At 48.7% G+C, this 71,048-nt stretch overlaps 1 protein-coding gene and 1 pseudogene across 1 annotated transcript; both read right to left on the bottom strand.

Annotated features, from left to right (window-relative positions):
• Positions 1-12,509: 12,509 nt before the first annotated feature.
• LOC110302429 (importin subunit alpha-8 pseudogene) lies at positions 12,510-19,480 on the bottom strand (annotated as a pseudogene).
• A 4,239-nt stretch (positions 19,481-23,719) lies between these two features.
• Ky (kyphoscoliosis peptidase) lies at positions 23,720-61,313 on the bottom strand. The gene is made up of 11 exons (XM_021172657.2): positions 61,140-61,313; positions 58,059-58,121; positions 54,218-54,280; positions 45,932-46,006; positions 43,889-43,951; positions 41,805-41,887; positions 40,481-40,589; positions 39,312-39,429; positions 29,528-29,716; positions 28,128-28,318; positions 23,720-25,346 (listed from the first exon to the last, which is right to left on the bottom strand). The coding sequence occupies exons 1-11, from the start codon at positions 61,273-61,275 to the stop codon at positions 24,451-24,453; spliced, it is 1,986 nt and encodes a 661-aa protein (XP_021028316.1). The 5' UTR covers positions 61,276-61,313; the 3' UTR covers positions 23,720-24,450.
• Between the last annotated feature and the right edge of the window lie 9,735 nt (positions 61,314-71,048).

The raw sequence follows: 71,048 nt of genomic DNA, 5'->3' as shown, positions 1-71,048 counted from the left end.
GGGGAAGGTGTGCAGCTAAGAAATCACACCATTCAACAGATAACGTGTCAGAAGAGGGAGGGAGAAGAGTGAAAGGTTGTCTCAGAGTAGGGACATGAGGGAGGGATACAGACAGAATGAACAGAACAGAACAGAACAGAACAGAACAGAACAGAGCAGAACAGAACAGAACAGAACAGAACAGAACAGAACAGAACAGAATGAACAAGACAGAGAGCAAGAGCGAGAGAACATGCATGCACAAATGAGATGAGACAGAGACAGGGTGGGAAGGGATGGGGTCTGGGGTGGCCAGGTCCTTTGATGTGCCACACCTGGGAGTGACAGGTGATGATGTAAGCACCGCTAAGGGCCCCAAGGGGAGGCTGGTGGAAACGCCTGATTGCTAACAGGCATTGCTAGAGATGTTTCATTTAAAGCTGAACACTCAATGGTCACTTACTGGCAGCACTTCGATTGGCTATGTGTTAACTACTGGCCACTGCAAACAGAAATATTTCTCTGACTGTGGCCAATAGTGGGACTGTCCTGAATGTTGGTCCTCATCTGGACTCGCTTGCACTCCTTCCCTTCCGCTGATGCTCTTCTGCCTGGGATAATTTCTATAACAGGTCACGATGGACTGAGGCTAGGGATCATCAGCAAGAGAGAGGAAAGAGTCTATAGAACACATGGATACTGAAGAGTACAGTTATGGACAAGCAATCTTAAAATCAACGAAAATGAGACACCGCGTAGCAGTAGGTAAGACGCATCACTGGAAGGGCTTTGAGGAAGGGTAAGGACAACATCACGTGACCATCCCAAAGGATGCAGGAAAGTCTTTGACAAAATTTAACATCCTTTCATGATAGGTATACATAAATAGGTATATCACGACTCTGATGTACTAAAGTCTGCATCCTACAAACCTATAGCCAACATCTGACTGAGCAGAGAAAATTGGAAGCAATTTCCTCTTAAATTTGGAAGAGGATAAGGTTGCCCATTTAAGGGCATAAGGATAAGGATCACCACACTTAACTCACTTAACTCAGTGTAGAACTTGAACTTTTAGCTAGAGCAATTTTACAAGTAAAAGAAATAAAAGAGATACAAATAAAAGAGAAATTACCAGTCTATAGAAGATACAATCACTTGCTTAGAAGACCCTAAAGGCTTCAGTATAGATATCTCTTAGGTCTGTCAAAGTCAGAAAGCACTAGGATACACAATCACCCTAGGCACATAAAAATCAGGGTGTGGTGGTCTCATATTTGTAATCCTATCACCGGGGAAATGGAGACAGGATAACTTCGATGGATAGCTGGCCAGCCAAGTGTAGGCCCCAGATTCCAATGAAAGATCCTATCTCAGAAAACAAAGTTGAAGGCTCCTAAGAAAAGATAGCTGATAGGCTGGGCACAGTGGCTCACACTTTTAATCCTATCTCTCCAGGGGTAGAGGCAGGAGGAGCTTTGTGAGTTCAAGGCCAACCTGGTCTACATAGCAAATTCCCAGCCAGCCAGAAAGATGCTGTGTCAGAAGAAGAGAAGGAAGAGGAGAGGAGAAGAAAGCAAGAAAGGAAGAAAGCAAGCAAGCAAGAAAGAAATCTGAGGTTGATCTCTGGCTTACACATGCATACCTACAACACATATACGTCTTTCATACGAATGTGAAAACAAAGAGTCAATCAATCAATTAATCAATCAATCAGTAGTGTCTCTAGACATCAATAATGAACTTCTGGAGAAAGAAATCAAGAAGACAATTCCATTAGGAATATAGCCCAAAACAAACCAAGAAACTAGCAAGAAAAGAGCCTGGAATAAGGCTAAGCACAGCCTAGGTGAACAACCTATGTAATACAACTAAGACATACCGAGGGAGGATCTGAAGAGGACACTGGAAGGTGGAGCGATTGATCACCCACGCAACTGGGCCCAGCAGAATTAACAGTGTTAAGATGGCCATAATCCTAAAAGCAGTCTCCAGAGTCAATATAATCCCTATCCAAAGGGATTCTTCACACACTTCACAGGATAGAGAGAATTCTTCGGCTTCTTAGGGAAGCACAGAAGACCACGAACAGCCAAGGCAGTTCTAAGCAAACAGAGCAAGGCTTGGGTATAACAGTACTGTAGACTCTACACTAGAGTCAAGCAACAAAACCAGCAAGGCACAGTCATGAAAACCAGCACGAAGATGGCTGAAATAGAACAGGGGATCCAGAAATAAACCCACAGAACTACAGCCATCTGATCTGTGACAAAGGAACTAAAAATCCATGCCTGGCAGGGAAGGCAGCCTGTTCAACAAAGGGTACTATAAAACTGGACATCCATGTTCAGATGGTGGCACTCAGACCCTTATCTCTTACCCTGCCCAGAATCCAATTGCAAACAGATCCAAGTGTGAGGCTGAAACAGAAACAATAGACCTCGAAAGTTAGTGAGAGACCCAAGCAGGGAAACTATACCTTGCAGATTCAGTGTTCTGCTTGCAGTTAAGACTGTTAAGAATAAGTTCCTGAGTCCTGTGTTAAGTCCTTGCAAGTTAAAGTTTCTATTTGTAATTAAGACTTAGTTCCTGTTTCTTAGATCTGATGTGAACTGCAAAACATGTTCTTCAACCTACACTAAACTTGCAACCCCATTCACATGCTGCATACCCTTATATCTTTCACTGTATCTTTCCAATACTGTATGACCGCCAACTCTCTCACATCTGTGAACACCTTATTGCTCCTATAAAGGCTCGTCTCTCAAATCCCGACTTAAGGTGAGACACCAGCTGGCCAGTCCTGGGCACACCCCAACATACTTCATGCTTTAATTGGACAATTGTGTATTTGGTTTCTTCTTGTGATTCTCAGGTTTAACCCAAGACCTTAATGTAAGATGGAAAACATTGAAACTACTGGAGGGAAACTCAGGGGAAACTTATCAGTATAATTACAGGCACCAACTTGACCAGATGGGACCTGAGAGCTTAGGAGTGAGTAAGAAGCCGTGATGGGAGAGCTCACCAGGGTCCAAAGCTTGGCTCAGCAGAGGGAACAGCAGGGCAGAGAGGGCAGAGAGGACGGATATTGATCCGACAGAAGATTAACATCCAGAATTTACCAAGAACTCAGAAAATTGCCACAAGAACAGAATGATCCATCATGCACAAGAAAAGACCCGAACAGAAAACTTCCTAAAAGATGCACAAAAGCTCAGTATATAATGTATGTATGTGTATTTATTATTTATGCATACAGGTGTAGATATAGATATGGGCAACTGTTTAATATCTGCAGTCATTAGGGAAGTGCTAAACTACATTGATGTGCGAGCTGACCCCAGTTAGAGGCTGCCATCAAGGACACAACAATAAATCCTAGTGAGGACTCAGGAGGAAAAGCAGCCGTACGCGTTGCTGGTGGGAAAAGCGAGTAGCACCGTCATTGTGGAAATAATTCGGCATTCATCAGAAAGCTAAATCATAGCTGGTTTGTGGCCTGCTGTGGATCAGTGGTTAGAGCCCCATCACCACCTGAGAAGCTGGAGGGCCAACCTAGGTCTCAAAACAAAAACAAAACCTGTAAGGGTCCAAGAATTGCTGAGGGAAGACCCAGGTCTTCCATAGCATGCAAAAGCAAAGAGCGTTTATTCAGCTGAATTTCCTGTATGCAGGGGTCTCCCCATTCCAGAATGGAGACACAGGTGTGCGCTCTTCAGGGTCAATTAAAAGCCATTAGGGTAGGAGTGGGTGACTTTTACCTTTTTTCCCCCTAGGTTGATTGACTCTATCTCCAGTGAGGTATGGGTGTTTTTGTGATTGGTTAGGACTCTGGGGACTTTGCAGGGTGGCAAGGCATCCTTGGATTGGCTTCCCGAAGCTGGGGTTGGCTGACCACAGGTTCTTGGATGCAGGTTCTCATTTCTGGGAAACAGAAACTTAAGCTTCGTCTCCAAAACTGCCAGTTTGCAGCCTGTCAAGGAGTCAGCCTGGCTCTGGTTAACTTAGTCCTCTCAAAACTGTAAAAGGGGGAAGGGGAGAAAGCCCAGTGGGTAAAGAGCTGGCCGGATAGTGTGAAAATCTATGTTCGAATCCCCAGAGCCCATGTAAAGCCAGACATGATAGGTGTGTCTGTTATCCCAGCATTCCTACGGGGAAAGTGGGGTAGAGATGGTGATTCTCAGACACTCATGGCCAGTCGCCCATGGAGCAACAAGCACCAATAAGACCCTGTCTCAAAGGTGGAACACCACGACTGACACCTGAGGTTGTCCTCCGATCTTAACACGTGCTGTGTGGTACCCGCCCATCACTTCTCACACCTGCATACACATAACACATACAAAACCAAAAGAAAAGCCCCGGCCAAAAGTCAAAATAAAAGCAAAGGAAATCCTAAAACACTAGAATGAAACGGCCCTATGGTCCATTTCGAGCTCTCTTGGGCATGTCCCAGAAGGAAGGTAAGCCCTTGTTGGGTAGCGATAATCTGTACTGTGTTTAGTTGTGGGGCTATTGACCACTGAAGAGCAGGTGGGGAGGGGAGAAGGCACAAATCAGGAATAGCTTGAAAGAAAAACAAAAACATCAGACTGGGACCGATCCTGTGGACACTAACAAATAGGTATAAAGAACTCAATGCCAAGGAATAGAGCAGTTTAAATCCAAGGGACGAGTCTTCAAAAACCACAGCATCTCAAAACAGAGACACGGAGAAACAGAACGCAAAATTTAAAGTCATTGATTTTTAATTGAAAATCTTCCCAGCAAGAAAACCACAGGTTCCAGTGGCTTCACCAACAAATGCTTTTGAACATTTAAGGAGGAAAAAAAAAAAAAAAGCCTGCACCAGCTCTCCAGCAGTTCTTTCATTGCTTTTAAGGTTACCTTAACCTCCACAGAGACTAACAAGGGCATGGCAAATGGAAAAGGACAAGCCAATCTTTCTTGTGAGTGTAGACTAAAAATTCTATAAGAATCATCAACAAATCAGATCCTTTAACATAAGACAGGCATGGTGGCCCATGGCTGTGCTCCTAGTTCCTGAGAGGCTGAGGCAGGAGGATTGCTGCAAGCTCAAGGTCAGCCTGGTATACATAGAGATTTTCAACCCAGCCAAAACTACAGAGTGAGACTTGTCTCAAAACACCAAACCAAACCAAACCAAACCACGTGATATACAGGAAGGGGAATATAGTGAGATCAGGCTGTGTTTATTCTAGGCATACATGTTTTGCATTGCCTCACCCTAACCAGGACAAGTATTGAACACATGCTGAGGTAGAAAACATGGAACAGACACCTACTGTCTTCATCACATCTACCCAGAACAATCAGACAAGGGGAAGAAACAAAGGATAGAACAAGAGAGGAGGAAAAAAAAAGTTATCCACAGGCAATGTGATGCTGTGCACAAAGAGCCCAACAGGGCCTCCTTATTGAACTGTGAACAGTTGATAAGGCAATTTAGGAATGCCTCACTGGATATAAAATCCATGCATAACAATAAATGCATTTTACAGACTAGAAACAAACAATGAGACAATGAACATAAAGGTAAGACCATTTACCAGAGCATCTAAACTATAGCAATACACCCCCAGAAACAGCAAATACGCCACACACCGAACTCTTCTGTCCCCTACAAAGTGTTTCCAAGGGAAGTAGAGATGTGATAGAGCAGGGGTGGGGTGGGATGGGGGAGGCAAAGATAGGCTGAGAGCACTACCAGATGTCCAAACATCTTCTCACATCAGCAGACAGCATTTGGATTATTACAATGTAAACATTGATGTTCCGTTTCTGGAACATATTTTCCTTGCTGAGTTAGCACAAAGCAGTCCTCTGAATTCAACAGTGCTCCATACCCTCTCAGTATTGTCCACTGTATGAGGAAGCCTCGTTGAGGACCTTTCTGACTATCTTCCTGCCCCCAACACCTCTGTTCTTCAGATTTCTTATTGCCAGGGTCCCAGGAACTCCTGGAGTCCCTCTTTTCAGGTATTCTGTCTCTCTCTTGGTCCATGTCCTTTGCTGGGTGTAGCACTCCATCATAGAACTGGCTCAAGTGAGTTCAGTTTTCTTAGAGACCTTGAAGGACTCTAAATGTTTTTTTCTTCCGTTCTCGTCTTTGATTGGATTTTAGCTGGAGGACCTCCAGGCTGGATATCATTTCCCAGCAGTATTGAAGGCAGAAGTCACTGTACTCGCTTCTGCTGACCTGTGAGGCATGAAGCCATTCTGATTCCTGATGCTTCCTAGACAGCTGGTCCTATTGCTTTTCAGGGGGCCTGTTTTGTCTTCAGTGTTCTGGTGCTCATCCTAGAGAGTTTGAAAAGGTCTGTGTTCACATCTGCTCTTTGTGTGCTACAGGGATAGTTGTCACTGTTCTTTTGAGACACTGACTCATCATGTAGCCCAGGCTGGCTTTACACTTACCTTCTGCTAGGATTATAGGTATGTACCATTGTGCCCAGAAATAATAGAGAACTTAAGCTCCTATAAGTCAGACAGGTCTGGGGATCTTGGGAGCGTCTTTCATTTGTGAAAGTACTGTATTGGTTATCTGTGGCTGTGTCACAAACCCTCCCCAAACAATAAACTTTTGGTATCATATGAGTTTTATTTTTCATTTTATGCCCACAAGTGTTTTGCCTGTGTTTATGTGCACCTTGTGTGTGCAGTACCCACGGGAGCCAGAAGAGGGCATCAGATCCTCTGGATCTAAGAGTTACTGCTGGATGTAAGCTGCCATGTGGATGCTGAGCTCAGGTTCTCCGAAAGAATAGCCAGTGCTTTTAACCACCAGCCCATCTTTCCAACCACCACCCTGTGATTTTCATGGACCAGGAATTGATCAACAATTAAAGTCTGGCTCAACATCCTTCATGAGGTGCCGCTGAGAGGCTCTAGAGCAGCGGTATCCGAGGGGGAGCCTCACAAGGCTTTCCAGCGAGGTGCCCACTTGCCTAGGGAAAAATATAAGAGAGAAAATGAGGAGGAAGCTGTCATGCCTTTTTATGTCACCATCTCAAGTGTCCCTCGCCAGCTTTCTGCCACATTTTTGTTGGAAGAGAATCCTTACGTTTAAAGGATTTATTGTATGTATTCATGTATTACATATATTCATGTGTGTATACATGTGTCTGTGTGTGAGAACATGTGCATGACACAGAGGACATTCAGAAGACAACTTATAGGAATTGATCTTCTCTTAATTCTGCAGGTCATGGGAATAGGATCTGATAATCTGTCTTGTTCACTCTCACATGACAACTAAGATGTCATCACAGAACTGTCTGATATGTACTGACTACTTATTATGTGTGCTGGATAGTTTTATATCAACTTGACACAAGCTAAAGACATCTGAGAGGAGGTAACCTCAATTAAAAAAGAAATGCCTCCATCAGATCAGGCTGTGGGCAAGCTTATAGGACATTTTCTTAATCAGTGATTGGTGGTGGAGGGCCCAGCCCATCATGGATGGAACCGTCCCTGGGTTGGTGGTCCTGGGCTTTGTAAGAAAGCAGGCTGAGCTAGCCAAGAGGAGCAAGCCAATAAGCAGCACGCTTCCATGGCATCTGGATTAGCGTCTGCCTCCAGGTTCCTGCCTAACTTGAATTCCTGTACTGACTTCCTGTGATCATGAGTTGTGATGTGGAAGCATACGCTGCATGAGCCCTTTGTTCTCCAACTTGCTCTTGGCCGTCATGTTGCATCAGAGCAATAGAAATCCTAAGACAAGTTGGTACCAGCATGGTGGGGTATTGCTGTGACGGATATGACCATGTTTTTGGGAAGATTGTGAAAAGACTTTGAAGCTTTCAGTTAGAAAAGCCATCGAGTGCTGAGAGCTCAGGGGGATGTTGTGAAGGAACCTGGAAGATAAGGATGTTGAGAGCAGTGCAGATGATGGAGGCCTGGCTTGTAAAGTTTCAGAGGGAAACAAAGACTCGAGTGGGTCATTTAAGTAAAGAATCTGGCAGCCGGGCGTGGTGGCGCATGCCTTTAATCCCAGCACTCAGGAGGCAGAGGCAGGCGGATTTCTGAGTTCGAGGCCAGCCTGGTCTACAGAGTGAGTTCCAGGACAGCCAAGGCTACACAGAGAAACCCTGTCTCGAAAAGCAAAAAAAAAAAAAAAAAAAAAAAAAAAAAAAAAAGAATCTGTGGGTCTGGTCAGCGTGGACTGAGGAAATGAACTGTGATTAACAAGATACCAGAACCACTAAAGTGAAACCTTTGCTTTGCTGGGATGGTGGATGTTGGTCAGCTGGGGCCGAACAATCAGCTGTGATTAAGAAGCAAGCAGCAGCACCGAGGTGAAATCTTCCGGCAAGTGCTTCCTCAGGGCCAGCACATAGAAGCTGTGTTCCAGAGGTATCTTAGGCTGCACCTTGTACTGGAAGCTGAATTTGGTAATGTAAGAGCCACCCACGTGGTACTGGTTTTCAACACATGAAGGGGAAGGGGTCATGGACAAGAGCTGAGGTTTGGCACTGTGTGGCTAGGTTGGAGTTCCTGAGAGAGCCGAGGAGAGGCTACTGGTGAAAGTGAAGTCCAGTTGCAGCAAGAGACCCAGGCATTTTGGAGATGCCAGCACCATGGGATGACCACCAAAGGCAGCAGCAGGCGTGGCATGGAGCCAGCCTGAGCCTAGAAGACAATCTGTGTGTGCTGCAGAAGATGGGGCTGGAGAAGTGACCCAAGCCCTGTGTGTGCTGCAGGAGACAGAGTGGGAGAAGTGACCCAAACCCTGTGTGTGCTGCAGAAGATGGAGCTGGAGAAGTGACCCAAGCCCTTTGGAGGAGCCCAGAAGATGGTGAGTGAATCCCAGATATTGAACATTGAGTTATTTATGCTGTTGGAGTGTGGTTTTGCTTTGTTAAGAGTGTGTGTGTGTCCTGGGTCTTCCCTCTTGAATTAAGAAAGTATTTAACTTAATTTTGGTTTTTACAGGAGTCCGTAGTTGAGAGATTTCAAGTGTTTGAAAGAGATTTTGGATTTATTTTTTTTTTAACTGACCAAGGAGTGCTTTATTCTCAGTGTTGGACAGAGGTGACACCCAGGACCTTGGTAGCAGCAGGTAGTCCCTCCCAGCCCAGCCTCTCCTTTTGGCATGGCAGCTGCACGCCACTTTTGGAGTCAGGGTGACAGCCCTCACCCGGGGGCAGGGAGAGCAGCAGTAAGCATCAGTAGCAGCAGTAGGTCGAGGTGGGGTTGGGAGTGTTAGTCTGGCCAGCTGGTGTTCATCCCTCTGGTTGGTGTCTGATGAGGACAGGGTCTGGACAGTGAGCTGGGGACATTGAAGGAGCTCAGTTGGCAGTAAAGACACGACTGGAAATATCATGGGGGGGAGCAGTTGATGCCAGGTAGCCAGTCATCTCCTGTGATGGCACTGCAGCCCTGAATGCACCAGTGGTGGCTGAGGATGGAGGTTCTCTTGACTAGAATTATAGGACAGTGCTCCAGGCAGGTCCTGCTAGGCAGCCAGGCGAGGTTCTGAGATTCAGTCCATTATCATCATGGTGAGGAAGCATGGGCAGCATCCAGGCAGGCATGGTGCTGGAGGAACTGAGAGTTCTACATCTTGTTCCGAAGGTGACAAAGAAAAGACTCGAGACTGGATGTTTTAAAGGGACTGAACTTTAAATGTGTTTTGAATTTGTAAAGACCGTGGGAACTTTCAAGTTTATTCATGTTTTAAATGTAAGATCTTTGGGGATGGATGAGAAAGGAAAGGTTGCGGCTTTAACAGTGATGTGTTTGTGTATCAAGATGACAAGGGGTCAACTCTGCTGCATATTTTTATGTCAACTTGACACAAGCTCTAGTCATCTGAGAGGAGGTAACTTCAATACAGAAAATGCCTCCGTAAGATCAGGCTGCAGGCAAGTCTGGAAGGGTATTTTCTTAAGCAGTGATTTATAGGGGGCGCCCCAGCCCTTTGTAGGTAGGGCCATCCCTGGATGGTGGTCCTGGGTGCTATAAGAAAGCAGGCTGAGCAATCCATGTGGGGACAGGCAGTAAGCAGCATCCCTCCATGGCCTCTGGACCAGCTCCTGCCTCCAGTGCCCCGCCCTGCTTGATAGCCTGTCCTGCCTTCCTTTGATGATGAACTGTGATGTGGAAGCATAAGCCAAACAAACCCTTTCCTCCCCAACTTGCTTCTGGTCATGGCGTATCATCACAGCAGTAGAAACCCCCAACTAAGACACTGCTAGAGAGCGCATGCGCACTACGCTAGGGTTGTTCTGATTGGGTTTTTGTGTGTTTTTGTGTGTGTATGTGTGTGTGTGTGTTTTTTTTTTTTTTTTTTTGAGTTCTTGACTCATGCCATCCTCCTGAGAAGGCGCAAATGATTTTTCTCACCTCACTGATGAGGAGACAGGCAGGGAGGATGTGGCTCTTGCCAGGCTAGGTGCGAGTTGGCTGAGCTGGTATCAGGGGCAGAATAATCCACTTTGAGGCACATACCTTTCACCTTTGTGCATCCCTGCCCGTTGGCAAACAGAATCAGATCCACAGCCCAGGCCAGCCCGTGCTGGGTACGGAGGAGCCTAAAACTCTTCACGGAGTTAAATCAATGTTTATAGAGGGAAACCTGAGGCTTCAATCATCTGCTAATGGCTCCTGATGGCACAAGGAGGCTTTCAGTGAGGCGAGACCCGTAGCTAAGAGGCCATCTTCCTGGAAAAACAGATCATTGGCGTCTTTTCAAAATGGACTTTTACATTCACATTCTTGCTGAGCTTTAGAAAACCTCAAGTGGTGCTTTTACAGTCCGAGGAGACTCCCTCCCGCAGCAGGTTAACAGTGATTTGCTCCCAGTGTTCCTTGGGGGAGGTGTGGAACGCGATCTGATTCGCAAGACGTTGTGCTGTGCACAAAGGGTGCGTGGGACCCACACATGCCTGCACCAGGGTAGGGCAGCCGAGGCCATGGAGGAGTGGGAGCGGCCTCCAAGTGCCTACAGGGGAACGGCTCCATTCCATTTAAACTTTTTATGTACCCACCGCTATCACTTTTGTGTGTGCTTGTGATGTGTGTGAGCTCAGGCGTGCATGCCGTGGCACGGATGTGGAGGTTAAACTCTAACTATCAGGAGTTGGTTCTTTCCTTCTACCACGTGGCTCCTAGGGAATAGACTCAGGCCATCAGGCTTCTATCAGGCTGGTGCAGCAAGCACTTTTACCCACTGAGCCAGATCGCTGGCCCTTCAGTTCATTTTGTATAATGTAATAAAAAACGGTCAACACAAGTAAGTTTTCAGGTTTCTTTGCTGTTCACATCCATATCGATCTATTGGCAAAATGTTCACTAGACAATTTGCTACCGGAAGGCCACTTTTTCTTCCTCTTCATCTCTCTTCCTCCTCTTCAGAGACAGGATCTACCTATCTGTCCATGAAGTCCCGGTTAGCCTCCGACTCTTCCTGCTTCTACCTCTGTGGTGCTGGGCTTTCAGCATACGTTGCCACTCTCTGCTTGTATTTTAAATAAAACCCTCCTCACTTTTCTTCACCACTGTCCTATGGAGGCACCTCTCTCCTTCTGTCTGCTGTCACTGATCACACAGCATAGCTGTTTTTGGACACTCATGGCTGCCTCTCTGAAATTCTGCTCACCCTGCAGGGGGTGTAAGTGCCCAGGTCCCCTGCATAGCCAGGGCAACATGATGGCTGATTCCTTGTGACATGGAGGCAGTCATCTGGCAATGTCAGCAAAGCTCAAGGCCAGTGAATTCCCCCAGAAGAAGGGCTCCCTGGGTTCCATCGATCAGTTGCCCAAGCTGCGATTTGTTTCTTGGAGGTAAGTACTATGAGCCAGGTGGCCAGCCCTCTCTTCCTATAGAGAGACATTCCCACGGGAGTGGCAGAGGTCTAGGCTGTGCATCTTCTCCTTGACTTACTTGGAAGCAAGAAGGAAATTGCTATTTAGGATGCTGTAACTCATTAATCTTCAGTCTACAGCCCTTTAAACAATGAGGTAACCTAGTATTTCATTTTGGGTTTTGTTTGTTTGTTTGTGTTTTTGCTTTTCAATAACTGTCTATTAATAATCTCAATTCCCCCAATCAAAAGGAACAGACTAACAAAGAAGATTAACAACAGCAACACAACCAAAAGCAAAAAAACCCTGTCCCTAGTCAGTTAGACTCCTCAGCTGGTAAAAGACGTTGGCCGTGTATATTTGACCACTGCTTGGGCCCATGGTCCTGCTGCAGCTGGGGGAGGTCTTAATGTCAGTGGCCTGTTTTACCATTGAAGGTCATGCCATTGTGTCTGGTCTGTGCTGCCCCCTGAAGCCATGTTGACGACACTGACCTGTGCTGCTGTTGAGGGTTATGGTGTTGTCCATGGTTCTTGCTGTGGCAGAGGGCCCCGCTGATGTCCAAGATCTGTACTGCCACCAGAGACGGTGTGGATGTCCGTGGTCTGTGCTGTCACCAGAAGCTGTGTGGAAGTCCATGACTGATCAGTACTCTGCAGAAATCTGGTGTGTGAGATGTCTTAGCTCTCTACGTATTCACGCTCTCGGTCCAGGCCTGGGCAGACTGTCGTTGTCTTCATCCTCACATAAACATTTCTCAACGATGTCCAGAGCACCATTGCTGATGTAAGTGTTGTGGTGGTGCTGTAGGGACTCAACTTTTTTTTTTTAATTTTTAATATTTTTATTACATACAATTACATTTCCAATGCTATCCCAAAAGTCCCCCATAGCGCCCCCCACTTCCCTACCCACCCATTCCCATTCTTTTGGCCCTGGCATTCCCCTATATTGGGGCATATAAAGTTTGCAAGTCCAATGGGCCTCTCTTTCCAGTGATGGCCGACTAGGCCATCTTTCGATACATATGCAGCTAGAGACAAGAGCTCCGGGGTACTGGTTAGTTCATCATGTTGTTCCAACTATAGGGTTGCAGATCCCTTTAGCTCCTTGGGTACTTTCTCTAGCTTCTCCATTGGGAGCCCTGTGATACATCCAATAGCTGACTGTGAGCATCCACTCCTGTGTTTGCTAGGCCCCGGCATCGTCTCACAAGAGACATCTATATTTGGGTCCTTTCAGCAAAATCTTGCTAGTGTATGCAATGGTGTCAGCGTTTAGAAGCTGATTATGGGATGGATCCCTGGATACGGCAGTCTCTAGATGGTCCATCCTTTCATCACAGCTCCAAACTTTGTCTCTGTAACTCCTTCCATGGGTGTTTTGTTCCCAATTCTAAGAAGGGGCACAGGGGACTCAACTTTTTAAAAGCCACCAACTTCCTCTGTCTGAAAACACAGCCTTTTCTTCTCCTGTAGGTCGTCTATCTGGAGGAGAGAAGAAATGGTATCAAGGACGACAATGACAGCCTCCATGTCTGGGGCAGTGAGCAGACTCAGCATTGGTTCCAAGATTCCCGAGTGGGCAAGCAGAGTCAGCTGGCACTGAGAGGCCCCTGTTGCCATGTTAGCCATGGTGCACACAACCTCTTTCTGGATTTTTAATTCCACATTCCTCAGTAGGTCTACCAAGACAGGCAGCTAGTTACAAAACCAGCTGCCAGATGTGGTGCCCGGGCCCAGTGGCTGCGTTGCTCACGGTCCTGGCCACCAGCTTCTGGATGGAGGACTTTGGGTGCTTCAGGACCTGGCCCAACACCTTTAACATGCCAGCATCGATGGCCATTTGGGTCTGTTCATCTGTTACAGCCACAATGCTGCCCATAGTGTGGAGACAAGGGGTCAAGACACTGAGTTCTGAGCTGGTCTTAAGTTCTACAAGCCCGGGCAGGGTACCGGTGGTCACCTCATGATGGATATACTCTTTGCTGCCCTCAGTCAGGTAGGACAGGGCCCAGCAGGTATCTGAGAGGATCTCATTATCATGATTCAGCGGGAGCTGACAGAGAGCAGGTAGCATCTGCCTCATGGAGGCGTCCTCACAAGGGTATGGATTTTTGTTTCGGCATAAGTCGGACAAAGTCCATGTGATGCTCCAAAGAAATGTGATTGGTATTTTTGTTGAAATAAGGTTGATCAGATGTGGGATGGCATTATTGGAAATGACATTGTCTCTGAATTCTGCACAGTCACCAGCTATATTCCCAGGGACCCACACTGCCTGCTCAGACACGGTCAGGTCTGGGGAACGGAAGAGTTCAATCAGGGGCTGAATGGCACCCCCTTTCACAACAGCTCCGGTCTGCTCTGAAGTTCCTGAGGCAATGTTGGCGAGCGTCCACTCAGCCTCAAACTGCAAGTTAGGGAGAGGTGTCACCTTCAGGAAGTCCACCAGCTTGGGAATGAGCCCTGCCTCAGTAGTCAACTTTAGAGGAGGGTTCTTTTCCTGTCCTGAGGTTGCATTTCCATGGCAGCCTGGGTGGCCAGGAAACACAGGATCGTATCTGAACTACTTACCCCTTGGATGATGTCATCCAAAGTGAAGTGGCCTCTTTGACTAGTGCTTGAGAAACCACGTCACTGGGGAATAGATTGATATTTCTTCTCTTTAGCACCTGCTCATCTTCCCCGGTCTTCCAGAAATGTAGGCTGGAAACAATCCTCTGTCGTCACTGCAAAGACATTTCTTTGCCTTGGTACTTATATTTTCTTCAGCCTCTTTTTGGGAGACTCTGAGGTAGCAATGTTGACTGGAGGAAAGACACCATCTTTAAAGCTTCACTCAGCGGGTTCTCAGCCCTGTTCACAACACTCCCTTAAGAGCAGATCCTGAGCCTTCCAGTCTGGGCAGGTGCCCTGAGAAGACCGTGGTTGTGAACTCTGCAGCCAGTCCCACAACACCCAGGGGGAGGAAGCTCCACGCCCAGGCACTCTTTTTTTTTTGATTTTTAATATTTTTATTACATATTTTCCTCAATTACATTTCCAATGCTATCCCAAAAGTCCCCCATAGCGCCCCCCACTTCCCTACCCACCCATTCCCATTCTTTTGGCCCTGGCATTCCCCTATATTGGAGCATATAAAGTTTGCAAGTCCAATGGGCCTCTCTTTCCATTGATGGCCGACTAGGCCATCTTTCGATACATATGCAGCTAGAGACAAGAGCTCCGGGGTTCTGGTTAGTACATCATGTTGTTCCAACAATAGGGTTGCAGATCCCTTTAGCTCCTTGGGTACTTTCTCTAGCTTCTCCATTGGGAGCCCTATGATACATCCAATAGCTGACTGTGAGCATCCACTCCTGTGTTTGCTAGGCCCCGGCATCGTCTCACAAGAGACAGCTATATTTGGGTCCTTTCAGCAAAATCTTGCTAGTGTATGCAATGGTGTCAGCGTTTAGAAGCTGATTATGGGATGGATCCCTGGATACGGCAGTCTCTAAATGGTCCATCCTTTCATCACAGCTACGAACTTTGTCTCTGTAACTCCTTCCCTGGGTGTTTTGTTCCCAATTCTAAGAAGGTGCACAGTGTCCACACTTTGGTCTTCATTCTTCTTGAGTTTCATGCGTTTATCAAATTGTATCTTATATCTTGGGTATCCTAAGTTTTGGGCTAATATCCACTTATCAGTGAATACATATTGTGTGAGTTCTTTTGTGATTGTGTTATTTCACTCAAGATGATGCCCTCCAGGTCCATCCATTTGGCTAGGAATTTCATAAATTCATTCTTTTTAATAGCTGAGTAGTACTCCATTGTGTAAATGTACCATAATTTCTGTATCCATTCCTCTGTTGAGGGACATCTGGGTTCTTTCCAGCTTCTGGCTATTATAAATAGACGCCCAGGCACTCTTAACACTCACAGAATCATAAGATCAGAGGCGAGGAGGACATAACATTTGCCTCAACACCGCGGAGTAACTGAGATCAGCGGGACTAGTATTTCATTTTGAAATGACCAATCACTGGTCACTCTGCATGCTAGACAGTATTTAATCAGAGGTGCAGTCCACCGGTGAGTTTGGCTCCAACTTTTCAATTTTTCTCTGGACTGAGAAACTTAACTGGGGAGGCCATGTGGATCCTGCCCAGAGCCCAGGGGTACAAAGAGCCCTCCAGAGCATCCAGGGACCTATTGTTTTATGTCTGGATGGTTCTCAGCTATGGGACTGACTTTGGGGAGCCAGAGCTCCCCGCTTCCCATGAAGCTAAGTAATTTCCTTCCTCCTTTGGTCTTGGCTCCTGTTTGGCTATTAGTCAGGCTTGGCGAATATGTGCAACACTCCCTTCCCACCCAGGGTCTATGATTTTTGGTCACTGTGAGTCTCTTTCCTACTGAGCTCAGAGGGGACCGCAGACTCCTCGTAAACCTAGGGCTTCAGTTGGTGATGTTCAAATGTCTATCCAGTTGGCTTGAGAGAGGAAATGGTTTGTATGTGTGTGTTTTGCATATGTGCACTACCCATGTGAGTGTGTGTACATGTGTGTACCAGGAAGTCAACCTCAGGTGTCATCTACCTTTTGGTTAAGACAAAGTCTCTCTCTGGGACTTGAGGCTTGCCAGCTGGGCTAGGCTTGCTGGCTGATAAGCACCAAGGATCCACCCATCCTTAGTGCTGGGGTGACAAAATCCTTGCCCTTTCCCCTGGCCTTTTCCATGGATGCTGAGGATCAAACTCTGTTCCTTATGTTTGCAGAGCAAGCACTTTACCGAGTCATCTCTTCAGCCCCAGTGAGGCAGGAATGTCTCCGTGGACCTGTCCAGGTAAACCCTTAGTCACCAAACCAAGCAAGCCAATTCTGTTTATTTTCCACTCAATACCAAGAGCAACCTTGTTTAAAATATCCATAAACGGGGCTGGAGAGATGGCCCTGTGGATAAAGTGCAAGCTTGAAGATCTGAGTTCAATGCCCAGGACCCTTGCAAAATCTGAGTAAGTGCCTGTAACCTCAGAAGTTGGGGGACGGGGATAAGGGGGGCCCAGGGTAAACTGGCTTTCTACAATAGCTGATCAATGAGCTCTGGGTTCAATTGAGAGACCCTGCTTCAATATAGAGGAGACTGACTGAGGAAGACATCTGATGTCCACTTGGGGGCCTCCACATGCACGCACACACATGTGTTTCCATACATGTGGACATGCATACAGAAATGCATACCACATACACATGCAGAGAGAAGATAGGGATGGGAGCAGGGACAGGGAGAGGGATAATGAGTTCTTCTGTGACAGCCCAGCACACTCCTGATTCGCCAGGAGAAAATATTGTGCCTTTTAGTCCCAGTTAGCAAAACTTGCCATTTTGCAGCTTTTCCATTCGATAATAGGTTCTCCTGGGGCCTCAGAGAGTCTCCTGCAGCTAGGTTTGTTGGTTGAGCTCTGGGCAGGTGAGGATACAATTAATGGGAGCTTTAGCGTGTTTGTGTTACTTTGGGTCAAACAGAAGCATTAGGCTCATGTTCTAGACCTCCTTTAAACAGACCAAGCCACAGTTAGATATGGGGACAGCACTTCATGGGTCCTTCACAGATGAGGAGGTCCTGAGCTCACCTTCACATAGAAATCTTGCATTCAGTCACAGTCCACAGACTAAGCCTCCCCCCCCTCAGAGAGAGCCTCAAGAATAAGTTGAGGTCTAGGTAAAGGGGTCACTTTTGTCTCTGAAGGTCACTAGCAACCAGCCCTCAGTCTCCCCCACCCCCAGGGCAGCCGTTCCCCCTTCCCTGGATTGGGATCCTCCCCTGAGACTCTTGGCCTCTCTCACCATCCAGGCTGTGGCAGGCAGAGCTGAATGAAACCACAAGGGCCAGTCCTGGGAAAATGACACACTCTACAAATGTTCAAGGAATGGTTGCTGGCAGCTCCATTCACATCCCTTCTCAGTTTTCCCAAGAAAACACTTACTGAGCATTTATCAAGCACCCAGCATGTGCCAAGAAGCAGAACCAAAGTGTGTGTTCCAAGAATTCTCAGTTCTGAGAAGGGGAAAGTGGACCAGAGCTCCTGTCTCCAACCAAGAAGCTCTCTGCAGTTGATACCCACTCGCAAAGGAAAAACTGAATTTCTCCAGTGGACTGTCATTGGGTGTATTAGCCACACATGTAAGCTCTGGACCCAGCAGCCGGAGGCCAACACAAACCAACTCAATGCTATTTTTGTAGACTTTTTGTCTCATCTTGCTTTGGGTCTTTTTTTTTTTTTTTTTTTCAGTTTTACTGCTCTCCTCATGTATGTATCATGGTGTCTAATTTTGTGTTTTTAAAAATATATATTCATGCTTTGTCTTCATGCACACCAGAAGAGGGTATCATATTCCATTACAGATGGTTGTGAGCCACCATGTGGTTGCTGGGAATTGAACTCAGGACCTCTGGAAGAACAGCCAGTGCTCTTAACTGATGAGCCATCTCTTTGGCTCCACAATTTTGAATTTTTGTTGGTGTATGTGTGTGTTTCTTTCTTTTTAAATTATTATTTTTCTTTGCCATTTTGTTTGCTTTGTTGTTGTTGTTTGTTTGAGACAAGGTTTCTCCGTGTACCCCTGGCTGTTCTAGAACTCATTCTGTAGAACAGACTGGCCTCGAACTCCTAGAGATTCTGGAACTTAGATCCACCTGCTTCTGCCTCCCAAGTGCTAGGGTTGAAGGTGTGCATCACCACCGACGGGCTTGTTTGCTTTCTAAAATGAGAGAAAGAAAGGGCATGGTGGTGGAGGGATGGAGAGTTTGGAAGGATCTGGGAGGGGAAAGCCATAATTGGAATATATTGTATGAAAATATTTTTTTGAATAAAACTGTATGGAAAAAATTGCAGTTCAGTGGTGAAGTTCCAATCCTTTCTCATCACCTGATTGTGCAGAGTTCTGAGTTACAAATATGATGTGAATCCGGAGGATGGATGAGGGCCAGGCAAGGCTTTTCCAGGAGTGAGGGAGGGAAGACTGTCGATACAACAGGGACCAACATGTTCAAAAAGCAGGGTAGTGTGAATTGTGGTGTCTCCTATTGATTAGCCAAAGGATTGTCGCCATAGCCCCTACCATCAGGGGACTCACCAGGGGACTTGTGCTCTGGGGCTTCCTGTCATGTCCCATCTCAGTCTGAGGTGCTGCCTACCTGGTCCCGATCGCTGGCCTTTTATGTTGCACAGCCATGGCCTCCAGGACACTGAATTCCCAAAGCTTGATGCTGGCTCTGACTGGTGCTTCTACGTGATCAGTGCATACCATTGCTGGTCCAGGAGGACCACAGAGAGGCAGCCTTTGAACTAAAGCTGCTGCTTACAGCTTACTCAACTGCAGGGGAGACGTCTCTCCATGGCCCCTCATCTGTGTCCCTCTTTGAAGAGCCATCCTTACACTATCCTTGGGAATGAAGCACTTGACATGATGTCTCTAGAGGAGAAGGAGGTGACTGGGCACTCTCTTGATTGTCTATTAAAATAAGCCTTTGTTTCCCATCCAAGCATTAACCAGATCTGGCCCCGCCTAGCTTCAGAGATCAAGCTAGATCAGGTGTGTTTAAGGAGGTAGGATTGTAGACCTAAAATCAATTTTTGTTTGAAGACTTACCTTGCCCACCAGTGCCTTCTCCAGAGACCATGAACTTCCTTGGGAAGGATCATGAAAAGCATTTTGTCTGAACACAGCTCAGGTGGGGGTGGATGTTCGGATCTGAGGTTGGCGTGGACAGTAATGACCTAGGCAGGACTCACCTTGGCACACAGAGGCCCAAGAAGTGGCGCTGAGGGAGTGGTGGGCCTGAGCACTCACAGTGGGTGAAGAAGCACATGAGACAAGGCCCCAAAGCCTCCATATGGACCAGATCTTGCCATGGAGGATGGCAGAGGTCACAGGACACCCCTAGGCATCCTCCTCAGGAATTTGATTGGCTTAAGAATAATTTTTCTGACTTGAGGTCTGAGGATGAGGTGGAAGAAAAGAGACTTCATGGAGACATTCAGGGGCGTGTCCAAGAGAGGACTGTCCAGGGGACTCTTAGTCTTCTTCAGTTCTGTCTGCAAATCATAGTGGACCAGCCTCTGTCTGGGCCGCTGGTTCCCTGTGGTCTGTCCACCTGCTGAGCTCCGTGCATCCCCTCGCCCGCAGTCAAGTAAGAGGCCTGCGGTGTAGCATGCCCGGGGCTTAGGGAGCAGGCTCTTAACACAGCAGGGCCCTTCAGATGTTGCCTAACTGACAAGCCCAGGCTGGTGCCTGCCATCATCTGTTCACAAAGACACAGCTTCACACAGTCTCTGGACTGGAAGGAACATTGGAGGTCAGTCTATTCCAGCTCTTGGGTGGGAACTTGCAGCCCGTTCCAATAATTTAAGAGTTCGTCCTTCTACTGCACCAAAGACCTAGAGACAGTTTGTTCCGACTTCTCCATAGTGTGTCATTAGAAACTTCCCTCACCCATGGATTGCAGTCCTCTGTGAACCCCCACCCCAAGGATGAAGTGTAACACATCTCGGGTTTTTGTGTCTGGCAATGAGGGATGCGATAAGCCCAGATTTGGGAACACAAATCTTTTTGCCCTTCACACTACAGCTATGAGAATGGTCTCCATGGTTACAGCAGCTTCTCAGAGGTGTCTAGATTTTCATTTTTTTTTTCCTCCAGTCCTCTAAATGTCTAATTTACGAGTAATCAGTTTAGGCAACCTGGAAAGTTTCGCGTGTGTGCGTGAATATCAAGAAACGTATATCATATATTCAGCACCCCAAAAGTAGGTTGACAGGAAAATTTTTGGCACGTTTTTCTTCTCCCACTCTAAAAAGAAATTTGGGCTGACTTTAAAATGTTCAAGTTAAACAAGATTCAATGAAGGAAGCGTGGTCTTCAGATTCTTCAAAGGCACGTGAGCCTCGGAGGGCCGGGGCTGACCTAATTATGTTTTCTTTAATGTGGAATCGCTATTTGCCCAACACCCCATTTGCATCTCCCCATCACGTTCAAATGGCGGGGACATTGATCTTTTTTTTTAAAAAGCATCCTTTGAACATGAAAGTGTTGCCCTCCCCCCTTGGTTGTTTTTTTTTTTTTTTCCTCCTTGTAAGAGCGGCGATAAGGATGGATCGATAATTACATTGTTGGATAAAAATGAATATAAATTTTATTGAAAAAGAACCCCAGTAACAATGTGAGGACAGCATCTTCAACAGCCAGTGGCCCACACTACTCAGCACACACGGGGAGAAATAGTCACCTCTGCGGCTTTACTTACTCCAGATGAAAGGAAACGGCAGACCTCAGATAAACCGCCTTTGAAATCCCACAACAGTGAGCTATGTGGTCACACCATTAACCTGGTGTTTACTGCCGGCCAACCAGTGCCGTTTAGTTAGCGGAGGGAGAACCCATCGCTTCAGTAAGCACGGCAAAGAAAATGCCGGACCACTGCGGGAACTTTTCTCCTTTTCAAGTCCTTTGAGAATTTCGCCGAGTTTATTGGCAACGTCTCCCTCCTGCTTCACAACAGGAAATGGTTCTTTATATCTAGCTCAAATCCTTCATGCTTCAGTTAATCTATTTACGTCTCTTTAATCTCGGTGGGCTGGGAGGAGTCCGTCCTCATGGGACAATGTAACATATGGAGAACTCAAAATATTCACAATCAGACAGAGAACAGTCCAGCTGAGCTGGTGGCACTTTTGAAGCAAGCTGAAAAGAGCTTAATTGCACCCCTTTGCCTCACCACGCCCCATCCTTCTGCACCCTGGCGCCCATCCTGGGGCCTGCCTGGCAAAACGCTGGGTTTGATCAGTTTCAGCCTGTCATTGCCATAGTAATGAGTGTGATCACAGCGACCCCAGACAGGCATTCCTGTGCCCAGGGTTTCTGTCTCAGGAAAGGCTTTCTGGGCAAGATGCTCAATTCTTAATCCCATCCTGTCTTCTCACCACGCCAGGCCAGGAGTCTCCCCAGGCTCTTCTGGACAGTCTGCAAGACAACGCTGACATTGGCATATCTACCACGAGGATAACTATCCACGATGTGAATGCCGTAGACAGCATAACTTGTCCGCAAGGGACGAGAAAGCACCTAGTGATTTTTAACAAATATCATAAAAAGAGCCAGCTTGGGGGTTTGCAGCGGTGGCAACTTCGCATGTGATCCACCAGGGGGCGCTCGTGCCATTTGATCGGCCAATGAGACTCGTGGACCAGCAGACAAAGAGGGGGATTTGAATAAAAAGCCTTCAAAACGCAGCCTCCAAATTTCCAGGCTGAGCAGCATGCGTGTAAAAATTCATGAAGATTGGATTCGGTTTCGTGTATCTTTGCTTCAGTAAAAAGAAACGCAGGCGTTTTTCCGAGTGCACCTACAGCTGCCTTGACAAAGGAACTACCTGGTTAAACGAGGAGGGCGGGGCGTGTGGATGACCCGGGCCGCTGCTAGAGGCTCGGTCTGGGTCTCTGGTGCTGAGGACAGCTCCTGTTTTGTGGGGTAGCATCCTCCACAAGCTCCAGAATAGATTAATTATGCTGTTTTGAAAAAAACATGGGGATCATTTTCTGCAGGGCTAGCAGTGGCTGTCGCGGCTGTGTCTAGCGAGTGGCAGGGACCGCCGAAGCACTTACTATTTCGTTAAAACATAGCACAGTTCTTTCTGATCATAAAATAAAAGGGGTGAGGAAAAGCTGTTTCCAGGCAGTGCAAACTCCACCGTCTTCTTGTAGTGGAGACAACGCCACCCCCACCCCACCCCACCCCACCCCATTTTGGTGCGTTTTCCAGGCGTGAGTGACAAGATGCTGATGGGCTGAGACTGCCAGAGGACCCTGGACATGAGCCAAGGCAGCTCAGCCCCTAGCAGCCATGCTAATCGCAAGTGAGGTTACCCAGTCTGGTGGAGGGGGGCTATCTGGTATCAGATGGGTAGCAGTGGGGACCTGTGGGAAAGGGGCAGAAAGGAATGAAGAGCTGAAGTTCTGGGATCCTAGGTCTTCAAATAGGTTCCACTTGGCAGACTGCCCACCCAGAGATGCGGGTGCCTATGGCTGAGCCCTTTGTGTTCACCTCTATAGTCCCAGGATTTAGCATGAGGGGTCAGCCACTTATCGAAGGAGTCTGATGGGCTCTTATTGAGGAAAGAGTTGACTGCAGAGGCTGTGAGTATCCCAAGCTGGCTCTGGAGGCAGCTGAGCCTGAGGACATTCCTCAGAGAGCAGTGAGGGATGTGTGTGTGTGTGTGTGTGTGTGTGTGTGTGTGTGTGTGTCCTGAGACAGGCACAGTGAGCAGAGTCCTAGAACCCTGAAGTTTGGAGGGGACCCCCCTGGAGCACATCTGTGCACTGGGATGCTACTGCAGGAACCTCTTGGGGGGGGGGGCTCTCCTCAGGCCTTCCCTGCTTGCAGCAGCCTGCTTCCCCCCCCTCAGCTGTTGCCATGGAAACACCAGCCTCAGGTGCTGCTGAGGGCCAGCTAGGCAGCTCAGGCTTTTTAGGACAGGCCAGAGCAAGTAAGAGGCCCTCAACTGTTCCCAGTGGAAGGAAGGTTGAACTCAGGGCAGGGGTTGTCATCTCAGAGAAAGACAGGAGGGAAAATGGCTATGATAGGGCTTTCCTCAGAGACAGGGACCAACACTTTCTCTAGGGGGCAGGTGGTGGTCCCCTCAGCTTGGTTTGGTTTGTAAGGAAGGAGTAACATTTTGTTATCAGATACTATCCCTGGTATCTGATAACTGCTGGGGCTAATCTGCTTGCCCAGGGCCCAGGTCATCAGTCAGGCTCCCAGCGGGCTATGTAGGCATTTGAGGCTCCTGAGGATGGCTGGCGGGGGTGGGGTGGGGTGGGGTGGGACAATCTCCAGGCCCTCAGCTAAACTCTGGTAGGCACATAAAATCAGGGTCTTCACCCTTCCATGTGGGTTGCTGGACCTCCATCCCTGGTCCCCAGCCAGGACATCCGAATGTGCACAGGGCTGCTTTCCTGCCCTTAGCACATCTCAGAGATGCTAGGGATCGGGAGTCAACAGCCTCCAGTTGGCTGAGGGTCAGCTGGTTTGTTTTCTACACCCACCCCCTTCACAAGCTCTTGAAGAGCTTGAAGTTTCTAATAGGAGCACTAGGAATGTGGAAGATGGGCAGGCCCGACATTCCCTGGGGTCCAGAAGGTAGTGGGGAGAAACACCATGTTACTTGCAGGGGGAACACACCTTTCTCATAGATTCAGCCTCAAACACCAGGCAGGCATCGTGGGGAAAGCTTTCAGCACCGGCAACACCTCTGCTTTCCCACTCAGCTCTACAGCAACAAAGTCCTAACACAAGAGCAGGCACAGGCAGGGGTGTACATTTCACAATACCTTGGATTTACATAGCACCTTTTTCTTCTAGAGGGCCCTGGCCTCTGTCTCTTCTTCCACAGCCACACTGAGTGAGCCTTTGGCGGCACGGATTCCTCAGTGCCTGTGACACAGCAGGGAGATTGAGGCAGAGGGGACTGAAGCAGAGGCCTAGAAGTGGTTTCATGCAGATTAGTGGTGTCCTGGGCTCTCTGCTCTTAGCTTGGGCCCTCCCTGGGCAGGGCTGGCCGTGTAACCCTGGGGGACCATGAAGAAACGCAGCCCCTCACTGGTCATTCACTTTGTATTTCAGGATGTAGCTGTAGAAGTTGTGGTTAGCATTCTCTAGCACCATGACGTAGACTTCCTGGCAGCCAGCTGTGTTGCAGCTGCCCTCCCAGTAGCCCTCAGGGTTAAGAGTGAGGGGCCACGTGTCCTGTCCTTTCACCAGAGCTTTGGCGATACCATGCAGCTTTAGTTTGAAGGCTATGTTGCGGTTGGCGGGAAGCACACCGGAGAGAGGCTCTAGCAGTTCATTGTCCTGTCCCCAGTTGCCAAAGCTCTCGGGGAACATGGGCCAGTTCACCTTGGTGTTGGCGCAGCACAAGAGGTAGTTGAACACAAAGATGAAGTTCCCTTGTTCTTGCCTCTTCTTCACAAAGATCTTAAGGGCAAACTTGCCAGCATGGGGCAGCTGGACTTTGAGCTCGGTCCTCTTCCCTCGGTTCAACTGGAAGATGTAGCGCCGCTGTGTCTCCTCAGTGATGGGGCCGTCATCGCCATGAAGGGACGCCAGGACACTGATGCCCTCTTCCACGCCAAAGCTGATGGCGCAGCGGCCATCGCTGGTGTGAATGATGGGGTCAGAGTGAGAGGGCTTCGTGATGCCCATCTGCTCCGAGAACCAGCTGGGGCCCACGGGCTGGTGGAGCTCACTGGGCAGCCGGACAGAGAAGTCTACATAGTTGCACTTGAGTGTGTATTCTAGCACCGAGCTGTAGATTTCAGAGTTGCCCTTGGCGAAGATCTGCAGCTTGTGGGTGCCCATGGTTGGAGGGTACACCTCCAGCTTCATCCCGTTCTTCCTGAGGCTCAGGAGCCCGTGCTCCTGCTTGCCATTGAGCATGAACATGAACAGAGTTGGGGCCCGGCTCTCCATGGTGATTGTGGCTTTCCCATTCACTGCAGAGAGCAAGTCGTGGTTAGGTGAGGCGGATCCAGTGTGTGCTGGGGGATGCTTAAGCACTGGGGGGGGGGGAGGGGGGAAGGTGTGACTTACAGTGTGTGTCTATGTCTGTGGTTGTGAAGATTTCTACCAAGCTTGCTTTTTTAACAGTGTGACGGCCCTGAACGCAGTATTCTTCTGACTCATTTGGGTGAATATTTTTGAGACAGCTGATAACTGTGATAGCTGGGGTGGGGTGGGGTGGGGGATGGGCAAGAAAACCCTACCCTAGCCTTCCTCTACTCTCCCACTTGCTTTACATTAGATGAAGCCTGCCTGGATATTTTATTTGATTCCAGATCAGGGAGGGGTCTAAAAGGATGGGAAGAGTGCTGTCTCCTTCAATTCTTACGTCTTAAAAAGAGATTTATTTTTATGTGTGTGCACGCATGTCTTTGTGTGAATGCTGTGCGTGTGTGTGTGTGTGTGTGTGTGTGTATGTATGTGTGTGCGTGTGCCTGTGGAGTCCTGAAGAGGGTACTGATTCCTGTGTGTGTAATGGTTCAGAAGAGGATACTGATCCCCCTGAAGCTAGAGTTACAGGCAATTGTGAGCTGACTTAAGGATGTGGGTACCGGGAACAGAACTCAAGTTGTCTGGATGAGCTCCAAGTTCTCTTAAACACTGAGCTATCCACCCCCCCCAACTCTGAAGTATTACTTTTGTATCACTCCCCTGTAAAGATTATGGTATCAACAGCTGTCATATGAACACCACACCGTAACCAGAACGGGCTTTCCTCCAGGAGTCTATGCCCAGGAGTGTTAACAGGGTATTTTTCTGGATTCCCCTCCCAACACTTGCTTCTCACACAGGGAGCCATAGCTGTGCTTCTGAACTGGGTCTCAGCGAACCACTGAACCCATCTCTCCTGCCAGCTCCCCCTTGCCTTGCCTCTGCACTCCTCTACTGGAACATTGCTTTTCACTGGCTCAGGAAGGCTTTTTCTATCTGGGCTTCTCTGGCTCACCAGGCAGTGTCTGCTCTGAGAGCCAGGCCATGGCTTCTGTTAGAAGCTGACCACCCCAGCCCTTGCCCAGCAACTTCTCCAGCCCCGCTCATGGATGGAGACAGGCAAAGGAGAAGGCTGTCTGATTCACGTCCACTATTAATCCTCCATTCCATACATGGTGGGGACTCACCCTAAAGACCTGGCTGCAAAGAGTCTGCTTCAGCCCTTCAGGTGAGCTGGACATGCTGGAGGGATGCTGGACATGCTGGAGGGATGCTGGAGGGATGCTGGAGGGATGCTGGAGGGATGCTGGACATGCTGGAGGGATGCTGGAGGGATGCTGGAGGGATGCTGGAGGGATGCTGGAGGGATGCTGGAGGGATGCTGGAGGGATGCTGGACATGCTGGAGGGATGCTGGAGGGATGCTGGAGGGATGCTGGAGGGATGCTGGAGGGATGCTGGAGGGATGCTGGAGGGATGCTGGAGGGGTGCTGGAGGGATGGATGCTGGAGGGGTGCTGGAGGGATGCTGGAGGGATGGATGCTAGAGGGATGCTGGAGGGGTGCTGGAGGGATGCTGGAGGCCTCCTGGAGGCCTCTTCCAGAGAACCCACCATTTTCCAGAATGAATCATGGGAGTGCTTTTTCTATGCTCTGCCTTTGTCTGTGCTGTAGGCTCTTTGGAAGAGCTTAGCACCTGTCTTAGAGAATATTTGGCAGAAATGTGCTGAGCATCTCAGAAGAGGTGAATTATTGGGGACCCCAAAGGCCACTGAAGGACTGTGGCTGGCACTTCTTTATCCTCTCTGCCTCTTCTCTCCTCCCTGTATCCGTGACTCTCTCCTTCCTCTTCACTCTACCCTCTCCCCTGCCCCCTTCCCTTGCTTCTTTTCAAGCTCTATTCTCAAGGCAACTCACAGGCACCAAGAAATATTCTTACAATAAGGAGCATGAATATGGAATTGAGTTTTAGGTTAGTATAAATTAAGAAATCTGGTGTTTACACTTTTACATCTCCCCAAAAAAGGCAAACTCAACTCAGCAGTATGATCACGAGGGCGCTGTGGTCTGCTCGAGTCTTTCTTGTGGTTTCATGTCTCACGATAGAGACCGCAGTGCAGACCTCTGCCAGACTCAGGTGCAGGAAATGAGCTTTGAAGTGAGCAGCCGTGGGCTGTTGCTTCAACAGCTGAAGCGGCCACGTGTCTGTGACTAACCAGAGACCACGGCAGCTCTGCATCCAAATCAAGAATCCATGGGGAAGTGCAATGGGCAAGAGGTACCTGCTCCTGACTGCCCCCTGGTGGACCCCCCTGCCTTGTCCCATCAGCCTGTGGGGTGGGGTCAAGGCCATCATCCCTCAGGCCCGCCTAGCTGATTGCTTCTGGGATCTCAGGCCTTCTGTCTGGGATGTGTGGAGGCCTCCTGGTGGCAGAGCGGGTGCTGTCAGGTTGGGCTTTAATGAGAAGGGGGAGGTGGGCTGGTCAGCCTTCCTGACCCCTGCTGTGGTGCGCCAAGAGCAGGACCAGGCTCTGGATCCCCAGAGAGGCACAAGAAACAGTCCTTTGAGGTCCATGACTGTGGTCCTGGGGTCAGGCCTTGTCCCTTAAGAGTGTTGCAAACGCCCAGCAGCCATGGTTTCCATGCTGTGTCAAGGGACAATGAGTGTCAGCTCAGGCCATGGAAGATAGCTAAGCTTGGCGGTCTGATTTTCTTGGCTTACTCTAGTGGGAAGGGAGCTTCAGCCATCACTGGGGCTCTGCCTTGTGTACCTGCTTCTCCTTACCTGTTCTGATCATGGACATCTCTGGGTGGGCACTCAGCATGCCCTTGTTGTAGAATTCACTCTTGTGGTACATGCTGTTCTCAAACTGCCTCAGAGACTGGGGCGGCTTCAGCAGCTGCCAGTTTTTGTTGTCTGGGAAGTGATCCTCGATGAACAGGGCAGGGTGGGTGAGGAAGTAGAATTCATTGTAGCTGGAGTAGAGGAAGACCTGGTTAGGAGCTGGGTGTGAGAGTAGGTTTGACCACTATCACCCACATCCAGGTATCTCACGGGGAGCTTTGGGAAATCTTTGTCTAGCTGACCCAACCACTGGATTGGGTGTTGCTGATTAACAGAAGTTTGTCAGCAGGATGATCTGTGGTCCTAATGTGGGCACTGGAGACTCTTCGGGTGGCTGTGTGCAGATCCTGGGGCCACACGGGATCTGAGGTCCCTTCTGAGACAAGGCCACAGCATGAACTCAGGGCCTGCTCGCAGAGCCGTAGGAGGTTATAGATAGGGTGAGGTAGAAAGGACAGCTTTCTCTCTGTTTAATGCCTAAAAGTAGTTTGAAAGGACCAAAACCATGGTACATAAGAGCGGGTGTGAACAGCGAAAGGATGGAGAGGTAGGGAGGCAAGGGGACAGTGTTCTAGTTGTGCTGGACCCTTCTTGCCCCTGTGCCAGGGGGAAGGGGGTATGCAGTAGGGGAACTTCTGTGGCTCCTTAGGGCTGGTCAGAGACAGAGACAAAGAGAAGGAAAGGGAGACAGCCTGGGCTTGGGAGGCTTTGCTCCGCCTAAGGGGGACACTGTTGAGGGTAACAGCTCTATGTAGGGTGAGTGTGCAGGGCCAAGGTTTCGCTTGCACACATTGGAGGAAACAGTCTGTTTCCCAAATAAAGGGGGATCTAGACTGCTGAGGGACATCACGACCCATGAAAATGCCATGCTTGGCTGAAGGTTAAGTTCAGGGTTGAACAAGCCTTGGAGGATGATCCAGACTGCACCGTAAGGACCCAGGTGGCTTAGCCCCACCTACACCTCTCCTATCTGCCAACTGCATCCTTCTTCCTCCTTCAGAGAACAGGAATTGGAGGAGAAGATGGAGCATAGAGGAGGCACCTTAGCCTCGCCCCTCCTCATGTGTGACCTGGGGCAAACAGGAGGGGCTCCTGGGTTTAGCTTCATGGACTCATGGAGAGTCAGAGGAGTCACAGAAGGCAGAGGTGACAAGAAAATTCAGCTCCTTGCAAGCGACCTGGAACCAGCTTTCAGGAAGGCGAGAGTAGCTAGGCAAGGCTGTCCAGCCTTCCTCTAACACTTGGCCCTTCCCTTCCCCCACATGCCTCCCTTCTTCAACCTTGTCCGCACCCCATACACAGACAAGAAAGACACTGGCAAAACTGAGCCTCGTACTTACAGGAAGGTGAATTTGGAGGTGGTGGTGTCCACCAGGCCGCTGCCCCAGGTGCTGTCCACCAGGTGCCAACGACCCTCAAGGTACACAGCATTCCAGGCGTGGTCGAACTCTCCGGAGAAGCTTTGGCCGGTCTGGTAGCCAAAGCCCTTTGAGTAGCCAGGCACGGTGACACACTGCACGCCAGCAACCCTGGGGATGGGACATGGGTCTGAGAAGGGGCTTGAGTGCTAGGGGTGTGTGGACAGGGATCCAGAGTGCTGGCAGGCCCTGCCTGTGCAGACTGACTGCAGCCCTGTTGTTTGCTAGTCCCCTGAGACTCTTCAGCTTACTTCTGAAGTGTCTCCCCAGGGCCTGCTTGCCATGATCCGATGCACAGCATCTCAGGAGGAAAAATCAGGACAAGAGTGAGGACGGCCTCGAGAATGCAGGGAGCAGGGAGACAGAGATGTTCTTGGAAGAAAACCAACGTGAAAGAGCTGCACACAGAGGCGGGGAAGCCAGCATACCTCCGGCGGGTGCTGGTGATGAGGAAGGAGGTAGCTGAGCTCTGATTTCTGGCTGTTCCTCTCTGCATGGGCTTGGGAAGGCAGGCAAACTGGTGTGTCCAGAACTAACCTAGGAGAATGGGCTGGCTGCCAGGAGACCTGACCATCAGCTTTGGCCTTCATGAGGAAGGAACAGAAAGCACCATGGTGCATTAATATCCTTCCCTGACTACCTGCCTGGACTTCTGCATTGGCCAGTTTTGCATCACCATGACACAAGCTAGAGTCATCAGAGGATGGAGCCTCTATTGAGAAAGTGCCTCCATAGGATCGGGCTGTAGGCAAGATCAAAGGGCATTTTCTTACTAAATGACTAATAAGGGGAGAACCCAGGCCATTGTGGGTGGAGACACCCCTGGGCTAGTGGTCTTGGGTTCTATAAAAAGCAGACTGAGCAAGCCATTGGGAGCAAGCTAGTAAGCAGGGCTCCTCCATGGTCTCTGCACCAGCTTCTGCCTCCCAGGTTCCTGTCTTGTTTGAGTTCCTGCCCTGACTTCCTTCGATGATGAACTGTGATATGGAAGCATAAGCTGCATAAACCCTTTCCTCCCCAAGTTGCTTTGGTCATGGCGTCTCATCACAGCAATAGTAGCCCTGACTGAGACAGCCACCATCTTGAAGTCTCTACCTGCTCCGCGAGGAGTGGAAACGTTGACTGGCTAGCCTTGTCTTTTTGACAGGGTATCCCCATGGCACGCAGCAATGCAGGTATCACTTTGGGGAAAGTTGAACTGTGGGGGATTGGAGTGCCTGTCACTTTTAGAGACCTCATAAAACCAGGTCTGGGCTGTGGCCAACATTCCAAGGCTGAATCAGCAAGTCCCCTGAGGGCCCTGCCTCCCCCACCCACTGGCCTCTCTCTTCAGCAGCTCCTCCCCAACATGGCAATGGACAAATGGACAGTACCAGTCTACATGGAGCTGCTGGCCCTGGGCCTGCTGGCCCTGGTGCTGAGTTGCTCTGCCCCAACACTTTTCTTGCGTTTGTGAAAACTGGTATAATAAATTCACAAGTCTACTGAGTCCTGGATGCCTAAAGTGATTCGTCAGCGGAACCCCATCTGCACCTCAACAACTACCCACCCTCCACACATGCTGATCCTGAACATCGCTCTGAGGTCCACATCAGGTAGCCGGGCCTGGTCACTCTCAGGATGCATTGGGTCTGAATCTCCAGTCCCATTAAACAACAGGGTCTTAGACTAATGGGGTAAGACGATCACATACTGACTGTGAGTGTAGGGAGAGGCTTGCCCATGGAGATGGGTATTTAGCTCACATTTAGTAGAAGGCCACACTGAGTATCACTGACCTACACTTATGTGTCATTTGCCGGGTCACTGGGGCAAATGTGGTAGCTTGAAAATTAAGAGATTCTCATTTCTCTCATTGCATCACATGCAGATGACCATGGTATGTCACCCCATCCGCTGTAGCCCTCCTTTCCTTGCAGAGCCACGCTGAGGCGACTCACACTGAGACTCCTTTCAGGGGGTGACATGTGATGGTCCCTGTTGAGGTTTGGTCTGTTGTTACATATTGTAACGCTGAGTACTGAACCCCAAGGTCTGGTTGCCTCCAGAGATGAGGAAATCCTCATTGTACACCCATTGGCGCTATGTAACATTGCCCTCCAAGTTATCCCTGATTGGTCAATAAAGACGCCTACGGCCTGCAGCTGGGCAGAAGAGAGGTAGGCAGGTTTTGGTTTCTGGGCTTGGCGTCTGAAGCAGAGACCACAAGGAGAGAGGAGGAGAGAGAAGAAGGAAGAAGATACCATGAGGTAGGCTGATCTCCCCATGGCCATGAGGGCCAGCCATGAGTAGGAGCAGCCCAGGGGGAACAAACAAGTGATATCTCTGGGTTATTGACAAGGAAGTAGACAAAATAACACAGAGGGCTGATATCTGCCCAGCTCTAGTGCTGTTACGGCTTGTTTAAAATATGTTTTGTGTCTTTTATTTGGGAACTATATGGTCAAGGGTGGGGAAAAAATCACCAATTAAATTAAATCCCTCCTCTTCTGTCCACAGTGCCAAAGAGGCGTTAGGTCTCCAGGGTTTCCTAGGGAATCTCACGATATTATAGCAGCTGGGCCCTGTGAAATTATTTCAGGAACACTTGGGGACATTCTGTTGACAGACACCAAGAGTTGCTAGACCTCGGTGGTAGGGTTTTCTGCTGGTGATGCTCCAAAATGAGTCCCAGAACAGAAGGTCTTTCTGAGGCAGGAAGCCACGGCAGACAGTCTCTCTGAGTGTAAATATATATATTCATGGAGAACGAGGGCAGGGGTGGGTAGGGAGAGATTCTTGATCCCTCGGAAATGGGGTTATAGGTATGTTTATTTAAATTCCTCTGCACCTTACTTTTTTTGGGGGGGGGGCTGTAGGTCAGGCCCAGAGTGCTTGCCTTGCATGCAAGAGCGAAGACTCACTCTCCAGTACTGTAAAAAGAAGCAGGGTGGGGCGGGGGAGGGAGCACAGCAACATTTTAAAATATGATTATGTGTTAGTTATAGGATTGGGAAAACTTAAGTTATATTCTTCAGTGAATTATTCCCCATTGTTGCTCGAAAACACTGTGTATGTAAACTTTAGCCTGGTGTGGAGGGAAGTCCTGGGAACCTTTGTGTTTCAAATGGCTCACTTCGCAGGAAGGGCAAGCGGTGAGTGGAACGCTGGGGTCTGGATTGATGTCTGGTGCTGGCTTTCTGCTCAGAGCATCAGGAGCAAGGAAGGAGTGGGGAGCAGTTAGCATCCACATCTTCTCTGGGTGCTGGAGTGAACTGGGCTCTCCTGTAGGCAGACTGTGTCTCCTCCAACTGGGGGAAGCTTGTTTCTTCCACCCAGGAGAAGCAAGTGGGGAAGGGTCTTGCCCAGCCCAGGAACGAGCCATTGGAGGGAGAAGGGATGAGTGACATGTACCTATATTGCTCCAAGCTGGAATGGGTGGCCATAGACTGCAGCCAGGAAATCAGAACTCTATTGCTACCTCTACCAGTCACCTGCAGTGACCTTGCCAGGTTCATTATGGGCTAAAAAGGATGGTTGGCATTAAGTGATCTCCAGGGGGCAATTCTCCTCTGACAGACCGAGGAGAAGGAGAAAGGGCCGTGGGGATTGCCTGTGGCAGAACTAAGATGAAAAATGAAGTCAGCTGTAAGTTTATGCATTGCTGGAGTATGACATGGGGATATTTTATTATCTGACAACTATGTGTAAGATGAATTGGACAGAAGTCACAATGTAAAGTGTTGTCAATAATCCGTAGTTTTTATATGAATTAAATATTTCACAGGCATAAAACTATCTATCTGATTGTAGAACTATCTATCCAGCCTCTCTGGCTCCTGATCAGACCACGATCCGTGACCCCTTCACGTCATTGAAAGAGCTCTGACCGTACAAATGGTGTGGCAAGCATAACAGCCGGCACTGGGCGTGGGTGTGTGTGTGTGTGGTGGGGAGGGCAGCACATGACACACAATGAACCACAGTGAGAGATTGTTCCAACACAAGGCTCAGTGGCTGCCTTAGAAGGGCTCGTGCTTGCGAAGCAGGAGGATCTGTGAACTGTCAGTGAAACACCAGACTGAAGCAAAAAAGTGCTGAAGAAGGGATCTCAGGTGAGACGTGTTTCTACCTGCCGAGTAGCTTGGCTAGCCAGCCCCAAACACAGCCCAAGGCTGTCTATCTATATAACAACCTTAGGCTGCAGAATCCTGCTTCTCCATCTGAGAGTCCTGACAGTACCACTGTTGGGGCACCAGCACAGGGAGGATGTGCATCTGATGTTGCAAAGCCAGCTTGCATGCAGGACTCACGAGCAAACCTTTTGCAACAGCCAGAACATCAGGAGAAAGCAGCAGCCCATTCCCAGCCAGGGCTGGGGCTCGGGGAACCCAACCAATGATCTGAGGCTTTGAAGAACACTTGACCTTCCTCTGCAGCCTGATGAATACGCACTGAGTATGAGAAGCAAACTGAGAAGCAAATGGAAGGTGCCGTTACCTAGTGACCTTGGCTGGCTTCTGGAGCTATGAGCACATTTCCTTGTCACTTATCAAAGATCTGAGCATACCAGCTTGCTGTGGTGTGTCCCCTGAGTACTGAATGAGGAGTTGACTGTCCAGACCATGATGGTTGATTGATACAGATAAGGTCCAGGCCCTGCCACAGGAGCTGTGTGATACAGGTATAGCCTGTGAGAAGCTGGTAGCGTAGGTGAGGGGCTTGGGCAGGCAGGGACACTCTGCGCACAGCAGCCTTTGACCATGCTAAATGAAACGTTCTTTTCTTTCATTATCTTGTTGAAGGCGTGTGATTTCTAAGTAGGGTGTAAGCAGCGGCATCTCTCTCAACACTTGGATTTGATTTCTTACAAACTTAGATATCTCTCTGTCCTTGCCACACACCTGTCCACCTCTGGCTTCCTGAGACATGATCTCAGAGGTTTCCTGTCTAACTGTGGCTTTGAGAGAAAGGCTACCTGACTTGGGGACACACAGCCAGCTAAAGTAAAGACAATCCTGGGGTCCAGCAGTCCTGAGACACAGTCTGAGAGCTTTCGAACTATGCCAGGACTTTTGCAGACCAACATTCTGTTTTCATTTGTAGGTCTGTCGGTGATATACAATGAAATGAAGAGATGATCCGCGAGAGAATTCAAGCTTGTATCATCCTCCAGTGTAGCCACAGTGGAGGAGGAGTTTAGGTGTCCCTTTCAGAGGCCTTATGTGACAAAGTCAGTGCTGGCAATAATTAAATTATTTAAGGCAGCTCTGGGCGGATGCAGGCCTTTAGTTCTCTCTACTCTGGAGTACTTTAGTTCTAGCACTCTGGAGGCTGAGGTAGGAAAGTCACAAGTACAGGATCTGCCTGAGTTGCTGAGTGAGTTGAAGATCAGCCTGGGTAACTCAGAGAGACGCTGACTCCAAAACTTAACGAAGAGGCAGCTCAGTGATAGGGTTCTTAGCTGGCTAGCATATATAAGACTCTGGGTTCAGTCTCCAATACTGCTGAAAAAGAAGAAAATAAGACCACCCAGCTCCTGGAGAATCTACATCTCCCTAGAGGCTTAGATGGCCACTATAGTCATATTGCCCACCAGCAGCTAACCAAGCAGGCATGCCTCTGTCCTTGCTCTTCATGACCCTAGAAGATGTCATGGAAGATGGATGGAAATGCAGCTGACATATGATTGGTGACAACCAGCCTGCTCAGTGCCAAAGCTTCAGACTGGCAATAAAGCGCCGGTTACCTCAAATCTCTGGAAAAATTTGCTGGCTGGTGTTACTGGGGCCGTGATTACAGTGGGGGAGAGAATTTACTGCAGGCTGACTCAGTGGCAGGTGCCTGGGGAATTAACCTTGGCCCCTGCAAGGAGATTAGGCAGAATCAATTAAGGCTGTGGGCAATCGGGGCTGAAGACAGACTTACTGCTCAATGATAGAAAGCCAGGAAGAAACTGGACCAGCAATTACATGGGGGACGAGAGAGCTAACAAAGCACACCACATCGGGAATGTAGGAAAGACAAAGGGGGAAACAGAGAATGCCTGGGAATATCTAAGTCCTTACCAAACTGCTCTGTTAAATCAGTCTTTAATGAGGCCCTGGCCAGGAAGCAGAGCGTTAAGCAGGACTTCCGAGGACGGCGCTTTCTAAGAGGCCACCCTGGCAGTCCACAGACTCAATCAGCAGGTGTGGATTGCGTGTCTGCAATTATTAAGGAACCAACTAATGAATTTACCAAATGATTTGCAGCCATTCCAGGGGTCAAGGGGCTTAGGGAGGCCATGCATGAATGGGTTACTGATCCTTAAGGCAGCTAGCATTAACACTTAAGGGAGTTCACCGAACTCTGAGCTACTGTTAAGTGTCCCAGGCAGTGCAAGGAATTTTGTGCATGGTCATCGCTAGGTTGAGACTAACTTTAGCTGATGTGAAATGTTGGGGGTGTATTTTAATGATGAGCTGCAGGGCAGGATGTGGCCATTGTTAAGCATCTGGAACAGGTCAGAGAGCCGACAGAGTCAATCAAGGCAAGCGTCAGTTTTCTGGATCTATGTGGGTGGGCTGGCAGAGGCAGTAGGAAAGTTCCACAAAAAGGCTCCAATGCTTATGAAAGATGCCGTGAGTCTTAAAAAAAAAAAATAGCATTTCCCAAGTCAGTGGAGCGGCACCTCCACGTGGCATGTTCTACTGTTCCGCCCTGAAAGCAATGCAGTCCCTAAAATACAGATGAAGAAACCGAGGCTTGAAAGGAAGCTGTCTTACCTAAATGAACAAAACTCATAAGTGGTCAGTTAGGGATGGGGGCCCTGGTCTTTCTGACTGTACCTGTGGCACATCTACAGTGAGCCGGGAGGCTCAGGAGACACACAGACATGCCTTCAAGACTCAAGACTGTTGCTACCTGAAGGAGTCCTGCGCTGAGGAGGCGGAGCTGGTGAGTCCATCAAGCATGGGGGCGGGGCTCACGAGGCCCCACCCCTTTCTGGGAAGTTCTAGGCCGTTAAGGGTTGGGGGGCGGGGGGAGGGCAGGAGAGCCAAATTGCTCAGTGGTAAGCTACCCTTATTTAACTAACCCCTACTCTTGTAGACAACCCTAATAAAATAGAGTGGCCCCCAAAGACATGAAAATAGGAGTGGGGGAGTCTGTTGGGAAGAAGGGGTTTAGTGGGAGGGGAAGGAGGTGAGGGGACTATGGGGGAGACATTCAAAGTACAATATGCATATGAAATTGTGAAAGAATGAATCAACTAGAAAAAAAATCCAGGGTCTGGAGAGATGCCTCAGTGGTTAAGAGCACTGACTGGTCTTCCAAAAGTCCTGAGTTCAAATCCCAGCAACCACATGGTAGCTCACAACCATCTGTAATAGGATCTGATACCCTCTTCTGAAGGTAGCTACAGTATACTCCTATATATAAAATAAAATAAATAATTCTTAAAAAAATAAACCTTAAAACAAAACCCATCATGAGAAAAAAAGAAAAAGAAATCCAAGTGTTTTCAAATTTACAAATTCCTATGAAAACAACCACATTCTGAAAGATGCCACGCAGGCACTGAAAACCTGGTGGTGTTCTGTTATTCAAAAGAAAACACACACGTCTGCCAGGCATATCCTTCCTGCTTCTCACCATTCTGAAATGCCTATTAAAAGCCTACTGTGTGTAAATGCCAATTGAGGGTCTACTGTGTGGAGAATCTGGGCCAGATGTTCTCAGAGAGGCAGAAGAGGGGTGGGGGATTAAGACACAGGAAGAAAGGCACATAGAGAGAACTGTGCTGAGAACAAGCCAGAGAAGGCACATGGGTGTCACTGTCACCTGGGAAGGGACATGAGTGCCACTATCACCTGGGAAGTCATGTGGGCGTCACTATCTCAACTCTACCTAGGTGACTCAGAGCCAACTAGTTGTTTTCCTTGTCTTGTACATTTTGGAGACTATTTACAGAAAGCATTTTTTTTTTTAATTCAAAAAAGTTATTAGTGGGCTGACAAGATGGCTCAGTGGGTAAAAGCACTTGCCACCAAGCCTGGTTCAATTCCCTCATGTTACAGAGAGTTGACTTTTGAAAGTTGACCTCTGACCTTCACATGAATGCTATGACATGTATATGCCTCCCCCTGCCCAGAGACACAGAGGCATAACTAACTAACTAACTAAACATAATATAGTTAAAAAAAATTATTAGCAGAACAGTTGCTACATACCCATAATCCCAGCACTTAGGCCAGCCTTGCCACACAGTGAATTCAAAGCCAGCCTGAGCTCCAGAGCTAGAGTCTGTCTGGAGCACCATGGGAGGGATGAGGCTTAGTGGGAGATCATTTGTTTTCCCTGGGAAAGGCCCTGGGTTTGATTCCTCAGCATCACCTGGAGTAAAGAGCTACAAGATGAAAACCTAATGTAACTCGCACAAGTTAGTAGACAAGGTCAGATGTCAAAGGATAGGAAGGAGGCTCTGGGGTGGGGCCTAGAGAAATGCCAGGAAGGACTGTGCACTCATGGGAAGCTGAAGCAGAAGTGTTGTGTGAGTGTTGCTTCGAGGTGCAGAGCCAACAGGTGGCTGAGGTCAAGTTTTGGAGGACTTTGAAAGACACTGGGAACCCAGGGACAGGGAGACCCAAAGACAATGGGGCACCTGGCTCTGGGGCTGGGGATGTCATTGGGAACATGGAGAAGTAGAAGGTACTGCTGGAGGGAGAACAATGGGTCAGCCAGCATAGATCCTGCCCAGGTTGTCTCTGAGGCTAGGGTCCCAGAGATGGGAAGTGGAAGTTTGGAGCAGGGAGTTGGGCAAGAGGGCTAGAGGGACCCAGAACCAGGTATCTGCCCATACCTGGAAGCAGTAATTGGGAGGCACTGGAGCTCAGGCCAAGAGTGGGTTGTGTGCATCTCAAGACAGGGCACACACAAGTGCACACAAGGCCACGGGGGACCAGCAGCACAACGCTAAGCCATGCCAGCTGCTTGACTAGGGACCATCTGTTACTATGGTTTGACAACTGCCACCTACAGTCCTGATAGGTGGACACTGGGTATCTGAGACCTACTCACAGCTTTTCAGGGACATAGACAATCACTCACTTCCTGGTTGTTCCCTAGGAGAACCCAGGAGACCTCAGAAAGGGGAGCTGTAGAGATCCATCCGTATGGCTCCCCAAGACTTGAGACTGTCTTGATGTTAACAAGAAGTACTGTGGCCTGTTCTCCCACTTGTGCCTGTGTCTGTGCCATAGCTCTGAGAATGGGGCCCCAAGGCACAGAGAACCACCTTCTGGCTACTGAGCTTTCCTACCAACGGATCTTTCCAAGCACGGCTCCTCTCCCTCCTCAAAGGACAGCCTTTCATAGTCTCCTTGGCGTCAGCGGCCACTGTCCTCTGGCTTCCAGGCCTGCCATTCTTTTAACCTTCAGCTGCACAGTGAAGGGAGAAGGCAGAAAAGGGGCCTTTTATAACCAAATTATCTTTGTGCATTCATCTGCCATTATGTTAATGCATGGCGAAGCCCGGCAGATGGTCCAAAGTCAATTACACTGGTGTTAAAAAGGGAGAAATTGACCTTTTCAGGACTCACTTGGATTCCCCGGCAGAGTTTGCAAACTCAAGCTCCAGACCTGGCATGGCGGCAGAGGCACAGAGGGACAGAAGGAGAAGAAAGAAGCAGGCAGTCGGGTGACAACAGCCCGGGGACTCTTGCTTATCACAGGCTGTCTTTCATACCTGCACATCCTTTCAAAGAGGCCGGCATAACCATCACAGTTGGTCTTCTGGGTCCTCAGGATGTCAGTGGGTTTGAAGGCCTGGCGGTCCTTCTCCTGGGCAGCCTCAACGTCGTACTCTGGAGGACAGAGGAGGCGGCTGTGGGCACGCAAGGCTCCCAGGTGCGCGAGGGTGGCTCAGTGAGGAAGGGAAAGCCACAGAGCTCATAGGATGGCCTTCACCCCCCATCTGTGCTCAGGAGGAAACGGTGGCATGAACAGAAACAGGACGCCAACCTAGCCAGATGTGGTCACCTTTTGTGTAGGTGGCAAAAGGGACATCGAGGCCAAAGCAGAGAGGACCACCTGGTCCTCATGGTACACACCTTTAATCCCAGCACTCAGAAAGTAGAAGTGGGCAGATAGATCTCAAGACCAGCCTAGTCTACATAGTGAGTTCCATGCCAGCTAGGGCTGCCTAATGAAACCTTGTCTAAGAGGGGAAGAAAGCTGGTAGTGGTGTAGGGAAGGAGGCAGCTGCCCTCAGGTTCAGACCTTGGGTGAGTACATTTTCTAAGTTGCACCTGGAGGACAAAGAAGAGCCTCGGGGAATCCAAGTGGGACACTGGCTGTTCTTCATGTCAAAGGAACAAGGGTCCACCCCGCCACTTAGTTGGCCACCATTTCCCCCATTTGCAGGCTTCAGCAAGGGAACCTGTGATTTGTCAGGACCTGGCAAGATTCCCTTAACTGTCTCATGGAGAGCAGTGGGCAGCTGCTCAGGCCCAGGTTTCTAAGATGGCTTAGAGAACCCTGGGAGTAGGTGGAAGCCAGCGGCTGGGGACACAGGTGGGACAGCAGGAGACAGGAATATGAGCACTTGCCCTAGCTGGCACTTGTCTTAGGACCTTCTGGTGTTCATACAGCTGTGTCTTCCTCAGCCTGTGGCCACCCTCTTGGTGATGGGCCATCCTGGGTTCTCATCTCTGTAGAGCGGGCTTACTAGGAATCCTGGACCCAGGGAGGGCAGCTTCTGGGTGAAGGCCCAGTTCAGGAGGGTGGCTTTTACCTTCCTTGGTTACTTCAGGCACGTCTCCCTGACCTAACTCCTCACTCTGATGAGGCAACAGAAGCAGAGATCTGAAGGAAGGGACATCCAGGGTCCCCAGTGCTACCCCCTTAGTGGCATACCTATGTGGTGGCAGATCCAGATCCAGATGGCTCTGACCCTTTCCAGATCGCTGTGGGCTTCCTGGAGCAAGTCACTCACCAGCTCATTCAGGCCACTCTTGACTGTCACCTGGGAGCAGAAAGATCAGACTCTATGGGGGCCAGGGGAGGATGGGAGTGTGACACCCACCAAATCTGGCCAGCTACTCTTTCTCCAGTGAGGAAGCTGGAACGGGGCCCAGGAGGGCAGAGGGTGGTGGGGGATAAATAGTGTGGTGATAGGGGAGTTGGACAGGGCATGTGTGCTGGCCAGTTGAAGACCAGGTGTTAGAGCCACCTCAGCTTTCCTCTTCCCATCTGGGACCAGTCAGGCAGGTATCCAGGTAGCTACAGCAGCCTGTGGTCATGGTTAAGATTTACTAAACCTGAACTACGCTGGCTAGTTTTACGTCAACTTGCCACAAACTAGAGTCATCTGGGAAGAAGAAATCTCGATTGAGAAATACCCCTCACCAGATTGGCCTGTGGACAAGCTTGTCTTATTGTCTTAATTGATGATTGACATGGGAGGTAGTGTCATCTCTGGGCTGGTGGTCCTGAGTGCTATAGGAAAGCAAGCCACGAGGAGCAAGCCAGTAAGCAGTGTTCTTGATGGCCTAGGCATCAGTTTCTATCTCTAGGCTTCTTGCTTTGAGTTCCTGCCTCCATGTCCTTGGATAAGGGACTACAAGTTATAAGATGAAATAAACTCTATCCTCCCCAAGGTATTGTGTTTCATCACAGCAAGAGAAAAGCAACTAAGGCATTGCCTCTGGGTTTAACACAACCCTTGGGCCTCCTGTTCCTCACCCACACTGGTGGTGTTGAAATGTGTAAGATCCCCCATAGGCTCATGTATCTAAACACTTGGTCCCCAGATGGTGGCATTCTTTGAGAAGGTTGTGGAGCCTTCAGGAGGCAGAGCCTTGCTGGAAGAAGTAGGTCACTGGAGGCCAGGCCTTGAGGTTTTATAGCCTGCTCCATTTCCTGTCTGTTCTCTTCCTGCCTAGGGTTGCAATTTGTCTAGTCACCTCATGGTCCCAATACCCTCCCTGCCCTGAGACACAGTGCCTCCTCAAACTGTAAGCCAAAGCAAACTCTCCCTCCATCATCTTGACTCTTGCCAGTTATTTGATCACAGTCATTACAAAGTAACGAAGGTACACTGTGAAAGGACGGCCATAGACCATCCATCTGGTTTACTCAGTGTATGGTCAAGAGAGGCCTGGAGGTAGGCTCTTTTATCCTGACTTGGGGAACTCCAAGTCACCTTTGGGGCCCTTAGCCAGGGAGTCAATTCTCCTACCTGTGAGGCAGAGGCATCCAGTTTTTCAAAGAGCCGGAGGTCCAGGGGCATGGATTTCAAACTGGATCTGTCCCAGGGGTAGGCTGTTAACACAGGGAAACCAAGTCAGTACGGGGGTGGGGTAGGGTGGAGTACCCCTGAGGAGGGCTGTGAGCCCAATCCTAATAGTCACTTGGAGGATCCATGGCTCTTTTACCTTTCTTACACTGACACACTCATTCCAAGAGCTGTACCTCCTAGAAACGTTTGTTTGGGCAAAGTTGTCTGGGAACTGTGACTACCCCTATGGTCATCTTGAAGATCCACAGGGAACTTGAGATTATTTTGAAGACCCTGGAGGTTCAGCATTAAAAACCTTGGCTAACTCAATTGTATCCAAGACAATTACTGAAAGGATGATGCAATCCACTTTCCCACCCCTGATAATTAGTTTAAGTTTTTTTTTTTTCTTTCTGTAAGCAGTGTTGCTGGCCCATGGTATTCTTAATCGGGGAGGATCCATGGCCAAGTGTTTGGTGTAAGGTACCACAAGGCGTGTGGGTGTAAAGAAGCCTGGTAGAGCTGGTCACCAGGGTCTCAGTAGGGCACCCAGACTTTGAGTCAGGCCACGGGGGTAGAAAGGAAGAGGGAGAATAGGATGCTGGTATTGGTTTATGGCTAGTGTCTACCTATATTTTCCAATTGGATGTAGGAGTGCCCCAGTCTGTTCTGGGAGGCAGATCTGGGATTCAGGAGGTGACATCATCCTGGCTTGTGTTTACCCATAGAGTTGGACCTGGGGCATCTTAATGCAGATATAACCATCTAGTGTGGTCCGAAACCCAGCCATACTTCAGCTGCCCCCACCAGAAGGGGAATAACTGGCTAGCTCCTGCTGAGTGCCTCACATCTCAGTTCTCCTCAGCCTGCTTCTCGTCACTGCCTGATAAGAGCGCCACAGTGACAGGTGGGCATCAGGTGGGCTTTCACATCACACAGGCTGCCGCTCAGGTCAGCTCTTCCCCGCCTTCCTGTTTAGAAGGATGGCATTTCTAAAATGGTGTTAAAATTTCCACTTTATTAGTTCCTCTTTTCCTGGTTCCATTTTTACAATATTTGATATTTTATATTCAAAATACCCATGATGATTCATGCCTCGTTAAATCTACCTTCTGAGCAGATTATGTAAGAGTCAAACAGGAGAATATGATTTTATAGCAAGATACTTAAAACACCAGGAACATTAATTAACTTACTCTGATTTTGAGGCCAAATAAAATAGGAAGGTGTGCACGGAGCCACTGCTAGCATCTGGCCTACCAAGGGGGAAACTGAGGCTTAGAGAAGACAAATTAGAGGAAAAAGCAGGATTCCAGTCCAGACGATCTATCACCTCATATCACCCGATTTAGTGTTTATCTGCCTTAACCTGCTACCCACAAGCTTCCTACCGTGTAAACACTTGACACTCCATTTTATTTACTGTTTTGTATTTTTTTTTGTCACAATGGGGATTGACCCCCTGCACATGGTGGGCAAGTGTTCTGCCACTGGGCTGTATTCCAAGTCCCTCATCTATGTTTTTACTGTTTTTTTTTCTTTTCTTTTTTAAGATAAGGTCTCCAGTTGAGGCTGGTTTTCTTTATAGAGCACAGGGTGACTTTGAAATTCTGATCCTCCTGCCTCCACCTCCTGAGTACCAGGATTGCAGGAGTATGTTGGCATACCCAGTTGGTCTGGTTCTGAGGACTGATCCCAGAGCTTCATGCCTGCTAGGTAGGTAGGTACACTACCAGCAGAGCTACGTCTCCAGCTCCAAGTTAGCATCACTCTGCATCCCGGGTCCACCATTTTCTGTAGTAGACTGTTTTGTACTCAGAAAGGGGTTACTCTTTGGCCCTGGGATGATATAAAAGTTTTCCCTCTTCACCTGTGTCTGTGGCCGACACTACTAGTCAATCAGGACACTCTTTCTCCCAGATCCACAGATGGTCTCAGACTCTTGATGTCGCAGCAAGCCAGTACCAATTGGCAGCTGGAGACTGGCCTATGAGGCCAACTCACTGCTTGTTTTTAAAAGGCCCCAGAGAAGGCCTGGGACTCACCGTGGGCATCTTTCCCTCCAGGCTGCCGGGGTCTCATGTTTCCATTTTTATCACCTTGTAAACCTGGAATATCCCAAAGGTCAGAGATACCGCGGAAGAAACAGAAAAGCAAGCACTGGCGATTCTGGTAGTAGTCCTGGCCACTCTCCCTGTTCATGCTTGCTCTTACAGACTCCCTGCTCCCATCCCCACCCACCATGCACTGTGGTTGCTGGGCCAGAGAAGAGACTGGGAACAGGGAATGAATGACAGGAAAGAGAGCTATGGTCTTTGAGCTGAGTCAGAGCATGCTGTGACCTCAAGGCTTTATCCCCTGCAGCAGGCCTGCACAGAGCTGTGGTTCACCCCTCCTCTGCATTCTGCCATCTTGGAACATAGCTGCAGACGCTATAGGTACAAACCAGTTTCTTCTAGTACTTTCTGTGCCTTAGCCTTTTGACCTGTATTCACCTTGTGTTTTCCAAGTCAGCAAAGTGAGGCTCAGGTAGGAGAAATGACTGTCCAAGAAAGTTACCTGGCCAAGAGATAAAGGCCCAAGTACAGATCCAAACCCTTTGGCTCTAGCTATAATATGTGGCAGTTGTCAGTATATGTAGGCAGTTTTATGTCTAGCCAAGACAAGAACTGACTAAGCTAAGAGCGATAATAGGGCACAAAAGGTAATGTGTATGGAACTCGGGGCCCAGAAGGTCATGTAGCCCTTGGAGTGGGTGGCCCTGCACTTTGAATGGTGAGTAACAGGGGAGTCCCTGGGAAAGAAGCAAAGGAGACTTAGCTGCTGGTTCAAAGCCAGGTCAGGAAGCCGTGGTGTTTAATGAAACCATTCAGAACTGAGGGTGGGCTCACCAAGGCAGACGGTTTATGCCCCAGAGCCACTTCAGGCTGTAAATATAGGAACTGAAAGCTGAGAGGGTGGTTTCCATCCCCAGAAGTAGGTTCTGTTTTCCTTTGGAACTTTTCTTCCCCTCTTCCTACATCTTCAGACGGAATGATAGGGCTCCGAGAAGTTAGTGTTTATGGGAGTTTAGAAAAATCCTACAAGGGTGTCTTACTTATTTTTCCTCCTTTTCTATGTGGAAAAAAAAGGGGTCCTGGGGTCCTCTGCAAGGATATAGCCTTGGAGGGTTTTGCATCATTGAGAGGACACAGCAGGAGGGGCCTCAAGCCTCCTCTGCCTCTTTCCTCATGAGGCCTCCTTCATCCAGAGGCAGGCCAGGGTGAGGATGGAGCATCGATGAAGAGTCATTGCAGTCAAGATCCTGCCTGCCTACATAGACTGACAACTCCCACCTATGATAGCTGAAACCGGAGGCTTCGGAGTTGGACCAGGGTCTTTATCTTTTGGCTGATTAACTTTCCTGGGCAGTCGTTTCTCTTTTCTGAGCCTCGCTTTGCTGACTTGAAAAAACATGGGGGCGAATACCAGCACCTGCATAAAGGTCAAGAAGCTGAGGCACGGGAAGTACTTAGCACTGTGCATACCACGTTTTTTGGCAGCCTACAGGTGGCATCTTAAAACACTGGTAGTGACAGTCTGGTGAGAGAATGCACTATTAGTTATGCGCATCACCTGGACCTCCTTACAGAGACACGAGAACAGCAGCATCTGGGTGTTGTACTTGACTGTGAAATGCTCCCATATACTTATGTGTGTGGACACCCAGTCCCTGGATATTAATGCTGTCTTGGAGGAATGTACAACCTTTAGGAGGTGAAGCCTCTCTGGAGGAAGTGGGTAACTGGTGGGCAGGTCTTGAGTCTCTAAAGCCCAGTTCTACTTCCTGTTCATTTTCTGCTTCCTGTTTCACCACCATGTGGGGCAGCGACGAGTCCAGCTGCATAGTCCTGCAATTATGGAACTTCCTGCTGCCATATACTGTATCTCCCCAAACCATGGGCCAAAATACATCTTTCCTCCCTTGAGTTGATTCCCATCAGGTGGTCAGAGCAATAGGAATAGAAACTAACACAATGGGTGTAAACAGTAATGTTTCTGCCTTCTCCCAGGTTGGACGATCAAAGCAGCCCTGTACATGTACATACGTTTAGCCAAAGAGAACTTCTTAAGCAGCTGGGGCATGGCGTCTTGGGGGTGGATTTCCACAGTCAGCTGAGTACCTGCAAAGGGGGAGGTGACATTCTTAGCCAAATGCTGCTAGGAAGGGCACTCCGTCTTGTGACAGATGTTCAAATGGCAGAACGTGCTTCATCTTAGATCTTTCTGTTGAATATGCAGATAATTCACGTTTTCCAGACTAACCCAAACAACAAACACAAGCACTCTCGCTACCCCATCTAACCATGGGGGTGGAATGCATGGGGAAAGCCATCTGCAGACCCTGGAAAGTCAGTGATAGAAAAGAACAGGGTTGGGAGTGGCAACGACCAGGTTGTGAGACAGGACCACATCGGCCTACCCTTCTCATTCTGGCAACACCTCAAGCAAAGGCATCCCTACCCAGAGGTGAATGGATGTAAAAGAGTACTCAAGAAAAAAAATTCAATTTCTACTTGAAGGGTGAGAATGGGAACCCCTAATTGTCTCAGGGAGTGGGGACATCTTCTGTTGTGTTTTTTTTTCTTTATTCTATATTTTCCTGATTCAGCCCAGAAGCAAGAATGTGGGTAGCTGTGAGGTTAGTAGCCAGGCCCAAGTGGCATGTGTATTTTCTCTCCCTCTTTCTCTCCTTCTTTCCCTCCCTCCCTCCACCCTCCCTCCCTTCTTCCCTCTCTCCATCCCTTCCTCCACCATCTCTTTCCTTCCCTCTCTTTCCCTCTCCTCCCTTCTCCCTCCCTCTATCCTTCCTTTCTCCCTCCTTCATCTCTCCTGCTGATTGTCCCCAGACACAGTTATAAAAAGTACCCAACAGAGTGAAAAACAAAGTTCCAACCTTTTTTGGCCAGATGAACAGAAAATGGTTGACGAAATGTAATTCCCTAAAGTTGCAAATGAGTTCCCATGCACTTTATACCACAGTCTGAATACCAAACTCTAGGGGAAGAACCATGCCCTCCTTCTGAACTGACCACTGTGCATGTGAGCAGACGGGTCCTGCAAAGGCCACCACTCAGAACTACTCAGCAGAGTACCTGGGAAGATCTCAGTTGGAGAAGAAAAGATGCCAACCATGACAACCCACATTTAACCCAAAGATGATAAAATGGCACAGTAGCCATGCTCCAAAACTAAAGGCCAGCCATTTCAGAATAAATCAAATGATACAAAACTCAGCAAAGAAACAGAAGATGGAAAGAACAAAGTGAAGATTTTAACACTGAAATGGAAGATGGGCTACAATGTTTTCTATGACAAAGGAAAGAGCCTGAGAACAGCGGCCAGGATCCAATCTGGACAATGGGAAAAGCCAGCAATGCTTCAGAGACCACAGGACCACATTTAGAAGTCCACTGTTCACGTCTCTGGCAACCATGTGTGCAGAAAAGTAGCTGAAGAAATAACAAACTACTCAAATTTGAGAAAAGACATACATGTATGGACTCAAGTTTAGTGTGTTCCAACCAACCAGGATAAATAAAAGAAGATCCAGGTCCAGACATGACATAATTACAACACTGAGACACAATGTCCCTGAATACGCTCTGGATAAGTGATACATTATATATCAGGTGGCTACATATTTCTCATCAGAAACTGGGTCAGAAAGATGTGGAATCTTTAAGATTCTGAAAGGAATTCACTGTCTCTATCCAATAAAAATTCCACACGAGAATGAAATAAAAACATTTTTCAGGTACAGTGAGACCAAGACAATTTGCTCAATAACATATCCACTCAAGAAAGGAAAATACCAGAGATAGAGAAATATAATATAATAGTATAATATAATAGTGAAGAAACGTCAGCTTATCAAGGAGATGTGACAATGTCAAATACGTAGTCACCTGAACACAAAGATTTAAGATATCTGAAATAAAACTCACAGAATTATAGAGAGGAATAGACAAACATACATTATAGTCAGAGATATCAGCTCTCTTCTTTCAAAGATTGAAGGGATTAATTAAAAAAAAATCAGCAACTTCGGAGAAGTATTAAATAGTGCTGTCAGCTGCTGTGGCTTCTGTGGTGCTGTAGAGAATGTCCCCCAGTCCTGGAAGGTAGTGGAACACACATTTACGTCACGTGTTCAGAATATTCACTACGACTTGCTGTGTGCATTGGATACTCTGCACTCCCCAAGTGCTGGCTGTGATAAACCATGATGTGGTGAACATCAGGATAAAGAAGACATCTTTAACACTTTTCCAATCAATTCCTGAGAGTGAATTCTTAAACACAGATGGAAAGGAATGAGGGTTTTGTAAGGCTTTTGTAATGCTGGCCAACTTTCCCACACATCTTTCCGTTGGTTTCTGATTCCACCAATGGGGTCAGGGGTGGAGAATGCCCTTTTTACTCATTCTTGCCCTGGTTGATTGCCCACACTTCGTTTTGTTTCACCCCTTGAATGTAGGCTGACCTCACAAGTTAGTATGGCTGATTAGCATGGGGTAGAACTTGTGTTATCATTCAGTGTCTGAGTTTAGCCCTGGAGAGACTTTGCAATGCTTGTTCCCACTCTTGGCATCCCTGCCACAGCGCTGTGCTGTGTGTGCACCAGACTAAGGGTGAGAGACCGCAGGGAGCAGCGCAGGGCTGCTCAGGTGAGGCTATCTGAAACCATCTGGTCTCCAGCCAGCCCACCAGCTGACAGCCAGCACTAGCTCAGCCAAGAGCTGAGATCAGCCGGCTATGGCGTGGACAGTGACTGTCCAGCAGACCTGCAGGCTTGGAAGCTCACAATGGCACTCACAGCCGAGTCCTGTGGTGGTGGATAACACAAACATGCCTGCTAAGCTTACTGGCATCTGCCTTCATAAACCCTTTACATTTTTATTAATGAAGGGTCCCTTATTGTTTTATGTATTTAAAAAAATTTTAGTGTAGTTTTAAAATTTCTTATTTGCTCTTTAAATTGTTTTGAGTGTTGACTGTTATTATTATTTACTGATTTATTATGTTTCCCTTGATGGTTTTGTAAGAAAGAGTTCCTTTTTATTAATCCTTTGTTAAAATATACTGCAATTATTTTCTTTTGGAAAACCATTATTGATTTTCTTATACACTTTTAAAACTTGTTTTGCATGCTAACGAGACTAGAGATACAATGTGCTCCCTAGACCAAAAGGCTTAACAAACATTTTAAATATTTAATTAACTAATAAATTAGTTAATGTGTATGTGGGGTATATGTGTATTGTATGTGGGGTTCATGCATAAGGGGATCTTTATCACTCTCTGCCTATTTCTTTGAGGCAGAGTCTCTCCCTGAACCTGAGGCTTGTGTTTCAGCTAGGCTGGAAGCCAGCAAGTCCCAAGAGCCTCCAATCTCTGACAGCCTCTGAGCTGGGTTAAAGGCATGTCAGAGGATGCCCGCCCTGTCATGTGGGTGCTGAGATTCGAACTCTAGTCCTCCTGATTGTGGAGCAAATGCTCTTAAAACTGAGCCATCTCTGTAGCCCAGCATTCACCTGTAAAGTGTAGAATCTAGCACATTCACTGCCCGTGAGTGACACCAGCCTTATGATCCTGGGATGAAGATGCTGAGGATTTCAGAATTCAGGGTGTGAGTCCATTCTTGTCAGAAGATCGGGTGCCACCCTCATCCGAAGCATATTCCCTTTACGGCCCTGGTTAACTTGGCCTCTTTGTTTTCTTGTGCAACTCTTTCTGAGGTGTTCTCCAAAGTGGTGTGTGGCCACAAGATGCTTTTTGAAAGATGAACTATGAGAGGTTCCCCTGCATGCTCTCTCTATTGTGGGTTGCAACCCGCAATGCTTTCAGTCCTGCAGCAAAGGGGTCTATCCGACCCAGGAGTCTGTCTGACCCAGTGCAGCTGCTGTTTGGAGATTACTGGGCTGAACCAACTGTAGCCTTAAAAGAGCTGCGAAGGTGAACAGTTCGTGGGCCTAGGACCCAACAGTAAGCATCCCCCTCACACTTGTCCTATCTTACGTACATCCAGCTGCCCTCCTCCAACCATGTTTCTTGTGAAGAGTGGTGGAGCTGGGAAACAAACCACAGTTGTGGCCCTTCTGGGGCTAACGGGGAGGTGGCCTCATGTTTAGAGGGGCTGTTGTCCACCAGCTCTCCCTGACATCATTTGAACCCCCTCTTCTCCCTGCAATTTTTCACTTTATCTCCTTGCCCAGGACCAACTGTCCCTAGGCTGTGCTGCTGTTTTTATTCTCAATGCTGTCAAACTCTCACCCTGATTATAGAGTTTTGCATTCCTCCAGAGACTGAAGAGACCATCTGTGAGACTTCTCTGCCCCCTAGGAATGGCCTGCCGTCATCACCCTGTGTCAAGATGGTTAGCATTCACTAGAGAGGAAGACAGTGTACCCACCTCACTTTTAGATCTAATAAAACTGAGATTTTAGTAAAAATATTAACCTGACCTAGCTCTCAACACGAAGAATCTCAGGAAAAATTCAAATCAGAGCTAAATCCCAAGCAGCTGCCAATCACACCAACCTTGACCGTCAAGGATAAGAGACCCTTTCTGGGACTTTGGGTGTCCTGCCTGGCCTCCCTCACAATACCCTTCCCCAGCAATTCATTTGCTGAATAAGACTTCTGAAACTGCAGCCTTGGCCATTTAGGGATATTTCTTGCTACCCCTATGAGGTGGCTTTCAGGCTGGACATTTTCTAAACCCTGCTGACTTTCCTTCCTTTCTCTCTCAAAATTTGAGATGCATAGAGCATCCTGAGTCTGTGTGGGCACTGTCCTAGGCTGGCCTTTTACCCAGTCAGGTGACATCTCCCACACGACACCTCTCCTAATGGCTCCAGGTTTCAGTCGGTATTTGTCTAACGGCTCAATTGACTCAGAATACCTAATGTGGGCACGGCAAGTGGGTTTTGTGTTGTTCATTAACTCTGACTGATTGGAAGTGGCTGCCAGGTGCATTGATCAATTAACAAAGACCGCCAGGCAAGCATGTGTGCATGGTGTGTATGCATGCATGGGGGTGGCAGAGGGGGAGACAGGAGTGCATGCGGAGGAGTCCCAGGATTTATGCAAGATACTCAGCACCATTGACTTAAGAGTCTCTGGACATGCTGATCCATTTACAACCTGGGCATACTTTTCTATAACACTTAAAGTCGGAAAAATCTTAGTTAAGCATTCGTCATCTTAAAAGCACTCTCATATGAACCATGCCTGGCTAGATCTTAAAAGATGCGTGCTCTATGCTTCCAGGATGTAGTAGTTGGGAAGCAGTCAGCTCCTAAAGCTGGGGACACGCATGATGGGTGTCATTTCAGAACTGACTCCTTAGCCACCACCCTGAGGGTCAGAAGTCATCGTGCCTCCTTGTGGTGACTACTCTCCTGTCACTCAAACACAAGCCCACTGAAGATTCATCTTCTAAGGCCCCTGTGCACTATGAGATGGCTTTTTATTGCCTGCTGTATAAAACCTGCCACTGAGGAGAAGGGGGGAAAGCAGAGTCATTTGAAACAAGAAACTCCATCTGGAGCCTTGGACTTCTTGCTGGGGTGGGCAGGAATGTTGTACTCAAATCAGCTCTGTGGTCCCTGATCTGTATGGGGGAAGTGTGGTACAGAAGTTAAGCCCACTTGGCTTTGAGGGGGTGCACAGACATGTTCAATTCTTGGGTCTGATTTGTCCTGTTTAATGCATAACTTAGGCAAGCTGCTTACATGCCCTTGTGCCTCGGTTTCTCCCTTTTTTTTCCATCCAGAAAGTGGATTTCATTTTTTGGTGTGTGTGTGAGAAAGGAAACCTTTCATAGAGTGTGGCTGAGGGAGATGAGGAGCCATGAACAGTGCTTAGCTCGATGTCTGGCACACACCTCGTGTTCGGCCTCTGATCTAGGCTATGATTGAACCTCCTGTGCTGGAGCTGACAGGGTCCCTAGAACAGAACCCAAGGAGTCCCAGGCTTGCCGATATGTAGGAGCTCAACACACGATAGGGACATCCTTTCTGTTTCCCCAATGCCTAGTCTCAACAGAGCGACATTCAACTCTTCCCCTTCACCCTCCCCTCTCCCCCTGCCCAGTCTGCTGTGTCTACCCCTGGCTTATGCTTCAATCCTTGTCTCCCCACTCCCCCTTCTCCTTCTAGCCCAGATCCACAACATGGGAAACCCTCTTGCCATTGGGTATCGTGATACCACCTCTAGGGGGATTCCTCTTTGCTTCTAGTCACCTCCCTTCTGTTCTGTTCATTCTTCCAATATTAGAGGTACCGCATCTAAAGCCATCTGATGTCTGCTGATCATACTCTGATCAGAAGCCAGCACACTGAAGGCAGCCCACACCTAGGACCATAAGTCCTGCCTCAAATCCTTTCTGCCTCATCTCCTGCTCCTTACTCTGCTCATGTCCCCTTTTCCCCTGGCCACAGACACAGACTTTCCACACCTACCAGATGCCTGCCTGCCTGATTGTGCCTTCATGTCATGACTCCCAGCTAAAATTTCTCCCTAGATGCCCTCGTGTCTATCCCACCCCCTCTTTTCTTACACAGATATTCCATCTCAGTTGCTGCTGACCTGTTCTTTTTATCTGGGGGTGGGGGATGCCAGGGATCAGACTAAAAAGCCTCCTGCATGATAGCCAAACCACTAAGCTACACCCCCAGCCTCCTCTACTCTGCTTACTATGGTTCCTTATCATGAGCTGAGTAATGAATTCTCAGGGTATCCATGCAGAATCTCTGACTGCAAGGGAGATCTCGCAGATGAGGCCTTACCTATGGATCTCAGAGTGATTATTCTGGGCTATCTGGTTGGGCCTTAGATGTGACCGTGTATAACTTTATAAAAGGGAGACAGAGAACTGCCTACCTAAAAAGGGAGAGGGCCATGTGATAATAGAAGCCATCACTGGAATGACACAGCCATAAAGCCAAGGAATGCTGGCAGCCTGTAGGAGCAGGAGGAAGTAAGGAATGGATTCCCCCCCAAGGCTTCAAAGGCTGCGGCCCGCTGACACCTGCCCTTTACCCAGCAAAGCTGACTTCGGCCTTCTCAGTCCCAGAAGCTTAAGGCGAAATCTTCTTGTTGTTTCTAGCCAGTGAGCAACAGGAAACTGATTTATCACCCCTGCCCCCACCATCCCTCCTGCCTTAATTTCCCCTTTGGTCTTTCCCCCTCCCTAGGACCCAGTCCTACATGCAGGAGCCTTTGTTTTGTTCCCCGTGTTGAGAGAATGGCAGCCCATTCGCAATCTTTCTACATCAGCGAGGTATCTCTGCCGTGAGGCTTGTACAGCCACGTCAGTGTCAGAGAAACAGCCTGGCCTGCATTGATTCTTGTGCTTCAGGAAGGGGCACACCCGTGTCCCTTGAGTGCTATGGCATAGTTTTCTTGCTTGTTATGGCATCAGCAATGGCAGCCAACTCTGGGTTGAGCCTGAGAACCCCAGGCATCTGACGAAGAGCCATGGTAGATACTGGAGTCCTTTAAATAGGTTCTCCCCCAGCCACAGTGGAAACCTCAACTCTACCTCGTGGTAGTCTCGGATCTAGAAAACTGCAGAATCAGCCTGGCCAGCAGAGAGTGCCCTTGCCTGCCATTTCCAAGTACCCAGAGCACTTCTGGGAAAATCAGAGCTCTCAAGGAAGGACCAGGTTGTTCCACCTTGCTGCTGAAACTTGGCCCTAAGTGGGATGTTTCATCAGATTCAGCTTCAAGAGAGGTCAAGGAGCCTTTGTGACTCAGGATGTGGGAGCACTTGGATACTGGGAGCCAGCAGGAGATCAGTTTCCAGGGAGCCGCAGAAGCCCAGCCACGGGAAGGTTAACAACTGAGGCCCTGCTGGGGTTGGAGGTAAGGTACCAGAGAGCTAGCCCTGACTCTTGCTGTCTCGAGCCTTAGTCTCCTCATCTCACCCAGTCAGGGTTGCTTTGATACCTAAGTGTGTATAGAGGTTGGTAGAGCCGCAGACACATGCTTTGCACTCAGTGAGTGTTAGCTGCAGCACTGACAATATCGATAATGGTGGGACTCTGTAATCCAAGGACTTTATTTCTTCACTGGAAGGGCAGGGTGTCTCAGGTCTTCCTCTGGGATGCAGGGAGACAGAAGGATGCTCTAACCTTCATGGATCACAGAGGAGGTATTCCCTGTAGCCTTCTTGGATCACAGAGAAGGTGCTCCCTATAGCTTTTATGGATCAGAGCGGAGGTGCTCCCTGAAGCCTGATCTCTGTATCCTGGGCTTGCTGACTTGGGCAGCAGAGCCAGGAACACAGCCCCAGGAGAGATGGCCATTAGCGATTTGTCTCTTACCTTGGTTGTCATAGGAGGTGATGACCTGCGGCTGCTGAAGGCACTGCTTCTCTGGCAAGTTTCCTATTTAAGAAAGACAAAGAAGATGGCAAGTGACTGCCATGACCATGGTATAATGTTCCCTGGGAGGGGGGCTGAGGGAGCCGGGTGCACCTGAGATAATTGTATGTTGGCGGGGCTGAGCACATCTACTGCCATAGTGAGCACACCTCTGGATCAGCATAGCCTCACCCATGGGAGTCCACAAGTGCCCACCCCTTCTGCCTCCCAGTGGAAGCTTACCCAGGCTGGGATTCATACTACTGGTCTAAGGAACTGCTGCTCTGGAGTTTTTGCTACAATTTCCAAAATGTTTTCTCAGACACAGATGCCTAACCGGTTGTCATCATCCCTTTCTGTGAAATGAACTGCGCGGGGGTGGGGGTGGGGGTAGGGGTGCGGGTGGGGGTCCAACATAGTACTTGAACTCTTGAACTTCCAAACTCCTAGCTCAGCTCTCTTTCCTCCTTCTGAGGAGCACAGGGACAGTCACCTGCCTCTGCTTCTAGCCTTGAAGGTGGGAGGATACTCAGTTTGGTTTAGTTTCACCAGTTTTACAGAGCACTCAACATGTTTGAGTTCTCTGTGTCCACTGGTGATATTTACATGTCCTTACGGCCCAGTGGGATTTGGATGCTGAAGAGAGATGCCTGGTTCTTGCTACAGGCCATCGCTGTCTTCTCGGCCCTTCCTAGGCATGAATTCCTTTCTGCTTTATGGCTGCTCTGTGGCTGTGCCAGCACTGTCCTTACTGAGCCAGCCCCTGGACCTTGTCTTCATGGATGTGGGAAGAATCGAGGAAGGGCCAGGATTATGGCAGAAGGAAGTTCTCAGTCTACATTTCCCCTTATGATTCGTCATCTGCCTGTGACCTAGAGTGAGCCTCACTTTAGGGGAAAACAGTGGTTCAGCCTGGGAACTAGCATTTCCCTAAGGTTGCTGTCTGCAGAGTGGAGCCAATCACGAAGGCAACTCTGTGCTTCCCATGATACAGCTTCGGTGCTTCCCTAGCGGAAGCTGGTCAAGGTGGATGGGTGGGGCACTCAGCCGGGCTAGACTTGGGGTCCACCCAGCAGAGGTTTGCCTTGGGGAACCGGCACGCTCTAGTCTTCTCCTAGGATTAGGTTGAGTCAGGCCCCCAGGACTTCTAGAACATGGTTGCCTGGCCAAGGCCAGATGCACTGTCATCGTGTGCCAACGTGGGGTGATGTGGCATGCTGGGCTGGAGCTTCAGGCCACTCGGGTGAGGACAGGGAGGCTGCCTTCTGTGGGCACGGCTGGCTGTACCTCCATGAGGAAACAGGAGCCGGGAAGGGAATCCTTAAGGAGGATGATTGGCTGGCACAGCTCCTGGGAGGTATTTATAGTCAGGGCTGCACAAGTGGTTTCTCTCTAGCGGTAGGGCACCAGACACCGTGCTGCTAGGCAGACTTCAGCCAGGACCAAGGAGAGCAGCCAATCACAGCAGGGGAAGCCCGTTGCTGGGCAAGCTTTGGGAGAGGGGTGGCTGAGCCCAAACACCTGCTGCTTCCAAAAGTTTGGAGAGTTTCAGGCTCCCCACCCTACCTCTCGCCAACACCCAAGCCCAAGGAGGGTACAGAGCAGCAACAGGAGGACAAATGTGCCCTTTTGGATCAACCCCACACTTGGTTCCATTTGTGCACACTCTGTCAGCACATGCCACTGGGCCACTTCCTTCTGAGATGAAATTTCTTCAACTGCCGGGTTTGGACAGCCTGTTGGTTAGCAGGACTCGGTGATTTGGGTACCAGCAAGGCACATATGTGATGAAATCAGCTTCAACTCGAGTGTCCTGGAGCTTGCCATCAAGAACCATGGAAAGAGGCCGCTATATTTCTCCATATGTGCATGTCATTTAAAAAGTAGATCGAGTCTTTTGTTTGTTTGTTTGTGGTTTTTTTTTTTTTGTTGTTGTTTTTTTGAGACAGGGTTTCTCTGTGTAGCCTTGGCTGTCCTGGAATTCATTCTGTGGACCAGGCTGGTCTTGAACTCAGAGATCCATCCTCCTCTGCCTCACAAGTGCTGGGATTAAAGACGTGTGCCACCACTGCCTGGTTTGTAGACCAAATCTTACATTAAAATTACACATGTTGGTGGGATGGCGAAACCATCATGTTTCCTGGATTTAGGGTTTCTACAGACATTCTCTGCTGCCAGAGTCATATCAAATCTTCAAACGCTAGATTTTCTTCATGGACTATTTAAATCACCTTCTGTGAACCGATACTAAGAGCCTCAGGGGTTTTTGTTGTTGTTGTTGTTTGTTTGTTTGTTTTAAAATAATCATCTTGAGAGTTACTGTATTGCTTTCTGTTTTGTGAAGTTTTTCACTAATCTCCATTCCAACCTTGAAGATGCCCAAAGTGGAATGACTCCAGGGTTTTCTGAGAGGCCTTTGGTGCTTGACAGATGGCTCACCCAGGCAAGAGAGAAAAGCAACATAAAGGATATTCTCTTTTTGTCCAGTGTTCCCACTTGACTCACTCTCTTGCTCACACATGGACCCAGCATGCAGCACACAGGCTCTGAGTGGCCATTCCTAGGGCTGAGTTCCTGGACTCTCATTCTTAGGCTTCTTATTGGCCTAGAGTATCGCTTCGCTAGCTAAAATGCCAATCTTTGCCACCCCAAGTGAGTTAGATTTTCCCTATAGCTTAGCCCCAATTAAGGAAGCCTTTACATGGATCCACTAGCCAGGACACAGGCAGATGTTCTTAATGGGTGTGTTTGCATCTTGAAGATGACTCCTTCCTGTGAACAGCATAAGGGACATGGGGAAATGACCATTATTTGAACACAGCTCTACAAGGATAGGGTTCTAGACTTGCTTGTTAATTGTTCAATCTCTAACAAACTTTGGCCTGGCGCAAAGTAAATGCGAACGGAGCTGTTGAAGGAATAAGCATAGAGGTAAGATTGGTTTTCCTAGCTTGCGTCTCCGTTTTGCCGCTGTCTGAAGGCTGGCGAAGTCGGAGTTATTCACTCTTCCTCAGCTGTGCTCTTGTGCAGGGGCAGACATCTGACTCCATGGTGCACATGGATGGGGTCTGCTGGAACTCCTCCGCAACATTCTGGGAGTGGAGGTCGGGGTCCTAGTAGAAGTCTGTGTTCTCATCATGCATGTTAGCGCTCATGCGTCCCCCTGGAAGCTGGGGTAATCAGTCTTTGAGGCACACAAAACAAAACCCGCTATTTTGGCCCATCGCCTGTGTTCCAGAAAAGAGCGCTGTCTGGAACCAGAAAGAAGAGGCTTTGGAAATGAACTTCTAGCTGTATTCAGAAGCTCAGGGCAGTAGGGACTACTATAGAACCTTTGATTGGCTCTGCCCAGTCCTCAAATAATACAGATTTAAGACAGGCCACTATCCCAGTCTGACCAGAAAAAAATAAAACAACAACAACAACAAAAACTCAAACACATTTTAAAGCTGTATCTAGTCTTTGTGATGTCAGCAGCCCTGCCTCTGGTGGGAACACACACAGCCCTCAATACCCCAAGTAAAGCCAAATCCTCTTATATAGCTCAGCCAGCAAACAAATGGGTGCTGAAGTTCACAGCCTCACTTTCAGCTTCCAAAAACACAGGAGCCCCGGTGCCAGGCAAAGTTTTCCAGGCTCACAGAGGCCTAGAGGCTTGGCCGAGCCATAGGCAGCCATGTCTGCTCACCGATTAGATGTTAGAGCCAGTTTCCCAATGAGGACAACCCGACTCTTCCAGTCACTTTTCAGGGTTTTTGAATCACAGAGACAGAACAGAAAATAGAAAGAAAAAGAGATTTACCCTGAAAGCTGTTTTCTTCCAACTCTTGCCACTTCCGGATTCCGTTTCTGACACCTTGGAATCCTGTGAGAGAAGGATTGGGTGTGAGACTTTTTTGTGGAGGGAGCCCTAGGGCGAGTCCCATGCATCACTGTTCCACTTAGACACCCATCTGTGCTAAACAAGGCTGTGGGAACCAGTTCTTTCAGGATCTGAGATAGGCTGCCCTTGAATGAGACACATTTGAGGAAACAAAGCAATCCTTAAATTTAAAAAAAAAAAATTGTAATTTTTAGTGATGGTGGAATCGGCTATCAGGATTTTCCAGAAGGAATTTTTGCTATACAGATGCCCAATACCCATTTCCACAGCTCCAATATGTAAGTATGAAAGTATTATTTTCTGAGAGTTTTCTTTCTACTTTGCCTGCCCATTTCTGTATGCAGGGACAAAGCACGGACAAAGAGTGCCCATTCCTATGGGAGTGGAGAGCCACAGTTGCCTACTTTCCCAGCATCCTTTGCAGCTAGAGTATGGACCTGTTTAGGTCTCAGCATGGCCCATCAGATGCACCCATGTTTCGCTCTGGCAATGATGTAATGCAGAAGGGAAGGGAAGCTCTCTCCCTGGCAGTGGCTGGAATTGATAGTTGAGAGATTGAGTCCCTGGCATGCAACCTGATGTATTGCATGCGTCGGGTGGGAGCAGTGGGAGCAGTGGGGGCAGTGGGAGCAGTGGGGGCAGTGGGGGCAGTGGGAGCAGTGGGGGCAGTGGGGGCAGTGGGAGCAGTGGGGGCAGTGGGGGCAGTGGGAGCAGTGGGGGCAGTGGGGGCAGTGGGAGCAGTGGGGGCAGTGGGGGCAGTGGGGGCAGTGGGGGCAGTGGGGGCAGTGGGGGTAGTGGGGGCAGTGGGAGCAGAGGTGCCACCACAAGACCAGCTCTGTGGCACACTTGATAGCAGTGTTCCCAGGAAGCTCAGTCTCAGGTCTGGCTCTCTAACCCTTCACCTGCCCAGAAGCCCCCATATCTTCCTCAGCTTCCCCCTCCCCTGATCTTTTCTACAAAGTCTGTTACTCTGCATAGTCTGTGTTGTGGGGAGTGCTGTTCTAAGTAAATAGCTGGGAACGTGCTGGACTCTTAGAGAAAAGAAGAGAGACCAGGCCAGCCCTGCAGCCTAAATCGCTGGTGACTCTTCTTGTCCTGTCCCTCCGACTCCTTTCCTCCTTGCTCTGTGGCACAAGGCCACAGTGTCTGCCTCCTGACAATAGCTGATGGGTGTGGGGAGGGGGAGCGTTAAGGCCTTCCTTGGCCGCTCCTTAGGGGGAGAACTCTCTTGCAGGTGACAGAAAGAGACTTGAAAGTTGGCAGGGTGATTTTGGGTTGTTGTGCATCTGTGTGAGACGTCTGAACAAGTAGTTTGACTTAATGCTTTTCTTCCTCAGGCTATGCCCTAAAGTGTGGCTACACAGGTCGGTACAGCCTGGGGGTTCCATGGATGGCAGACCTTGGAGACCCTACACTGTTCTTTTTCACTTTGGTAAAGAATAGGGGACACAGTTCTCTCTACTGCCCAGCATCTTCAAGAAACCTTCTCTGGGAAAATGTTTCTAGAAAAATACCAGTGCCTTTCAAGTAAGGGTGCTTTACCCCCCAAGTAAAGTAGGGTCAAAATGTGTATGTTCTTCTGGAGTCATGGACATTTTGGGTACCTTGAGAGCAGTTTTGATAGCCAGCACTTTAGGGCTTCTCTCTTTATCCTCTCTGGTGCAGAAGCAAAGGGACTATGATTGGGCGGTGGGGACTATTGGGCTGACTTGGACCTAGGCCTCACTACACTTGGGGAGCGGTCTTCTGGATTGTGTTACATGCAATGGGCGCCATCTCATTCCCATCAAGACGCGGAGGACATTTTCTTTCTCCTTCAAAGACCCTGAGAGGGTCTAATCCCTTCTCCCAGGAGCAGCATCGGAGAACTACAGGATCTATTCACCTAAACAGCTCCTGTCCTCACACTCCCTCCTAAACTCTAACTGCGGGGAACACTCAGTTCTCCAGTCTCTCTTTCCCTTAATGCCTCCCTTCCAGGTCCCCAGGGGCTGCATCATAGCTCCAGCGCATGTGGCTGGTGGATCAAGGTTGTCTAGAGAACCGCTGCCCTAGCACAGCAGGTGTGGGTGCATCATGCGCACAGAAGCTCTGGCAGGGTGGAGGAATGGGGGCAGACAGAGTAGCGGGAGGGTGTCCCAAGGAACGTGGGAGCTGGAGGGAGAGTGGGAGGTAGCAGTCATCTTTCTCTGTGCAGCCTGCAGGCATCTCTGCTAAAGAAGTGGTGTGGAGTTAGACCCTCAAGTCAGCTTCAGAGGCTCCCTCTAAGACCAGCGCCACGAGGCCCCTACATTTTTCGGGGATTCCCTGAGTGTCCGTTCGGCACCCTTTTTACGCTATACGCTATACAAGTTGTGTGTGTGTGTGTGTGTGTGTGTGTGTGTGTGTGTGTGTGTGTGTAGAATAGAGGCAGATTCTGCCTTCCACAATCACCCTATAAGCAATCACTTCTCAGTTTTCGTTTTCCCAAGTCTGCAGAAGAAGTAAAATTGAAGCTAAATTCAAGTACGGTCAGGAGACTTCAAACCCTACTCCACCCCAGCCCAGGTTCCCTTCACTCATTCAGTCCTTATATCTTTTGGAAGCGGAAAGAGAGGCTTCCGAGAAAGGGGAAACTGAGACTCTAAGTTATCTTAAAGTCTGACTCAGTACAGGGACCCTTTGGGGTCCCTGGTAACTTATGGTGAGTTGCATGCTGATTGGGGACTAGGCCTCTGCTACACGTGATCAGCCTAAGGCCCTGGCTTCTTTCTGAAGAGCGTTTTTCTATGTGTTTTGCACCCTTCAGAGAATAGCGGGAGAAAACAGGCCTGGGGCAACCAGTGCGCTGTGCGTTGCCAAGGAACGCAGGTGCCCTGGCGCCAGGGCACAAGCAGCGGCCCCGGAGAGGTTCGGACTGGCCTCGTTGGGGAGGGGGGTGCTGCTTAGGCGCCCCTGGGCGGGAGGACCCGGGGACGAGGTGCCCAGGGATTCTGAGGACCCGGGCGAGGCGGGTGTTACCTCCTCGGTTTTGCAGCAGCGCGCCCGAGTTCGCCTGCGGGTCCAAGTGCGTGGCTTGCGCCGCGCGCCGCTTCTCGGAGTGCACGATGAGCAGCATGTCGATGGCCACAGCGTTGCTGTCCTTCTTCAGCTCCATGGTGCCGCCTCCCTCCAGGCCTGCGCGCAGCGGCTGCTCGTGAGGCTGCCTAGGCTGCAAATGGCCCTGTGCGCGCCGCTGCCTGGCGCGGGAGAGGGCGAGGGCGCGGGAGAGGGCGCTGCCCCGCCGCCAGGTCCGCTGGGCGCAGTTTCGCTGACTCTGCCAAATTCACCATTAGAACCCGCCCGGGAGGGCGCTACCCTCCTGAAGTGCCTCTAAGTCACCTTTGAAAGGAAATCCCCGGGCCTGGCCTTGAACTGCACCCAGGATGCACTTTGCAGGGTTTATGACCCTTCCTCCCTGTACAACGGAAGTGCAGGTATTGGGCTCCAGCAAAGTTTTCTCTGTGGCTGGGCTGAGTGCTGCCTCATAGCCACCATCTCTCTCCTAAGAGAAGTCACTGGCCAACCCTGAAACCTCAAATCAGAGCTGGTTTAGTTTTGGAAAAGAAAGGCAAGAAGGTTGAATTGCAGAGTGAGCAGATGTTGGCCACATCTTTAGCCTTGACTTCTTTGTTCCCTTGGGTAGATTGTAGATTGAGGCATTATGGTGAAGCCCCCAACTCTCATTGATGGCTGTGTCAGACCCTGGGTCATATGTACTGGGCATCAAGCTAACAATCTTATTTTTCCTGAGATGGAGGTCTTAAAATTCCCCATTCCTTCGGGAAGACTAGCTCTTGCCTGAGGGGAAGAGAGAGAGAGAGAGAGAGAGAGAGAGAGAGAGAGAGAGAGAGAGAGAGAGAGAGAGAGAGAGAGAGAGAGAGAGAGAGAGAAAGGAACTGGGAGCTGCCAGCTGCTGTCAGGGAGCTGGACCTGAGAGCCCCTTCTATTTTTAGCCAGGCCTGTTCTGCCCAGCCAACAGCGACAGGGCATTTGGCTGTGGGTCCAAGGAGTGTTTACATGGCTTTTGCTTGGGAGCCTTTGGCACTGTGGTTCAACCAGGTGGGAGACAATGCCCTAATTTGTGTTGACACAGGTAATAGATGCCACCTCTGCAGGAGGCCTTGCTTGCTCTGTGACTCCACCTTGGTACATGGCTCCTGAGAGCTCTCCACCTTGTCCTTGAAATAGCCACTCTGATACAAGCTATGTTCCAGCAGCAGTGCCACCACTTGCTGGCCATGTGACCTTGGACCATTTCCCTCCATTGTCTCAGCATCGGGTCGCCACTGTGTCTTCTCTAACTGGGTGTCTGTCGGCTTCTAACAATGCTGAACTGGTGTAGCTAGACAGCTGAGTCTCTTGATGGACAGGGGAGACAGATGGTGGACTAGATAGGTTTCATTCTGCTAAAGTGAGTCCTATTCCCTGACTATATGTGTGTCAACACACACACACACACACACACACACACACACACACACACACACACACACACAGGCTGAGAAAGAAAGGACTGGATTATACAAACCTGCTGAGTCCTGGAGGTGGTTTAGGCAACCCTGAGGACCTGAAGACCATGAGGACCTGCACTCACCTCCTTTACCCAGTGTGTCCTACGTCAGTGGTTCTCAACCTGTGGGTCGAGACCCCTCGGGTCAGGGAGTCAAAGGTCCCTTTCATAGGAACCACACATCAGATCAGGTATCCTGCATATCAGCTATTTACACTACAGTTCATAACAGTAGCAAAATTACATTTATGAAGTAGCAACAAAAGTAATTTTATGGCTGGGGGGGTCACCACAACACAAGAAATTGTGCTAAAGGGTCACCGCACTAGGAAGGCTGAGAACCACTGGCCTAAGTCCTTCAAGAGACAGGGTTTGGATGTGAAATGTTCCCCACCTGGCCATTGTTAAGAGATTTGCCCCCCCCCCCCCCACAGTTGATGCTGTTTGAGGAAGCTGTGGAACCTTCAGGAAGCAGGGCCTAGTTGGATCACTCGCTGGAACTAGCTGCACATCCTGGCTGGCCACTGAGATGTAAGGAAGTTGCCACATTCTCCACACCATGGGCAGAAGCCATGCATACCTCTGTGAACTGTGCTCTGCTTGAGGGGTCAACTAGAGACAGGCTCTGAGCAGGTGGAGTAGCCACTCTGCCTAAAGGCTCAGTATCCCCAATCTTCTCTTCAGCTCCCCCCTCCCCTCCCTGATTGATCTACCCTAATGTCCTCAGCCACCTCAAGTGCTCTGTGAGGTCCCTCTCTGTGTCCCAGGAACAGGTCATGAAGCTGAGGTGATATCAACCATTCTTTCTCTAGACTGCCTCTGCCAGGTATTTTGTACCAGAGACAAGAACGGTGACAAATGCAGGCTAAGGGCAGACCCTCTTAGCATCCGAGATATAACATACAGAGATGTTTCAGTCCCTTCCACCGTTGCTGTCACGCCACAGAGTACCATTCTTAAGGACTCAGCTTAGTGCCCCCTCCTAGAGCCATCCCTGGGAAGCATGGTTAGCTGAAGTATATCAGTTAGAGAGAGGCAGATAGCGTGTATATGTGTGTGTGTGTGTGGTCCTGCTGTCCAGGTGTGAAATCCAAGTGTCTGCAGAAGTGCTTGCCTCCCATCTTTATGACTGAAGATCTGAGCTGGAGATGTCTTTGCTGTCGGAAGCCTTCCTATGTGTTGTAGGATACTTAGCAGCACCCTACTAGATGCGATATTACCTCCTTCCCAATCCCAATGACCTAGACTGTATCTAGATGTCAACACGTTTCCAGAACTGCACTGAGAGTCTTGCTTTGGAGAAAGCTGAACTCAGGTCACCTTGACTCTGAGTCCTGATGCTGCCAGGCACTTGGGCTCATCCTCCTTACGGTCCTTAGTGCCAAGACCCAGCTCCTGTGGCCTGCAGAACTGCTCCCTGCCTAGGTTCACCCTGGACCAGCCTCATGTGCACCTGTGCTGCAGCAATAACCATCTCTTAGTTTCAAATGCCCCTGGCCTTTCTGCTTTTAGACTTTCTTCTAAGAGGTAGCCCCTGCATCCTGATACCATGTTGAATAATGGGATTCAGAGATTTTATTCTGACCTCACTAATTAATCTGTACTTTACCCTTGCCTTAGGTCTGCCAAAACAGAGACTACTTGCATTTTGGGCTAAATCCTTAATTATTTAACTTACAGTGAACTGGAAATTTCAGAATTTAAATGACACAAAACAGTCAGAATTCACTATGCATTGTATAGGTAATGTTTCCGTAGAATGATGGACCACATGTACGAGGGGGGGTTTCACAAGGTTATGATGGGGCTGAAAACTCCTTCTGTCCTAGGGATATGGTCTCCATTATAACAACCGTGACACTACACAGCACACACACGTTTTTGCTGATGCGCTGAAGGCAAGCCTGTTACCTGCCAGCAACCATAGCAGTATATTTGTGCAAAGTACATACTTGATAATAGTGACTATGCTACTCATTCCTGTATTTACACTATACTTTTCTTGTTAGACTATACTCGTATTTATAAAAAATGCTCACTATAAAACAAATCTGACTTTGAATATGCCGTAATGCTATCTTATAGCTTATATGCTAATGTAAATACTTTTATAAAAAGCAAGAAATTTTTGCTCCACTATGGTGTTTTTTGATTGTGTCATTTCCTCTTGGGTTTGACTCAACCTCCTGTTTATTTGTTTATCATGACCCAGAGGCAACAGACTACTCTATATCCGTAACCCACGTACCTTTGTCCCCCTCGGTATCTATCATGTATTTGCATGTCTACTTATTGATATCGTAGAGAGAAAATAGGTAGCAGGCTACATCAAAGCTTCTTAACTGGGCTGGGAGCCCACAAATGTGTGAGTTGTAGAAAAAACTTGGCAATAACAAGAGTTTCTAAATGAACAATGACCGAAGATTAACTCAAAATCAACGCGTAATTAGTCTGAGTACTTCCGGTAGTGCTCGGCCTCAGTGCATTGTGGGACTTCACTGCAGCCTTGGTTCCGAATACACAACACGCACACTTAGCACTGTGCATGACATCACTCACGAGGCATCACCCATGCTGCCCTAGATATGGGCTCAGATTCAAGACAATAGTCATAGCGTTAGACAACTGTACATTATGAACTGTGGCATTTCACTGCACACACAGAATTTTCAGCACATATAGAAACATAACAGTTTATTAATGGAAAATAAAAAACTTTAAAACTATTTTCCTACTATTATCCCTCAGGATATAAGTAGCAAATTACTTTACCTTTCCGGTATATTTTGTCAGAATATTTGATTTTAAAAATTACTTCTCAAGTTGCTGACCTGGGTTTTGTTTAAAAAATGATTCGCTGCATTTAGGTTTGGGATTAAGATCGATTCTCCAACAATTTCACAATAACCCTAAATATTCTTCTGTTATTTGGTCCTTCCTGTTTAAGCGAAGCCATGATCTCAGGATTGATGATTATAAAATCCAAACACTGGTCAACTCGAAGAAAACCATTGAAGATAGCCTATCCAATACTCAGACACACTTTAATTCTTTATGTGGAAAGAAATAACAATCATGTTATCAGTATGCAAATTAACCTTCATCCTCAATTAATAGCAAGAGCTATAGATATAGCACTGACTGTAAATGCTTCATTTGTATTATTTTACATACTTATATACCTGTGATTGAATACAACTTTTTGGGGGGATGAAAAGAGGTCACACGAGGGAAATGTTTTGAAGCCTTGTTATGCTTGCTCCAGCTTGTTAAATATACTGTGAGATGCTCACACACCAATGACATCACTTAATAATGTGCTCCTCAAACCACAGTGCTCTAGACAGACAGTGCATGACTGTTGCTTTGTTGTCAGCCTCCTCTTCCCAATTTGGCATGAAGGCACGTCCAGCTGTTAGGCTCACCGCTTCTACTCCTTTGCTTGAAGGTGGACCTGTCAGTTGTCTGTTGAATTCTAGGCCAGGAGCTGGGGCTGCTGTTTTGGAGCTGAAGTAGGGGTGGGGGGTTGGGGAGGAACTTGCTCCTGGCTATAGATTCCCACAGGAGAGGAGTGTTCTCCTGTGTTCTACCTCACACTGCTGTTTGTCCTTAGAAAGAGGAGCTCTCTGGGGCTTCCAGTTTGAACCCTTTTTCTTCCCTAGGGTTTCCAAGAGGCAAAGTTCTCTCTTCCCCCACAGAAACAGGCATCAGGCACCAGTCTGTACAGAGAAAGCTTTTAGCAGGGAGTCTGCTGGTACAGCGTCTTTTCCTCCATGGATGCATTAGGGAAGGGCTACAGGAAGCGAGGGGATACAGGGAAGGTGACCAGACCGAGTCCTCAGAGCAAGGTGACCTCTTTGGATGAGCGAGGTCATGATGATCTTCCAGCACACGAAAGCCCATGAGTTCTGCCAAACTCATGACCAGTACTGAAAATTCAGAAGACCAGGCAAGAGAGAAACTGTATCACCCGAACCCTGTCACTTAGGTGTGAGCACTTTTCAGTGTCCTGTTCACTAGCACTTCCTCTCCTATTGTTGCTGCATATAGTTGAGTGTGAGCCCCTTATGCCAGTAGGGTGGCATCGTGTACAGGTTGGTGTCACGGTTTTCCCTCTTTCGGCACACACAGTGAACCGCCTCAAAACTCATTTAAAGGGCTAATCAGTGGTTACACCTGCTTCCCCTTTGCCCAGTGTTAGGAGTTTAGCTTGTTTCATATTATCCTCTCCCCAGGGTGATGCCACGGTTAATGTTTGTGTGCCTACATCTTTGGCCACATTAGCCGGTTATTTCCTTAGAATAGATTCCTGGAAGTGGGATCACTCACTCAAAAGGTTATGACTATTTTAAGGCTTGAGATATATACAATGTCAAATGACTTTCCAAAAAGATTGTGTCCACTTACAAACTCACTAGCCTTGTATGTCCACTCCCGGTCACCTGTCACCCCCGACTGAATGCTGTCATTACATAAGCTCTTAGCATTAGAATAATTAATGCATGGAACATATTTTTAGTTGAACTTTTATTACCTCTGAGAACTCGCTCTCTCTCTCTCTCTCTCTCTCTCTCTCTCTCTATTATGTGTATTTATGTGCAGGTACATGTGTGTGCCCTTGCTTGTGGGCAAGCATGTGGAGGTCAGAGGATAATTTTTTTCTTTTCTTTCTTACCTCCCTTCCCCCATCCCTATCTCTTCAGTTCAGGGATTACAAAGGTCAGCACCTCACCTTGCTCAGCTTTTTTTTTTTTTTTTACAAAGGTTCTGAGGATTGAACTTAGGTCCTCTGTGGCAAGGTTAGTAGTTTACCAACTGAGCCAGCCCCCGCCCCCCCAAACCCCTGCCCAACTTTACATGTGTGTGCTGTTGGCTTTCTAAGGCTCACAGTCTTCTTTCCTATTTTCTCCTGTAATGGCACAGACATTTAAACACTAGCCAGAAGGAGGAACACTCTTCCTTCTACACATGATCTTCCTTATTCTACTGTGAACTCTGATAACGTCCTCTCCAGACCTTGTCCTCTTTGAGGACCAGGTCATTGCCTCCCTTGCTCCTCAGCCCTCTGCCTCTCCATGCACACAGGAGGTGCTCAATAAATGTTTGAGCCAAATTGGGCAGAATGAGAGCTTGCAGCAAGCTGGCACTTCTGGCTTTAGCCTGGAGAAACCGCTGAGCCCCGCAGAGCAGTTGCTCCTTCCTCTGCATCGTTCTTGCAGACCTTCAGTGCCCAGAGGAGAGGAAGGTTATGTGAGGACAAGCGTCTCTAAAGACACCTTCCTTGGCTGCTGGCAGAACATTCTGGAGCACAGATTTGGGGAGAGCTTCATTCAGAGAGTTGCTTAGTCCTGTTCACACACCCCCACCCTGGCTGCTGCCAAGAGTCAAAGCATGAGTGGTTTTTTTTTTCAATCTCCATTCTCAGCCTTTCTGGCGTTTGCCTCCCCAGCCTGCTATTCACTGCTTTCCATTTCAGCCTAACTTTCTGTGACCCCTTTATTAGCTTTCTGGTTTTTTATTTTTGTTTGTTTGTTTTTTGTTTTTGTTTTTTTTCTCTCCAGAGCTCGTTATAGTCATGTCTTGTTGCATACATTCACGGGCAAATGTTGGAAGCACTCTGGTCCAACCCTCAAGTACTTTGACTATAGGAGTCCCGCTCGGTGACGGTCTTGGCTTTTTCCTGGGTATAGAGATGATGAAAATCAATTCGTCTCTCACCACCATTTCCAAAATAGCTTGGTCAATGCCAAGAGAGATATCCAGTAGCACATAAGAGCCTGAGGAGAGATCACCTCTTCAGGCCTGCCAAGCATACATCACTGGCTCATTGACATGTCCCTGGCATGTCCCTGGCATGTTCCTTGTGAGTAAGAGACCTTGCCCACCCCTTGTTCCCGCTTCAGTGCCAGTTCTGGGTTAGAGCTCAGAGCCTGTGATCCTGATTGTCTCACAACAGCTAGAGGTTGGACCTATGGATTTGTGTCCATTTTATTGATAGAAAACAATAAAGGATGACGAGATTGGTTCAGGAGGCTTGGGAAATGACCCAGTCAGTAAAGATTTTTGCTGTACAAACATGAGAGCTGAGGAAGTCAACTGGCATTGACCTCTGACCTCTACAGTCATACATACACACATGCATGTGTACCTACATGCACGTGTAAACACATTCACCAACATGAAACAACACACACACACACACACACACACACACACCGCACACAATGCACACAAGTTTGGGTCTACCCCAAGGCTTTCGGGGAGGCCTGTCTGACTTTCTCGTTGAACCCAACACCCTTGTTATTGCATATGTTTTCAGTGAGAAGCACAGGTGTCTTTTCCAGGGGCTGAGGTTTGGACTAAATTTCTGTAGGGTCCAGGGAAGCACTCAGAGAGATGAGAGTTCTTTGAAAAAGAACCATTTTCTGGGCGGGGTGAAGCTGTCTACGAGGCAGATGAGTCAGATGGAGGAGGAGGCTTTGGAGAGTGACACAGAGCTACAACCAAACCCACAGCAACCTTTTGATCAATCTCGTGGACCCTCAGGGGCCCATCAGGAGGGTGCTGCTGGGGAAAAGAGCCCAGTGGCCTGGATCCGAGGGCTGTGAAGGAGCCAGCTTTTGGTGTCACTGCAGACTCAGGCTTGGCGTGTCCCTAGGGCAGAGTGTCTAATAGGAGCCATGGGTATTTTTAGTCTCACGTGTGCAGGCACAGGACAGAGTGAGCTGGATAGGAACGACTAATAAGCCATGGTCCTTATCAAGTTGGGAAAGATGACATGAGGGCTGGAAAGCACAGGCTGGGACTTTTCATGGGTCTTGTTTTTTTTTTGGAGAACTCTCTTTCCATAATTCACATGGAAAGATTGGGGTCAGGGTGATTATAGATAGCCCTGGCTGCAGAAACCTGGAAATGGTGTATGCTCAGTGCCTGCAACTCACCAGCTCCTCTATACAGGCCCTGCCCTGCCCTGGTGGAGAAGAGCAGGGGGCGGGGGGCAGGAACTGTTGTTGGTTCAGACTAGGGTCCTTCAAAAGACCAACATCAGAGGTTTTCTGCATGGTCCAAGCAAGCACAGGCGAGAGCTGAGTGGTATCACCCGTTATTATGAGTTTACAGATGAAGAGAGGCTAGGTCAAAGAGGTCCAGGGACCAGTTAAGGTCACCCACCTGGGAAGCAGCAGAGCTGGTGTTCACCTTCTCAGCTCGGATGGGCGCGTACCACTGCTTTCTCGTAGCTACAGCTGGCTGTATCTAGGATGCCCTGTTCATTTTCTTTAGCCCGCAAACTTGCTCTGCCAACTCTGTGTCAAAGACTGCATGACTGGATTGGGCAGGGAGGGTGATACCATGCCTGCTCTCAAGGACCTCTGGATTTACTGAGGCCTCTCATAGGAGTGTCAGCCCAGCTGAACCTCCGTGTGGCCGGAATCCAAGCTCACCCTGGGGAGAAGACTGGTTGGCTGGTATCTAGACTTAGGTGCCGAGCCTGAGGACAGCAGCATCTCCACTGGTACGTTCAGTTATCCTTCTCCGGGGCAACTTTTGAGGGCTGGGAAGGTGGCTGGGGAAGGGCAAGTGTGCTCTCCACCACCCATGCCTGTGCTCTGAGCTTTGTGGTACATGGAGCCTGGGGCAGGGACCAATAAGTGAGGTCTTGGGCAAAACTGCAAATGGAGGCAGCATCCACACCCACCACCCACCACCGTCAGTCACCACCACCCCAAGTTTGTGCTGTGACAGCAATGGCAAACAGGATGTGACAAGGATTGAGGTGAAAGTATTAGAGAGAGTTCCTTGAAGCCTTCTTGTCTTGGCCCAAAGCCAACTTGGCATGTGACTGCAGCCATCTGTTTCTCCATCCTCCTATCCCCTCCTCTTCAATACTTGGGTACCACATATTCGCATCTATCCATTTCACTTAGCTGTTAATGTACCCATCCCTACATCTCTATGTAGACACAGGTCCTCAACCCATCTGCCAGTTCTATCCTTGTATCCATTCTATCTAACCCAATCCATTCGCCCACACATTCATCATCTGTCCATCTGTCCTCCATCCCCATCCAATCACAACCCCTTCATTCCATCTGGAACCAGACATTATGTTCTAGGTCTGCGTTGGATGCCTGGGAACACAAAGATGAATGAGTCCCTCTCTGTAGTTGACCTAGAAAATTGTGTGCAGCTCCACTTAGGAAGGCAACAGAGCTTATTAGGACCTCAGAGGCTCACTGAGAATCTGGATGGAGTGAAATTGAGGCAGATGAGGCGGGATTAATTAGGATGCTCAGGACTCTCTGGAAGGATTGCGATGGGGAAGAAAGGAAGGCAGGCAGGAAGGAAGGATGGAAGGCAGGCAGGCAAGAAGGTTTGGG

The sequence above is a fragment of the Mus caroli genome, unplaced genomic scaffold, assembly GCF_978045245.1.
Source record: "Mus caroli unplaced genomic scaffold, Mus_caroli_1 scaffold_11, whole genome shotgun sequence".
NCBI lineage: Eukaryota > Metazoa > Chordata > Mammalia > Rodentia > Muridae > Mus > Mus caroli.
This window is presented reverse-complemented; position numbering and strand designations above follow the sequence as displayed.

Coding starts and splice junctions, on each gene's coding strand:
- Ky (XM_021172657.2), bottom strand. CDS start 61,275: ATGGAGCTGAAGAAGGACAGCAACGCTGTGGCCATCGACATGCTGCTC. Junction 54,281..58,058: donor GGAAGAAAACAGCTTTCAGG/GTAAATCTCTTT, acceptor TTTCTTAAATAG/GAAACTTGCCAGAGAAGCAG. Junction 46,007..54,217: donor CACCTCCTATGACAACCAAG/GTAAGAGACAAA, acceptor CCCCCTTTGCAG/GTACTCAGCTGACTGTGGAA.